Source organism: Phyllostomus discolor, chromosome 12 (assembly GCF_004126475.2).
Source record: "Phyllostomus discolor isolate MPI-MPIP mPhyDis1 chromosome 12, mPhyDis1.pri.v3, whole genome shotgun sequence".
In the NCBI taxonomy this organism is placed as follows: Eukaryota; Metazoa; Chordata; class Mammalia; order Chiroptera; family Phyllostomidae; genus Phyllostomus; species Phyllostomus discolor.
The window spans coordinates 18,432,236-18,496,370 of NC_040914.2; the positions used below are offsets into that span (position 1 = coordinate 18,432,236).

The following is a 64,135-nucleotide window of genomic DNA, read 5'->3' on the forward strand; positions in this document are numbered from 1 at the left end:
TTGCCTCTGAAATGCCCACCAACCAGGGATTGAACCTGCAGTTTAGGTGTGTGCCCCGACCTGGGATTGAACTCCCAGCCTTTCGGTTTAAGGGATGATGCTCCAACCAACTGAGCCGCCTGAGCAGGGCAGCTGTTATTTGATCTTTAGACAATGGTGAGTCAAGATATTAGATGGAGAGATGAAGAGACTCACGGTGGAGGAAGAGAGTGATGGAGAACTGGAGAGAGACAAAAATCATCCAAAAAAAATCCAAACAAAATGAGAAAGTCAAATGGAGTACTCGAGAGGAATAGTAACAGATCGTCAAATAGAAGCAGTTGGACTTAACAGGAAAAGAAAATCAGACTGAAAGATACAAACGGGAGAGAATCAGATGAATGAAGTGAGATGGGACCAGAGGTGGGGAAAGGGAAGAGGGACGAGGGTGGTGAGCAGGATGGGCTGGAAAAGATAAGACACTGAGACCGGAGCATGGAATACCAGAGAGGAGTGGAACGGGGATGCAGACAAAACCTCTGAAAGCCATGAGCTTAGGAGAGAAACCAGGAGGTGGTTAGAGGCAGGGTGACAGAAAGGAGTAGATCCAGAAATTGTTAAAAGCTTCAAAGAGGGACGCCCTGAGAGCCCTGGGGATGCTCTCAGTGGGGCCCACAGGCAGTGTGAAGCCTGAGGGAACGTCCTCTGTTTCTTTCTGAGAACCTGAGGTTACTATTCCAGCAGCCCTTCATAGCCCTTTTTTCCTATTCCTTCCTAGAATAGGAATTCCTTCGGAGCTGCTCTGGTGTCACCTAGTACAGGTGTTCAGTGAAAAGCGATGTGTGCTCCCCATGGGCTACTGCTGCTGTGGGAAGCCACTCTGCCATTCACAGATTCCTCAGCTGAAAGCCGTTCCTGGCTCTGAGAACTCCCAAGGGTTGGCCTGAGTCCCCCTGAGACCGTGGAGGTCACATCTCTGAGCTCTGCCCCTTGATGGCCACTGAGAGCCGGAAGGCACCATAAGGGGAAGCACCGCTGATACCATTATGGATGCGGATTGTGGCCTTTTGAGTGGGATTTTTCTCAGGTTTTATGCCCCTGGTTCTTGCTGTTTTCCCTGTTAGTCATTGGGAGAAACCACTGAACTTGGAATACTAGTGACTATTTAGCTTCTGTATACCAGGCTAGGTGATAAACATTGCCACATTTTGAGATGGGTCTTGTCCCCATTTATTAGAAGAAGCAAACACCCTCAAAGGAGTTAATTTGCTGATGCTCACACAGCTTGTAAATGATGAAGCTGAGGGTCAGACCCAGATCTGCCCGACTCCAAAGACCCTACCATGGAAGGCTCGGAACCCTTTTAAGATCATAAACCCCTTTAAGAATACGAGTGATGCATTTCCCTCCAGTAAGTGGCACATAGGAGGGTATGCTCTTTATAAGTTGGGACTTTGGCACCGAGAGTCAGAAACCCAGCTCCAGGCAAAAGGACATGTTCTTGTGTAGCTCAGCAGTGGAGGGTAGGAGGAGACAGCCCCAAGGACTAAGTGATATTGCTGAGCTTCTCACCTCTGTTCAAGTCTCTCTTTACAGTAGTTCAGTGTGTGCTTTGTGGGTGCCTCATTGTGCCCAAAGGCAGGCTTTTTCAGGATAAAAATCTAGGAAGGATTCATGTTGAGGAGCTATTACAAACGGCTTTGGGTTTAATCATCATTGTCTAGCCAGTAGATAAAGTGAGAGCTTTTCTTTCCTAGTCACCTAGAGGAAATTCCAGAGAAAGGTCCTGATTGGCACCCCCTGGGTCATGTGTCCACCTCTCAAACCAATCACTGGTTAAAGGTGGAGTAGGGAACCATGACTGGCCAGGCCTTTGTCACTTGCCCAGCCAATAGGAGTTCTCTCTGACTTAAAGGCCATCAGAACCATATGGAATCCAGGAAGGGCAGCTCTCCAAAGGAAGGTGTGAGCTGTTAACCAGAAAAAGGACAGGATGTATCAGGCAGGCAAAAACAGTACATATGTTAACGCATGCTTGCAAAATTGTGCACTTAATTTTAAAGGGCTCCCAGGTGTTCTGAAGCTCAGTAGATCCCAGATTAGGAACCCTTCCCTTATTAAAAAAATAATTATTATTTTAATCCACCCAGGAATATGAGTTTTTAAAACTGATTTTGAAGAGAGAGGAAAGGAGAGAGAGAAATATCCATGTGAGAGAGAAACATTTATCGATTGCCTTCCATACACACCCCAACCATGGATCAAACCTGGGTATGTGCCATGACCAGGAGTTGAACCCTCAACCTTTTGGTGTACAGGACGACGCTCCAACCGAGTCACACTGGCCTGAGCAGCCTTACTCTTCATTACACTATACCTCTCATGTGTCTATGGTCACAGAAGTCTCCCACAACCCCCAGGACCTGCTTTATAGCAGCCCCAGTCACTGGATTGTCAAAGTTGGTGACACGTCTGTCTCCTGCACGTAACCGCGACCACCTGCAGGGGCTCAGGGTGGTCTTACTCATTACTGTCCCTTCTAGTCCAGTGCTTGCGTCCAGCAGGCTTTCAGTAACTGTTTCTAAAAGCAAATGTCTTCTGTTCTCTTCCCCCAAACCGTCAGGGCCTGGAAACTAGGGTGAACTCGTGTCCACCCCAGAGGTCACTGCAGGAGCCCTGAGGAGTCTATGTCACCAGCTTGATCCACCCAGACCCCTGGCCACTCACTCTGCCATCGCCTGTGCCATCCATGAGGAGGAAACTTAGCTCTTTGAAGAGAAAGAGGCCCCTTATTGCAAGCACTGGCCCCTCCCTGCAGGAAGTGGGGAGTGAATGAGAACGTTTGGTCCCGGTATTCAGAACTGAGGTCACTTTTGTGACTGCGTTGTGAATAGGTCCAGCATGCCTCCTCCCAGAACAAGGGAGCACCGGGGTCACTGGGACCGACCCCGGGCTCCGAGTGGAGAGGAGGCCCCAGAGAAGTGGGACTGGAATTGTCCAGAGACCCGGAGTCTCTTTGAGGATGCCTTCTTCCAGGATGAGGATTACATCCGCCAGGGTTCTGAGGAATGCCAGAAGTTCTGGACCTTCTTCGAACGTTTACAGAGGTTCCAGCATCTCAAGACCACCAGGAAGGAGGAGAAAGACCCTGGGCAGCCCAAGCACAGCATCCCCGCACTGGCTGACCTCCCTCGGACTTACGACCCGCGGTACCGCATCAACCTGTCTGTCCTCGGCCCCGACACTCGGGGCTCTCGGAGGCCAGGCAGGCGCCTGCCCCCAGAGAGAGTGTCCGAGTTCCGCCGAGCCCTGCTGCACTACCTGGATTTTGGCCAGAAGCAGGCGTTTGGGCGGCTGGCCAAACTGCAGCGTGAGCGGGCGGCGCTGCCCATCGCCCAATACGGGCAGCGCATCTTGAAGACACTGAAGGAGCATCAGGTGGTGGTGGTGGCAGGTGACACAGGCTGTGGCAAGTCCACTCAGGTGCCCCAGTACCTGCTGGCCGCTGGCTTTAGTCACGTGGCATGCACCCAGCCCCGGCGGATCGCCTGCATCTCACTGGCCAAGCGCGTGGGCTTTGAGAGCCTCAGTCAGTACGGCTCACAGGTGAGTGGGAGCCAACAGGATTCCAGTCTCCCCTGCGTGACCTTGGGGAGTAAGTTGCTTGCCCTTGGCAGTATCCATAAAGGATACAAAAGCACTTACCCTTTGAGCCAGCACTGATTCTTCTAGAAATTTATCTACTGATTGGCCTGGATATGGTCCACATGGTAAAGGCACTAACATCACCCAGTTCAGGCAGACCTCGTTTTACTGCACTTTGCAGATGTTGCATTTTTTCCCCAAATTGAAGGCAAGTCCCTCCACCAGCAAAAAGATTACAGTTTACTTTATTGCAATACTCGCTTTATTGGGGTGGTCTGGAAGGGACCCCGCAACATCTCTGAGGTTGACATCTCTGAGTTGTGACTGTGGCACTTTAACAGTACAAAGAAGTGGAAATGTCACGAAGGTTCATCAGTCTTTTTCCTAGGCAGCCATAAAAAAGAATGAGGTCCCATCCTGCCTCTACCACTTAGAAATTGTTATTCAAGTGAGAATGCTCCCAGCCCAGTAGAAGGCCTGTATTGTCAGTAGACAGCCCTGTGAATTTTCATAAGTTGAATATATTTGTGTGATTCGCACCCAGATTGTTTTAAAAAAAAAAGAATCAAACTCACTTGCCAGGACCGTGAGGCTCAGTCGGACGTCATCCTGCAAAGCTAAAGGTCACCAGTTCGATTCCCTTCCCAGGCAGGGCACAGGACCAGGTTGTAGATTCGGTCCCGGGTTAGATTGCATATCAGGGGCCACCCATTGATGTTTCTCTCCCTCCCTTTCTCCCCTCTGTCCAAAATTAAATAAATAAAATCTCTAAAAACATCAGACTTACCAGCACCCCAGAAATCCTTTTCCCGTTACTACTTGGAGGCCCCCAGGGTCATCACTATTCTTAGTGACAGATGATCACCTTAGTGCTAGGTTATCACACAGGAGTTACTGATAGATTATCACAGACTGTTTTTGCCTCTGCTGTTCGTAAGTGGAATTAGAAAGTATGTTCTCCTTTGTACCTGCCCCGTGTTGCTCGGTGTTGGTTGTGTGAAGTTCATCCACTGTGACCGTGTGGTCCCAGTGCTGTACAGTAGCCCGTCGTGACGGCCACGGATATCTGTCCCCTCAGCTGCTGATGGGAATTTGGAGGGTTTCCAGTTTCAGGCTCTTGTGAATGGTGCCACAGTCAGCATTTTGTTTTTTTAATTTTTAAAAAAGATTTATTTATTTATTTTTAGAGGGGGAAGGGAGGGAGAAAGAGAGAGAGAGAGAAACATTAATTTATGGTTGCTGGGGGCCGTGGCCTGCAACCCAGGCATGTGCCCTGGCTGGGAATCAAACCCAAGGCACTTTGGTTCACAGCCCGCACTCAATCCACTGAGCTACGCCAGCCAGGGCTTATTTTTTTTTAATTTTTTAAGATTTTATTTATTTATTTTTAGAGAGGCAAAGGGAGGGAGAAAGAGAAGGAGAGAAACATCAATGTGTGGTTGCCTCTCGTGCGCCCCTTACTGGGGACCCGGCCTGCAACCCAGGCCTGTGCCTCGGCTGGGAATCGACCCTGTGACACTTTGGCTCACCGGCTCCATCAGCCGGGAGCATTTTATGACACACATGCCTGTTGGGCACTCTTGGGGACTGCTTTTGTTGGGTGTATATCTAGAGGAGGGACACGACCAAACCGTTTTGCAGTGCGGTCATGCCGACGTACCCTCCCACTGGCAGCGCATCCTGCGGCATCACCAGCACTTGCTGCGGTTCACCTTTCCCATGGTAGCTTTTCTGGTGGCTGTGGGGCGGCACCACATTCTGGTTTGAGGTGCGGGTTTTCATTCTCATCTCCTTGGTGACGAAGGGCACTAAGCACCTTCTCCTGTACTTATTGGCCATTTGCAAAGCCTGTTTTGTGAAGCGTCTGTTTGAGCCTTTTCCCCATTTGTCTTTTGCATTGTCTGTCTTTTTGGTCTTGATTTACGGGCCTGTATTGGTTCTGAGTAAGAGTCCTCAGTAGCATTGATGTATTGCAAATATTGGCTCTTACTTGGTGATTTCCTTTATCTTTTAAAAAAATTTTATTTTTGCAAATACATTTTAATAAATGTGTTTGACCAGCCTACCAATATAATTGTTAAGTTTTATAGTCAATAAATACATATTTTAAAAAATGACGCAATTTTTCCCCTGGCTGGCGTAGCTCAGTGTATTGAGCTCGGGCTGCGAACCAAAGCATTGCAGGTTCGATTCCCAGTCAGGGCACATGCCTGGGTTGCAGGCCATGGCCCCCAGCAACTGCACATTGATGTTTCTCTTTCTCTCTCTTTCTCCCTCCCTTCCCTCTCTAAAAATAAATAAATAAAATCTTTAAAAAAATGACATGATTTTAACTACTTAAAATTCCTTATTTCACTCTCCTTACTCTATGATTTGCCTTTTACTTTCTGAACGGCACCCTTTGATGACAGAGTTTTCATTCAAATATAGTCCAGTCTGTCATTGCCTTTCTGTGGGTGACAATCTTGGCACTGTTGAAGAACTCTTTGCCTACTTTAAGGTCATGAAGATGTTCCATGTTTTTTCCTAGTAACTCTTACGTTTAGCACTGTAATTCGCCTGAAACCAACATGTGTGCACGTGTGTGCTGTGAAGTCCCACACTTTAGCTGTTGCCTTCGATGAGCGCCCTCAGTCCTCCCGCCTGTGCAGTGAGAATGAGACTAACTCCCACTGCCCTATGGCGGTTGTGTGAACTCAGTGGGTTGATATACATGAAGCATTTATAACCACTGGTGTACACAGCGAGGCCTCTAGGAAAAGCTATTATTAGTATTATAATTACTTAGTGTCATACACCAGGCTCTGCCCCAAATGATTTATGCGCATTAGCACATAAAACCCTCACAGGAGAGAGCAGTACATGTCTGGGGGATGGAACTGCTTGCCCAGTCGATGGCCAGGAGCGGCACGGGTGGGATTTGCACCTAAGCGTGTCGGGCCCCAGAGTCTGAGGCGGGGACCTTTGTTCAGATTTTATTTTGGGCAGGGGCCAGGGGCTGGTGCCCTGGTCTAGGGCCCTCTGCTGACCGCCCTCCCCCCATCCCCCACCCAGGTCGGCTACCAGATCCGCTTTGAGAGCACGCGCTCAGCAGCCACCAAGGTTGTGTTCCTGACGGTGGGGCTGCTCCTGAGGCAGATCCAGCGGGAGCCCAGCCTGCCCCAGTACCAGGTCCTGATCGTGGACGAAGTCCACGAGCGCCACCTCCACAACGACTTCCTCCTGGGCGTCCTCCGGCGCCTGCTGCCCCAGCGGCCTGACCTCAAGGTCATCCTCATGTCAGCCACCATCAACATCTCGCTCTTCTCCAGCTACTTCGACAATGCCCCCGTGGTGCAGGTGCCCGGGAGGCTCTTCCCCATCACGGTCAGTGCTCCTGCTCCCCACCCCCAGGCCTCCCGCCTGGTCTCTGGCCAGACCTGGGCCTGTTCATTCTCTGCAGCTCTGCTTCCCATCCCTTCAATTAAGGATATTCTCACTCTGCCTTTTCTAAAGCTGCTATTTCTGAGCATTTATATGTACTGGGAAGAGTGGTATTTATCAGAAGAGACCTAAAAATGTAAAGGCTCAAAAATTTTTTAAAAGATTTTATCTATTTATTTTTAGACAGGGGAAGGGAGGGAGAAAGAGAGGGAGAGAAACATCAATGTGTGGTTACCCCTTGAGCACCCCCTACTGGGGACCTGACCTGCAACCCAGGCATGTGCTCTGATTGGGAATCAAACCCGTGACCTTTTGGTTCGCAGGCTGGCACTCAATCCACTAAGCCACACCAGCCAGGGCAAGGTTCACATTTTAACAGTCCGTCTGGTCCAGTTTAATGTGAACTCAGTTCCATGCGGTCATTCAGGGACCCAGGCTCACTCTTTCTCATTGCTCTCCCACCTCGTAGGGCAGGGTTTCTCAGACTCAGCATTGTTGACATTTTGTGCTGGGTGATTACTAGTTGTGGGGGCTGCCCTGTGTGTTGTGGCATCATTAGCAGCATTCCTGGCTTCTACTTACTAGATGCTAGTAGCAGCCTCCTTCTCCAGGTGTGATAACCAAATATGTCTCCAGATGTTGCCAGATGTTCCTGGAAGCACCACACTGGGTAAGAAGCACTGTCCTAGGTGTCCTGCTCTGTGTGGTCAGGGTTTGTGGGAAGAGGGAAGGAGCCAAAGTCCAGGGAAAGTCCAGTTTGTTTTGAAGCTGGACATGGTCGTGTAGATGCTTCCATTCTTATTTCTGAGCCCCACGTAGCTGCAAGGGAGGCTGGAAATATTGCCCCCACCCTCTCTCTCAGTGACTGTGCCGAGGAAGACAAGCAGACTTTATGGGGACCACCATGGGTCTCCCACATCACTTGTCATACCCCATCTCATCCTATCCTCACAGCAGCCCCGGGGGCAGGCCTGACTCCACAGCCCTTCATTACGTTTCATTCACCCCCACCTGAGTGCAACTCTTGCTGAAGAAGCTGAAATCCAGAGGCAGGCCTTTTAGGTGAAAGAAAGGGAGTTTGATATTCATGAAAAATCTTTTTTTTTTAGGTCCTCTCATAGTTTGCTGTACCCAAAGCTAGGCAGAAATTCTTTTAGCATCCCAACTCTTAGTCCTGAACTTTCAGTCAGCAACTTCTGTCCTGAACTCTCCCCGTTTCTCAACCTGTTTGCTAGAGCCTCCATATAGTTTTTGTCCATAATAGTAACAATGACTGTCACAGCTAACATGTATCAAGTGTATACTCTGTGCTCCCTAGTTAACAAACAAGGGCCCATGCGAGTCCCTTGCCACAGCCCCAGTAGCCTGTGCCACAGATTACTGCCATGGAGGTAGAAGTGAAGCTCAGAGATGTGAAGTCACTGGCTCCCAGGATGACTTACTGGTGGCAGAGCCGGGACTTGAATTCTGCTCATAGACACACAGGCCCTGTCCCAGAAGGCTTCTGTGTGCTCTTCCAGATCTCCTTCCCCCGCTCCCACCTTCCTGTCTTCCCTGGGCGGGGGGCCTGTGGGGACAGTGCTAATGGGCCCTCTGCCCTCTGGCTTCCTGCTGGCCAGCGGGGAAGGCAGGCAGTTCCCTGCTCTGGCCAGGTGGCTCAGCTGGTTGGAGCATTGTCTTATAACTGAAGGGTCACCGGTTCGATTCCCAGTCAGGGCACATGCCTGGGTTGCAGGCCAGGTCCCCAGTAGGGGGCACATGAGAGAGGCAGCCACACATTGATGTTTCTCAACCTCTTTTCCTCTTTCCCTTCCCCTCTCTCTAAAAGTACATAAAATCTTTAAAAAAAAAAAGGGGGCGGGGAGAATAAGGGTACTTTCTGAAAAAGGATTTCTAGGTTTTTAATCCTCACTGCACCCCTAAAATTCTCTTGTTGAAGTTACCCTGTAAACACGAATGCACACATCATGTGAACAGCTCAATTAATTTTCACCAATTAAATACCTGTATGCAGCCAGCACCCACATGAAGAAACATCAGACCTTGCCAGCACCCTGGAAGCCTCCCAGTTTCCTGGATCCCTTGTGCTTTGCGCGTGTCCTCCTCACCTGGCTGAGCATGCAGCCGGCCGCCCACCTGCCCAATTGGTCTTCTCTGCCAGCTGTGGCCCCGTCCCCGCTGCTCTGAGCTGAAGTGACCTGGGCGCTCACACCCTGGCTGTCCCCTCACAGGTCGTGTACCAGCCGGTTGAGGCGGAGCCGACCGTGTCCAAGTCGGAGAAGCTGGACCCGAGGCCCTTCCTGAGGGTGCTCCAGGCCATTGACAACAAGTACCCACCCGAGGAGCGGGGCGACCTCCTCGTCTTCCTCAGCGGCATGGCGGAGATCAGTGCCGTGCTCGAGGCCGCCCAGACCTACGCCAGCCACACCCAGCGCTGGGTGGTGTTGCCGCTGCACAGCGCCCTCTCGGTGGCCGACCAGGACAAGGTATGGCAAGCAGCTGGGCAGGGTGGGGGTCTGGCTGTGCGTGTGGAGGGGGGCAGGGTTGGAGGGGCGTGAGGCCATGAATGCAGGGCTACGGGCTGCACAGGGGCTGCTCACATCGTTTGGGCGGGGGGTCTGTGCTTGGGTGGGCTCCCTTGGTGAGGTGGGAGGCGTTGAGCTTAGCAGTGAAGGACCAGGAGGGTTTGGAGTAAGACAAGAAGGAGGAAGGCAGTCCAGGCGCGCGGACCAGCTTGAGCAAAGGGCTGGAGGGGGAAGCGGTGGGTGGGGCGTGGGGAAAGGTGAAGAGAGCATGTGGCTGGAATGGCGCGGGACCAGGAGAGAGGCCTTTGGGTCACTGTATTAGTATTGTTGTGCAACGGATCACCCCCAAACTTAGCAACTTAGGGCAATAAGCACTCATCACTCACGTAGTTTCTATAGATCAGGAGTTTGGGAGGGGCTTAGCTGGGGTCCTAGCTCAGGGTCTCTCAGGAGGATGTAGTCAGCTGGGGCTGGGGGCCTCCGTTCCTCTCCATGTGGGCATCTCTGGGGGGCTGCTTGAGTGTCCTTGCCGCATGGTGGCTGGTTGTCCCCAAGAGACCAATACAGCAACCACAACGTCTTCTATGGCCTGGCCTTGGACGTCACAGCCCATCATCTCTGCAGGGTCCTTTAGTTAGGCCAGCGCGCCCTATTTGCTGCGAAGGTGCCAGATGAGGATGAGCGTCCTGGGAGGAGACTTTCTGGGACTGTCCTAGAGGCTGACTACGTGGTCACCTCCGGAAAATCCCCGGCAGGCCACCGGCATTGCTTATCAATGAAGATATGGCCTGAGCACCTACTTGGTGTCTCCCCAGGGCTCAGGGGACACACTGGGGGCCGAGATGTGGCCCTTCCCCTGAAGTGGCTGCTGGTCTGTCGGGGGAGACGGATGAACAGCTGACAGCATTATAAATGGTCGAGGAAGGCTCCTGAACTCAGAGCATAATCTTGGTGGATTGAGGAAGGGCTTCCTGGAAGAAGGGGCTTTCAAAACTGAGAGCTGAGAAAGCCTAGCCTAAGCAGGGGGTGGGGAGCAGAGTGGAGCATGTGCCGGGAGTGGCCGGAGTTCTGGCTGCGGCTGACCTCATTTAGTCCTCCCTGCCAGGTCCCGTGGCCCCTGTCATTCCTGCTTACCAGTGCAGAAGCCGAGGTGCTGGCACAAGGTCAAAGTCACGCAAGTGGCAGAGCCAGGCTGTGGACCTCAGTGATTGGCACCAGAACCCACGCTCTTGACTAGAGGTTGGCGACTTTTTGTGAAGTCCGCCAGGGAGTCCGCATTTGTAGATTCTGCAGGTCAAGTGTCTCTATCACAGTGAGTCTGCTGTCACACAGTGGGACAGCAGCTGTGCACCGACCAGGTGAGGCTGTGTGCCATTACCTGCTTTTGGTCCCCAGGCCTTGTCACTGCCCCCTAAGCCACCAGGCTTGACTGTCTCTTTGGTCCAAAAGAAGGGCTTGTGCAAAGGGCCTGGTGTGAGAGAAAGACGGGGCAGCTGGGCAGCTCCGTACAGGGCAGCTGGGGTCCGAGTTATGAAGGGGAAGCCAGGAGAGATGGGCCTGGAGAGGAGCGCAGGGTTAGACCACAGTGCCTGGGCCTTGTCCTGAGCACACCGGGGAGCCCTGGGAGGGCTCTGAGCAAGGTGGGCAGTGCCGGTCTGTGCTTCAGTAGATGCCTCTGCTGCGAGGGAAGGGTGCCCTGGAGGGAGTAAGTGTGGAGGCCGGAGACCCAGGAGGAAGCTGGAAGCATCTGGAGGGAAAGGAGGGGCCTGGACTGGGGCAGGGGCAGTGGGTTTGGGGAGGAGGGTGTGAAATCAGGAAATGTTCACCATGTTCGGGTGTGTCTGGAGCAGGGACGGCGGGGAGGGGTGTGGAGGAGGACCCAGGGCAGCCCAGAGTCTGGTCCAGAATGATGAGCCACCTCTGAGGAGGAGACTTGAGGGGGCAAGAGTTTGGGGGGAGACACTGCTCTGGTTTAGCCCTATGGGTGTGAGACACCCAGGGGATGTCCAGGAGACCCCTGGACACACAGCTGACAAGGGCTGAGTTACATGCTCCCCTCCCATCTCACCTCCTTACTTTCCCCCAGGTGTTTGATGTGGCGCCCCCTGGAGTCCGGAAATGCATCCTCTCCACCAACATCGCTGAGACCTCCGTCACCATCGATGGGATCCGCTTTGTAGTAGATTCAGGTAAGGCTGCCCCCAGCCACCCTGACGACCCAGGGGAAGAGTGTGACTTGGAGGTGCGCAGGCGTGGCCAGACCAGAGCCAGGGAGTAGGTGGCATTTAGGGCTGTGCAGCAGTGGCAACGCCTTGGTCTCTCTCAGACATTCTGGCTTGCCCTGGCCTCAGGGCCTTGACACCTACGACTGCCCTGCCTCGAGCTGTCTTCCTCCGGGTGTCACAGGGCTCACTCGTTCATCCCCCGTTCATTCCAGGGCCTGCATGAGTGTCTGCCCTTTCGAGGCCCACCTTGTCCACCTGATCCAAACAGCCTCTCCCTTATCTTGCACGCTTGCTTTCCTAAAGGAGCTTTGCTTTTCTGCCTGGTGTGGGCATCAGATTTTAGATCTGGTGATCTCTTTATGGTCTGCCTTCTCGAATCGACTGTTCTCTGGAAAGTCAGCGGAGCAGAGTGGTTAGGGGATGCTGGAGACAGCCTGGCCAGTGTGACCACCGCGCGTGTCAGTCTGTTCATTTGTAAAGGATGGTGCTCCCTCGGTGGGGGGATGAGCTGCGTGGATGCACTGGGGCACTCAGGATGGGGCCTGGCACAGAGTGAACGCTCAGAGTTGCACCCGGGATGCCCAAGATAAAATGTTCCATAATTTTATGTACCATTAAGAAAATTTTAAAATGCTATGCATTAAACATGGACATGCCATGGATTTAAAAATACATCAGCCCTGGCTGGTGTGGCTCAGTGGATTGAGTATAGTCTGTGAACCAAAGGGTCACTGGTTCGATTCCCAGTCAGGGCACATGCCTGGGTTGCGGACCAGGTTCCCAGTAGGGGACACATGAGAGGCAACTGCACATTGATGTTTTTTTTCCTCTTTTTCTCTCTCCCTTCCCCTCTCCAAAAATAAATAAATAAAGTCTTTTAAAAAGTAAAATACATCAGGGACAATACTATATGAAAACAGGTTGGTCTTAGAACTGATGAAATAGGGTGTTGGTTCAGCCCCTGGAGACCAGGGACCTCGTTTTGTCCACAGCTGGACCCCGAGGGCTGAGTGCAATGCCTGACACACAGTAAGTTCTTCATAATGTGTGTCAACTGTCTGAACCCCTGTACATATAAACGGAGGCCTGAGAAAATAAATGAGAAGATGTGTGCGTGAGGAGATAAGATGCCATTAACGGAATGGCAGGGCTGGGTCCAGAGCAAGCAGTGGGCAGGGGCCAAGTTCATGGCACAGAGAGTCTGAGGTGTCTGAGGGTGAAGGGCTGGGGCCAGGGCCAGGCGTGGGCAGGGCCCATGTGGCTGTTGCACACGGACACCCCCTCCCCCGCCCCTCACCCCCATTCGCTCTCCCCCCACCCAGGGAAGGTGAAGGAGATGAGCTACGACCCCCAGGCCAAACTGCAGCGGCTGCAGGAGTTCTGGATAAGCCAGGCCAGCGCCGAGCAGCGCAAGGGCCGCGCGGGCCGCACGGGGCCTGGCGTCTGCTTCCGCCTCTACGCTGAGTCGGACTACGACGCCTTTGCCCCCTACGCTGTCCCAGAGATTCGAAGGGTAGCCCTGGACACGCTGGTGCTGCAGGTGAGGCGGGGGCAGGGAGGGCGCTGGTTCCTGAGGCTGGTGCCTGGGGTGATGGGGGGAGCGGGAGGGGGGGTGGTGGGCAGTGTTTAGAGGGGACGAGTCCCAGGGCTCAGGGCCAGGGAGGGTGGAGCTGGACAGGCCCCTGAGGGGCACTGGGCCCTTCCAAATGCCAGATCCCACATCAAGGGGGCAGTTGTTGCCCAGATGCACAGGGCCATGGGGAGAACCAAGGGTCACAGGAGGAAGAACAGGGTCACGGGCAGACTGAGTCAGAGTGCTTTCAGCCACCACAGAAAACCAGTCAGGAAGTGGCTGTCACAGTAAAACTGGGGCTTCTCTGGTCCTGCGGTGGCACAGCTCACGTCTCAGCCCTGAGTCTCACTCAGCTCAGGCAGGCTCGCCCGCCCAGAACTGTCGCTCCCAGGTTGGCGGGCAGCTTCCTTTACTCGGGGCCAGGCCCCTGCCCTCTCCTGGCCCCGTCATGTCCCCGGGGGTGTCCGAGGGGTGTCTGCATCGTCGTCAGCCATCCAGCAGGAGGGAAGGAGCGTGGGTTGGGGGCTTCACGGGTCAGGTCCGCGGGTGGCGTGCCTCCCTTCCTCTCCCCCGGCCAGAGCTCTGTCCCCGCCACATCTCCCTGCAGGGGGCCCGGGCGCGTGAGTGGCACAACCCAGCCCCTTGCTATGGGTGCCACATGCCAATAGTTCCTATTTGTTTGAGTGTATTTCTTATAAATCTGGTTGTGACCCACCTCATGGAGTTTCTGACCTGCATGACCTGCTGTTGGAAAAACACTGACTTAAACAAGAAGGAAAAAGGGCCAGTTTTATACATGCCCAGAAGGCCCCAGAGACAGGGCCTTCCTGGGCTTGGTTGTTTAAATGGCTCCATGGTGTCATCAAGGACCCGGGCCTTTCTGTCTTTGCAACCTCAGCTCATCAGTGGCTCTCCTGATGATAATGACCATAACGACGCTGATGACAAAAAGCACTGACCTAGTACTCGCTGGGGGCTGGGCTGTACCCCAAGGGTTTTACGTACGTAACTGTTTTAATCCTCACGAAAACTCTCTGGGGCAGGTAATCTTGTTTCGATGTATGGACAAAGAAGTGGATGCAGAGAAAGGTTAGGTACCTTGACCCAGGTCACACAGTTGGCAGAGCCCAATTCCCCCTGAGGCTGTCCGGCCCCAGGCCTGCCTCTGGAACGCCGTCTGGCTCCGACAGCCGTGGGTACCACCTCCTCCTCCTCCGCCCTCCAGAGACCGAGGCAGCCAGCTGCCCCTCTCTGTGGGTCTGTTTTAAGGCCACGGGAACCTTTCCCAGAAGCACTCTGGCCAATTTCCCAACCTGTCTTGTTGGCAGAATTGGGTCATCTGCGTCCACTCTGGGACCTGTGATTGCCCAGGGTGTGGCATTGCCAGACTGACTGTGACACTGATTCTCAGCCCCAGCTACACCAGGAGGGCTTATACCAGGAGAGCTTACAAAAAATCCACCTCCCACCCAGAGCTTTTGTTTGTTTATTTTTTTAAAGATTGCATTTTGTTTTTAGAGAGAGAGAAAGAGAGGGAGAGAGAAACATCAATGTGTGGTTGCCTCTTGCACGCCCCCTTCTGGGGACCTGGCCCACAACCCAGGCATGTACCCTGACTGGGAATTGAATCTTATGACCCTTTGGTTTGCAGGCTGGCACTCAATCCACTGAGCCACACCAGCCAGGGCCAGAGCTTTTAATTTAGAGGTATTTTAATGGGGAGTGGGTGATCTCCCAGATAACATCAGGGTTTGGTGGACGGCCAGATGTCTGGTGGCCTCCAGATCAGGGCCAGGTGAGCAGGTCCCCTCCCTGGGAGACTTGGGCTGAGGCCCTGGGCTCTCTGAGCTTTCTTCTGGCTCTCTCCTAGTCTCATGAGTTGCCATGCAGGCCTGGTGATGCGTGTCTGTTTCGCTTCACTCTCCCACCACCCGATGCCCCTCTGGCCTCTGAATTCATGGGGATTCTTTGGTTGAAAACAAGAGAAACCCAGCTCAAAGTCTTGTAAGCAGGAAGGAGGATTTTATGGATTTGCATATCCATTTTGCGGGGAGGTCTAGCTTAGGAACAATTAAGGATTTCTCCATCTGCGGTGGGTAGGCTAATTTCCAGGCAATGGAAGAATAACCACAGTGTCTCTGAGCTTCTGTCCTGGCCCCGCACAACCAGAGAGGATGCTGGAATTTCTCTCTCCCAGCTCCAGCTTGCAGAGTCCCAGGGAAGGATTCTCATTGGGCCAGCTCAGGTCATGTGCTCATTCCTTAGCCAATCACTATGACCAGGGGCTGAGGAACCTTGCTTGGTCCAGCTTAGAGCATACGCCCATGCCATGGCCAGGGTCTGGGAGAAAAAGTGCTGGCCAGACAGACAGTGGCCTTCCTCCCCTGCCTCTGTACAGTGGGCCTTGATATTGTTTATTTTTTCTAGATTTTATTTATTTAGTTTTAGAGAGAGGGGAAGAGAGGGAGAAAGAGAGGGAGGGAAACATCAATGTGTGGTTGCTTCTTGTGTGCCCCCTACTGGGGGTGGGGAGACCTGGCCTGCAACCCAGGCATGTGCCCTACTGGGAATCGAACTGGCGACCCTTTGGTTCACAAGCCCGCTTTTGTTCTCAGTCCACTGAGCTACACCAGTCAGTTGCTGACATTGGGGGTTTTCGAGTTTCATGAGTTTGTGATCTGTGAGCCCTCTCAGGGCTGCACAGCGGCTCATGTGTCCCCCATTCCCGGGGGCTTTGGCTTTCATTCCAGATGAAGAGCATGAGCGTGGGAGACCCCAGGACCTTCCCCTTCATCGAGCCCCCACCACCAGCCAGCCTGGAAACGGCCATCCGCTACCTCCGGGACCAGGGGGCCCTGGACAGCTCAGAGGCCCTCACCCCCATCGGGTCCCTGCTGGCCCAGCTGCCTGTGGATGTCGTGATTGGTGAGGACAACCCCCCCTTGGGGTGACCCTTGGGGCACCGGGTGGGTGCAGGGCACTGCTTGCCCCCTGGTGTCTGGTGGACAAGCCTGCTCCTTCTCCCGGCCTGTTCCTTCCTTCACAAGGTCCCCTGTGCGGGACTGTGCTCCAGGCGCCAGGGAGACGGGGGCAAACAAACAGGCATCTCTCTGCACAGCCCGTCCCAGCTCCGCCCTGGTGCTGCCCTTTGCGGTCAGTGGCAGGGATTTCAGAACTCTCTCTCTTCCCCATTCGGGGTCAGCTCTGCCCTCCTGAGGAGCGCACTGACTCGCTGACTCAGGCCCTTCATCCTGCCTGATTCTCCTGACTCAGGACATTCCAGCTGCACCAACAGCCCGCAGCCCACAGAGCAGTCCCAGTGGGGCCCGGCCCCGCAGTGCCATTTCCCCGGGACGATGCTCACAGAACTTCTGTGTGAACCTCGTTCACGCTGCGTCCTTGCGCCGCACTGGGGCTTCGGCGCGGGCAGGAGTCGGAGACCGCTGCCTCTGAGGCTGCGTTCCCCGTGTGCCGGTGAAAGGCTTTAGGGACCTGGTATCATTTCATTCGCACATAGTGAGGGCAGCGCCTCGGGCCCCCCTCTGTACTGATGAGGAAACTGAGGCTTGGTGGGGGTGCGGGGGAGGCACAGGTCTGTGCCCCAGGGAGCAGGATGAGCCTGCCTCAGAGCCCGGAGTTGTCAGGGCGCTACGTGTGCGTCAGGCACATCACCTGCCACCTCCCACGGGGGAGGCACGGGTGGCGCTCACCGTCCACGATGAAGTGAGGCTCAGAGAGAGGCTGGGGCCCACTCGCCCAGGGTGCTGCAGGGGGCAGAGCCGGGAGGCACTCCCCAGGCGGTCCCCTGATCACCGCTGGTCCCGCCCTGCCAGGCGGTGGACACAGGTGGCCCAGTGCTGGGCGGCTCTGGGCCCAGATGGCTCGGTCACCGGCCGGGCACTATTAGCGCCTCGCAGGGTGAAACACGGTCATCCTCACAGCAGGTGGACGCCGTTGTCACCCCCGTCACAGACAGGGACATTGAGGCAAAGAGGATGGGGACTCGCCCGAGGTGACAGAGCTAGGGGCCTGGGACAGACTTGTTTCACTACTTGCCTTTATGTAACAAGGCTACATGTTTGGCAGGAACTTTCTGGAAAGGCAGTCAGTGGGGCCCATGGGGATGAGTCAGACACGTGACGTACAAGCCACTAACCACAGGGCAGGGGGAACAGCCTGAGCATTGGAAATGTGTTTTCACCTCGCTGTGACACTGTTCCTCCTGCTTCCCTTCCTTCTCTGTCCTTCCTGTCCCCTGCCGCCTTCCTCTCCCCTGCCTCCCTCTTCATCTTCCCCTGCCTCTCCGTGTCCAATTACATAAAGTCGGCAGGACAGGATTCCTTCTGAGACAGGTGGGAAAGCCAGCACCTGCTGTGTGCCAGGTAGGCCGGGCTATAGCTGGCATGGCGTCCTGTCCTGGGGGTGGATGGAGGCCCGTGGCAGATCAGAGTTGGTGCCGGGAAGAACAGAGAGCCTGGCACATGGGGAGGGCATGGTGGGGAGCCAGTCGTGAAGAGAAAAGCAGTAGCCAGTGCCTAGGTGGTGCTCACCACGTGCCCGCCCAAGATGGGGAAATGGAGGCCTTGCCCAAGGTCACATGACCGGAAGGCATAGTCTGCCCATCTGGCTGCAGAGACCCTTCGTGGGTGGCCTGGAGGGAGGGAGGCTCAGGTCGCTGCCCGCCCCCCAGGGAAGATGCTCATCCTGGGCTCCATGTTCCACCTGGCGGAGCCCGTGCTCACCATTGCGGCCGCCCTCAGCGTCCAGTCGCCCTTCACCCGCAGCGCCCAGAGCAACCTGGAGTGTGCGGCTGCGCGGCGGCCCCTGGAGAGTGACCAGGGCGACCCCTTCACGCTCTTCAATGTCTTCAACACCTGGGTGCAGGTGAGGCTGGTGGCGGGGCCACACCTGTCTGTCCGTCCTTCTGCATAGGGTCAGGGCCTACCTGAGGCTCTGGCTCCTCATCATGCCCCCCACCCCAGCCCTCGGACCCCAGCATCCTTGGACCAGCCAGTCAGAGCTCAGGCTGGAGGGGCCCCTGGGTTTCTAAAGTACTGGTTAAAACCAGTGCCGTCAAGAGAAATTCCAGATTATCCCGAAACGTGTTCCCTGAGCCCCCACTCTGGGCCTGGCCCTGTGCCGGGCAGTGCCGGGGACCCCGCCCTCCTGGGGCTCATAGTCCAGTGCAGGAAGCCAGATGTGTCGCTACACAGTGACCACCCAGGATGGGCTGAGTGAGTGGGAGGGGGTGTCTGAGCCAGTGTGGTCTGGGAGGGCTTCCTGTAGGAAGGGGGCAGTGGCACTGAGACCTGGAAGAAGGAAGGAAGCTGGTGTCAGGGAGGGCCGACAGGGCTCCCACCTGCCTTGCATCCTCCCAGAGGCTGGTGTTCAGACCCACGCTGGGGTGGTCTCGGTGGGAGGCCCTGCCACCTTGTGTCTGCCTCCGCTCAGGTGAAATCTGAACGGGGCGGAAACTCACGGAAGTGGTGCCGCCGCCGGGGCATAGAGGAGCACCGGCTGTATGAGATGGCCAACCTGCGGCGCCAGTTCAAGGTGAGGCTCAGGGCGTGGGCAGGGGCAGCCCCACCCAGGTGGACGAGGAGGCCGGGGGTGGGGGAGGCAGAGCGAGTGCCCCCAGCACACCCCAGAGCGCAGAGTGAGCGGGACCCTGCCCTGCACGCACCTCCCCCACCATCGATGACCAGGCGAGTGGGTGGAAATCCAGGAGGGCTCCCAGGGGTGGAGTATAGGGCCAGCTGTCCTGTGCCACATCCTCAGGAGCAGCCGCGGCTTCTGGAGCAGGGGGCTGAGCTGGTTGCACCCGAGGGCCAAGTGCTGGGCGGCAGTGCAGGGCAGTGGTTGGAGCTGCTGCATCTGAACCCGATGTCCCAGCAGCAAATCCCAGCTCTGCCGTTTGCTGGCCTTGCAACCCTGGGCAAGTGGCTGTGGGCCCCTCAGGGCCTCGGCTCCGCCCCCGAAACCCGGAAGGTAACACACCCACCTCAGACGGCTGGTGGGGCTTCCAGGAGTTAGTGTATGGAGGAGGGCCCGCAGGTGATCTCTTGCCAGGGTCCGCCGTGTTATTCTCATCGCGTGGCCCTGCCCCTCGCTGGTGCCACTGATACTCCGTGCTCATCCTTCCCCTCGAGAATGAGAAGGTCCCGTCATACGTCTCAGTGGTCTCGTGTGTGCCGTGGGGTGGAAATGAAATGCAAGCGCCCCTGGGGTGACCCGTTCCCTTTGGTGGCAGGTGGGCAGATGGAGACCCAGAGTGGGCAGTCACCTGACCAAGGCGTCTCACACAATTTCAGGGGGTCCCCATGTCGGGGACCAGCAACATCCTGACCATTCTCACGTCTTTCAGCCTCTGTGGCTTCCTAGAGTTGCGGTTCAACCTTGGGTGGGACCCAGACACCGCTCCCTCTCTCTCACCCTGTCTCTCTCTTACACACACACACACACACACACACACGCATGTTCTACGTCCTTCGTTTGTTGGGGTTCAGGGAGAAACAGAGGGTCCAGCCCAGCGAGGTCAGCAAAGGCCCCTTTCACAAAGCTGCGTGCAGGGGGGAGGGCTGGGCGCCCCGATGCTCATCTGAATCCCCCAGGGTCTGTTAAACCCGGGATCCTGACCCCACTGAAGCTCTGAGTCTGTCTTCTGGGAAGGGGCCCAGCACTTGGCATTTTCACACCTTCCGTGTCCCAGACACTGCTGCTGGCTGGAGGACCACCCTCTGAAACACCCACAGCGCTGGGACAGGCCGAGGCCTGACCAGAGCCGTGACAGGCAGGAGCCCAGGGAAGACCCTGGGGGATGGCCACGGCCCCTCCCCTCCTCCCGTCTCTCGCCTGTCCCCAGCCCAGGCGTTCATTGGCCAAGAGGAGCGACACCGCACTCTCCTGGGGCGGCCGTCCGTGTCCCCACGGTGCAAAATTGCTCTCATCTGGCGCATTTCAGCCCCCGGCAGCCCTGGCAGGGAGTGTCCCCATTTTGCACTGGAGAAAAATTGTGGCTCAGAAGGGTGACATCGCCTGCCAGCAAGGGCAGGACCCACACTTGAACCCTCGTCTAGGTCCAGAGCCTGCCTGCTCGGTCTGCCCTGTGCCCCTCACTTGGGCCCCATCTGCCCCCAGGAGCTGCTGGAGGACCACGGGCTGCTGGCTGGGGCCCAGGCCCTGAAGCCGGGGGACAGCTACAGCCGGCTGCAGCAGCGCCGGGAGCGCCGGGCGCTGCACCAGCTGAAGCGGCAGCACGAGGAGGGCGGGGCGCGCAGGCGCAAGGTGCTGCGGCTGCAGGAGGAGCAGGAGGGTGGCTCCAGTGACGAGGACCGGGGCACAGCTGCCCGGGGGGCCGGCAACAACGTGGACATCCAGGTGGGGCACCACAGGGCTGTCTGGGGCCTGGGGCGGGCAGTGGCAGAGTTGACCGCAGCAAGGGCAGCACCCTGTCCTGGGGGTCGGAGGGGACACGGCCCTGCCCTCACTCGGGGGACAGGTGTCTGTGCAGAGGACCTGGCCCTGGCAGTTGGCAGGGCCCCTTGAGTCCAGGTGTCCTAGTACAAACCCCTTGGGACCCACTGCCCTGCGTTCCCGCCAGGATGTGAAGTTCAAGCTGCGGCACAACCTGGAGCAGCTGCAGGCCGCTGCCAGTTCGGCCCAGGCGCTGACGCGGGACCAGCTGGCTCTGCTGAAGCTGGTGCTGGGCCGGGGCCTCTACCCGCAGCTCGCCGTCCCCGACCCGTTCAACGGGGGCCGCAAAGACTCTGACCAGGTGTGCCCCCTTCCCGCTCCCATCCCCGTGTACCTATGTTGCCCGTTAGTCTGGCATCCGGTCCCCAAACCCGCTCTGTGCTGGGGACATGGCCTTGACTGAAGCAGCCCTGGCCCTGCCCTCGCAGGGGCACAGTGCAGACGCATGACCCAGGGGTCGGGGCTGTGGTGGGGCGTGCAGAGCTGGGGGAGCACAGAGGGGCCCAGACTGGCCTGGGAGGGCTCAGCAGGGCGCCCTGAAGGGGGGACTCCTGAGCTGAGCCTCGGAGGAGGGAACCTGGCCGGGGCGAGGAGGAAGAGCATTCCGGGCAGTGGGAAGAGCATGTCCGGGGCCTCCGTGGTCACCTGGCACTGCCTTTGGCCCCTGCAGATCTTCCACACCCAGGCCAAGCAGGGCACCGTGCTGCATCCCACCTGTGTCTTCGCCAGCAGCCCCGAGGTGCTGCACCCGAAGGAGCCGGAGGCCAGGGCCGGGGAAGGGAGCCGAGGTACCATGCGCCCGAGCAGGGAGGGGCCCCTCACTGTCCCTGTTACCTCTCATTCCCCGCCACACTTTGCTGCGGCTGCTGAGATGGGACCTGCAGGCACGGCGAGGTCACCTCCACCCTGAGCCTCCCCCTCCCCGTGGTGGCCTGGGCGGACCTCAGTGCAGTGGCCATCCCCAGGGACTGAGTGTTTAACCCGTCAGGAAATCCCTCTGTGAGCTCCGAAACTCCCTGACTTCGTCCTGCCCCGGGGCCCTCCCGGCCCCCGCAGACACGGAAGGCGGAGTTCAGGCCTGGGATCTGACTGCCTTCAGTCCCGGCTGTGAAAGCTGTCTCACCCAGCGGCTGCCAGGCCGGGCTGGGCCCCAGCCCGGGCGCCCCTCAGAAGGCTTGGGGACGCAGCTCCTTTTTCTCCTCATTTGCAAATGAAACACCCTATATGAACTCAAAAAGATAAGGTTTTAATTTTATTTTTTAAAGGTTTTATTTATTTTTATAGAGAGGGAAGAGAAAGAGAAAGACAGAGAAACATCAATGTGTGGTTGCCCCACACACATCCCCTACTGATGACCTGGCCTGCAACCCAGGCATGTGCCCTGACTGGGAATTGAACCGGTGACCCTTTGGTTCACAGCCAGTGCTCAGTCCACTGAGCCACACCGGCCACAACAGGTGTTAATTTTAAACATCAAAGATAAGCCCTGGCTGGCGTAGCTCAGTGGATTGAGCGCGGGCTGCGAACCAAAGTGTCGCAGGTTCGATTCCCAGCCAGGGTACATGCCTGGGTTGCAGGCCATAACCCCCAGCAACCGCACATTGATGTTTCTCTCTCTCTCTCTCTCTCTCTCCCTCCCTTCCCTCTCTAAAAATAAATAAATAAAATATTTAAAAAAAACAAAAACAAAAAAAACATCAAAGATAGAATTGGACACTTATCATTTCTAACTGCTATAAATTACTAGTCAGTTTACCCTCTTCTCATTACATTGTCTTTATTCTTCTTTTTAATTTTGAAAATGTGTATACATCATCCAGGTAGACAAGCCCCTCACCAGCTTCTGTGGCCGCCAGCATCTGCTGCCCTTCCTTTCTGCTGGAGCATGTTAAATTATATTTCGGACATCACATCACTTAGTAATAATGATGATGATGATGATGACTGGGTTTTGGCATTACCACAATGCTGTTGTCACTCACTCCTGACAAAATTAACTTTTTCATACCTCCAAGTAGTCAAAGTCACATCCCATATAACAAAGTCTTTGAAACTAAATCGCAGGCCTTTGATCATTATGAGCGTGCCCTTCCCAGGGACGGGCAGACGGCCTTGGGGGCAGGCAGCCCTGGGAGGGGGGGCGGAAGGGGCCGGAGTGGAGGTCCTGGGCAGGGTGGGCCTGAGCCGTCCATCACCCTTTCAGACGACAGGGACAGGATGAGCAGCAGGCACCAGCTCCTCACCTTCGTGTCGCTGCTGGAGACCAACAAGCCTTACCTGGTGAACTGTGTCCGCATCCCCGCCCTCCAGGTGGGTCCCTGCCCCGCCTTCCAACTCCCAGCTGCGGTGACTGGGTCCCTGGGGCCGGGGCACAGGCTGGGGCCTGCACAGTCACCTTCCCGGCTGGCTGCCGGTGGCAGCGGCAGGCCTGGCCGGCTGCTGTCCTTCCACCCCGGCCCCACTCTGACAATTCCCTGCCTAGCGCCTGCCTTGAACCAGCGCTACTGAAGGTGCTGAGGACACAGCAGTGAACTGAACAGGACTGGTCTGGCCCGCTGGGAGCTGCCATCTAGCGGGGGAGGGCGGACCATAGCAGGAAACTAGGGCCACACTCAGTGAGGGGTTCGAGGGTGATGCGGGGTCCAGGAAATGAAAAATGGAGTGAGGAGATTAGGAGGGTGGGGTGGGGGTGAGGGTAGGGGACAGGGTCTACTGTGGAGTAAGGCCACCTGGGTGGGCCTCATGGAGAAGGTGCAGCTGAGCAAAGACCTGGAGGCAGGGAGGGAGGGAGCCTCAGGGACCCCTGGGAGAAGGGAGTCCTGCCTGGCGGCAAGTGCACAGGCCTTGAGGCACACACCCCTGGTGTGCACAGGGAGCAGCTGGAGCAGTGGGTTGGCGAGGGGAGGAATTAGGGGAGACGAGGTCAGAGATCGGAGGTCAGCGAGGCAGGTGAGACTGGGGCCAGGCTGTCCCCCCGAGGGTTTGGGGCAGAGCTGGGACAGGGTCTGATGAGGGGGGAAGCCAGGAGGCGGGAGGGGATGGTGGCCGGGCTGGGTGCGTCCAGACTGCGGCTACACTGTGTGTGCGGGCAGCCAGGGAGCAGTCCCGAGGGCAGGAGCAGCCGCACTGTGCCTGCTGCCCTGCTTGCGGTTCTGGGACTGGCTGTGACTCTCACGTTAGCTGTGGAAATGAGCTCTGGGGGGGCTGGGTTGAGGGCGGGCCATGCCACTGGCCTGAGCCATACGGTGAGTGAGTGAGTGGCTGGGCCAAAGCGCCAGCGCCACACACTGTGGGTGTCCGCTTCCCAGGACACCCTCGCTTCGACCCTGGGGAGTGTCGAGGGAAGAGAGAAACCCTCCCGAACTCAGGAGATTTCTGCCGATGCTGTGATTCCCACGGACTCCGTGGAAACTAGCTCTCAGCTGCCCAGCCACACTCATTTGCCCGTTCTCGGAGCGCCTGCCTCCCTGCGGATGCTGAGTGCGCGTCTCGGGGCTGGGGGTGTGGTCATGATCAGAAGTGATCCTGGGCTCACACACGAGTGGGGGAGCCAGACAGGGCATAGAAACAGCTCTGCAGGAGGGATCCAGGTGCTCTGGGGTGGGGCCAGGCAGTGGCCGTCAGCGGGACCTCGGGGAGGAAACGGAGGTGCGGACTGCTAGTGCGGCCTCGCCTTCCCCGCAGTTTGTTCACGGTGGGGAGCTGGAGGCAGGCCCTGCCGCTGACAGAAAGCATGTTGGGCCCCTCATTCCATTGCCCAGCCCCCAAAACACTGACCCGGGGCCAGTCCTGCCCCACCCACTCCCCTCCCCCATCCCATGGAATTTCCCCAACATGCGTTGATGGTTTTCAAACAGAAGTTGAAAGGAGTGTGTGCTGACCACTCACACCCTTCATTCCCAAGACCCTTCAAGTGACATTGGTCTTTTGCTTGATGACATATCTGTCCTCTGTCCACTCACCACCCACTTCAGTAGGTGGGTTTCCAAGTAAGTTGCCCACCTCAGCGCCCTTTGCCCCCAAACACTTCCACTGCACCTGGTAGCTAGTACCCCAGACTCTTGAGTGTATTCGAGGGCGAAGTGTACACAGAGGGACGTGGGCAAATGCTGGGGACATCATTTGATGAGGGCTGACAAGGGCGTACACGCGTGCAGCCCCAGCCTGTGCAGATGGGGCCTCCTCCCCCGGCTGTCTGCCCCCGACCCGGGAACGGCCACCCTGCTTAGAGGGTTCTCCCGTTTCACTCTCGGGTCCTGATTCGTCTGTCTCCCCAAGTGCAATGTCGGCTCCGGGGAGCGGGGGCTCAGTCTGTCCCTTTCACAGTTGTGCCTCCAGCAGCCGGAAGAGTGCCTGGCACAGAGCAGGCATGTGGCAGATGTTTGCTGATGAGGTGGTTGGATGGGTGAGGGGCGGACGGGTGCATTGGCCAGACAAGTGGATGGAGAGATGGGGGGATGGGTGGGCAGGGGTGGGTGGGCAGGGGGTAGGTGGGGAACTGATGGGTACATTGGATAGACAGGCAGATTGATGACAAGGGGGTGGGGTGGACAGGGAGATGGGTGGGCAGGGGGATGGGTGGGCAGGGGGATGGGTGGGCAGGGGGATGGGTGAACTGATGGGTACATTGAATGGACAGGGGGGCGGGTGAATGAGTGGGTGGGCAGGGACCCTGCCAGGTGAGTGCCCCTCTACGATGCGCCCTGCCTCTCACCCACTGCCTGTTTTCTGCCCCCTCTCTTCCAGTCTCTCCTGCTGTTCAGTCGGGCCCTGGACACCAATGGTGACTGCTCCCGTCTGGTGGCCGACGGCTGGCTGGAGCTCCAGCTCGCCGACACTGAAGGCGCCGTCCGGCTCCTGGCGGCTTCCCTGCGTCTCCGGGCCCGCTGGGAAAGTGCCCTGGACCAGCAGCTGGCCCATCAGGCCCGAGGGCGGGGGCAGCGGGAGGAAGAGGAAGACGAGGAGGAGGCTCCTGTCAACCGCCAGGAGGTGGCAGCGCTGAGCAGGGAGCTGCTGCAGTTCATGGCATCCAAGGTACCCACTGCGTGGGGCCGGCACCACCCTTGGCCCTCGGGGCGTCTGCCACGGGGATAAGGCTTCTGGTTCACCGACTGTGGGCACATTTGGGGGGTTTCAAACCTGGGAGGTGACAACAAACCAAGGCCACACAGATGGTAAGGGTGGGAGCCAGGGGCTGACCGTGGTGCCTGGCTCCAGAGCCCACACAGCCAGCCGTGCAGCCCTCAGTGGGCAGCTGCTCACTGAGCAGCCTGGGCATGTAGCGGGCAGGGGCACCCCACTGCAGTTAGGGCTGGTAGGACGGGGCAGGGGGGCTGTAGGGTGCTTACTCATGGAGAACAGACAGGAAGATCCGTGGGGAGCAGATGTGAAACCAACCCCCCACCTCTTAAGTGGGAGTGGGGAATTAACACTGATTTTACTACGTTTGGCAGGGGTAGGGGAGAAGGGTGCAATCCAGGATGACTTCCTGGAGGAGTGGAGGGACCCAGTGAATTGGGGAAAGAGGAAGAGGCTGACATGCTGGGGGAAGGAGGGGCAAGGTGGCCAGACTCACAGCCTGGCTGTGGTCCTACAAGTGGCAGGGAGAGGGGAGGAGCCTGGGAAGGGCAGCTGAGATGGAGGATGAAGCATCGGGGCATGCTTTAGATAAGACTCTGGTCTTGAGTGTATCTGAAACCGTGCTGTGATTAGCTTAAGCGATTGGCCCCCGGACCTGACAAGTCCAGGGGTGGACTTCAGGCACAGCTGGATCCTGGTGCTCTGATAGTGTCTCCCCTAGTCTATCTGCTGTCTTTCTCTCCCCAGGTTCCCTACAGTCTCCGGCGGCTCACGGGGCTAGAAGCTCAGAACCTCTATGTGGGACCCCAGACCATCACAACTGCCCCCAGCCTCCCTGGCCTCTTTGGCAGCTCTGCCCTATCCCCCCACCCCACCAAGGGGGGCTACGCAGTCACGGACTTCCTCACCTATAACTGCCTCACGGTGAGCATGGGCCCCACTTTGTCCCCTCACCCCCTGTCCCTGAAGATGGGATTTTAGGAGCCCCCCCAACCACATCCAACCTAGTCCAGGGCACAGTGTCAGAATGGGGCCGGTCAGCCCCAAGGGGTTCTCAGAAGGGGCCAAGGCTGGCTACTGGGGGGCAGGCCCGGGAGCAAGGCCCTGACGCGGCCTGCCCACTGCAGAGCGACACCGATCTGTACAGTGACTGCCTCCGCACCTTCTGGACCTGCCCCCACTGCGGCCTGCACATGCCCCTCACGCCCTTGGAGCGCATCGCCCACGAGAACAGCTGCCCCGACGCCCCGCGGGATGACCCTGCTGGTAAGGACGGGGCTGTGGGTGCGTCTCTCCATCCCGTGTTGTTTCCTGCGCATCCGAGCGTTTGCCGGGCGCTCTGGGGGCGGACAGTGGCCAACCCCCGGTCCCGGCTGGCGCCGTGTGCAGGCTTCATCCCAGAGACCCGGAGCCCGGGCTGCGGTGGGCTTGGAGGGACACCGAGTTCTCATTTCTGTCTGCCTGTCCCTCTGTGGTTCCTCTGTGATCCGCCACTGTGTCTCTCTGTCCCTCTGTGGCCATGTCCCTTGCTCTTTTATGTCCCACAGCTGTCTCCACCTTGACCACATCCTCTGCGTTGCCAACCAGGGGGTGACACAGTGGGCAGACCTGACACGGTGCCTGCCACACTGTGTGGACCCCACCCCAGCATAGTCTGTCTCTCCCTTGGACACAGACTAAGGACTGGCCTCTGTGTGCATGTATTAATCAAGGGAGGCTTCCTGGTGGAGGAGGCAGAGCCAGATTCCCTGAAAGGCCAGGAGAGCCTGAATCCCCTAGGTGCCTGGGATTTGGATGGGGGTGCGAGCCTGCAGCAGCATGCCCCCCTCAGCCTCCCTTCCTCTCTCCCTCAGGGGCCGAGGAAGCCACCCCTGAGCCGCAGCAGAAGACGTCAGCCCTGCAGAGGCCTTACCGCTGCGAGGCCTGTCAGAAAGACTTCCTGTTCACGCCCACGGAGGTGCTGCGGCACCGGAGGCAGCACGTGTGAGCCCAGCTGTGCTGGGAGCCCCCGGCAGGGCTGTGGACTCCCCCCAAACCTGCACCCTGGGCTCAGAACCACAGTCTGGTCCCCCCCACGCTTCCCCGTGGGGAGGGGGTGTGGATAGTCTGACACGCTGAGTCAGACCCCCGGCCTGCTCCTGTCCACCCAGAGGGGAGCAGCGGCCTGTTGGCCCTCCCCGTGGTCCGGCTCTCAGGCTGGCCCAGGGGCCCTGGGGCAGGTATGGCCCAGCAGGGACTTCAGACTGGGGGCGGGGCCTTGGTGCCCCTGCCCTCCCCCCGAGTCCGCGCTCCCGAGTCTGTGCGCACGGCCCCTGCCTCCCTGTGAACGAGGAGGCCTGCACTGGCCCGTCCACCTGTGTCACCTCAAGAGTTGGCGAGGAGTGGGTGTCGGTGTCCACGTGAGACCACGGGTGGCGCCACGGGACCCACTCCTGTACGGGCACCCGGCCGTTCCTGCTGCGGGGCCCATGGGTGGTTCCCAGCCGTCCCCTTGGGACCTTCGGCGATACTGCCTTGTCCCCGAGAAGCCCCCTGCCCTAGATGCCTCCCCTTCCCCAGCGGCTGAGGCTGGTGGCCACACCCCTCCCCCCGTCCCTACCTGGATGCAGCGGGGCTAGCGGGGCCTACCCTGCCCTCGCCTGCCTCTGTCCCCACTCAGCTCCCAGGGAGCTCATACAGTCCCCAGCTTACCCCCCGCCTCCCACAGCCTCTCCCCTGGCCCTGACCACCGCCCTGAGCCCCAGCTCCCCGCTCCCCGTGGCCGGCTGCCTCTTTGGCACTGACACTTGTAGCCTCACAGGTGTCTGGGGCATCACCCTAAGTCCCCAGAGCCCCCAGAGCTGGGTGGGACCTCCCTGGGGCAGCCCCTTCTCACTCCCACAGTTTGTAAGTGATGCTCCTTTCACTCAGCCATTTTCCATTCACACGGTTATCTCGTGCTCTCTCCCCTCACCACCCACCAACCAAGATGTTTGAGCTTTCCTTTTGGGAGTTCATGTCTCCCAAATCGGAGGCCTCTGCCCCAGCTTGGAAAGGTGCGGCTCCATTCGGCCACTTGGGCCCAAGCCCTCCGTGTCACCCCAGCCCCTCTCTCCCGCCCGCACGCACTCCTAGCCAGTCCCCTTGGCTCCCCCGTTAACAGATCCAGAGTCGGACCCCAGGCCTCTGCCGCCACCCCCCGCCCCCACTCCCAGGGACCAGGCCAGCTGCCTCCTCACTGGTCTCCCAGGCGGCCGTAGGTCAGGTTGGCAGTGCGTCCTTCCATCACACCTGCTGGAACTCCGTTCCATCACCAGTGTGTGTGGAAATAGAGTGCTCGCACTTTTTAAAGCCCGGGATTACACACCCATGGTTCTGCAACACACTCCGAGGGTGACTCGGAGAGCTTTCTGAGTCAGCGCAGAGTCTGCGCGTTCTGCGAGGCCGCAGAGCGGGCCACTGTGCTGCATGTTTGTTTGTTTTTTTTTTTTAAATTTTTTTTAAAGATTTTATTTATTTATTTTTAGGGAGGGAAGGGAGGGAGATAGAGAGAGAGAGAGAGAGAGAGAGAAAGAAAGATCAATGTTCGGTTGCTGGGAGTTATGGCCTGCAACCCAGGAATGTACCCTGGCTGGGAATCGAACCTGGGACACTTTGGTTCCCAGCCCGCGCTCAATCCACTGAGCTACGCCAGCCAGGGCTGCACGTTTGTTTAACGGGGCTTGTGTGGGCAGACAGGTCCCAGAGAGAGGAAGAGAGAGAAACATCATTTGGTTGCCTCCCGTAAGCTCCCCGACCCAGGTTTGAACCTGCAACCCAGATATGTTCCCTGACTGGAAATCGAACCCCAAGCCTCTTGGTTATGGGACGATGCTCCAGCCAGCTGAGCTACACTGGCCAGGGCCAGACAGTGCATCTTTTGTTCCAACAAACAAAGCTGGGGGTGGCGTCGCTGGTCCAAGGGAGGGTGCATTTGTGCAGGTCATTTGATAGATTCCCCCCAATGTCCTTCCCACAGCCTGCACCCGTCTATTCCTGTTATCTCTGTTTCCCCAGTTGCCAGTGACCCGAGCATCTCTGCATATTGTTCTGGGCCCTTCGTATTTCATCTTCTTTGCTGGCTCCATCTTTGACTATGTGTTTTCCCAGGCACTTTGCCATTTTCTTATTGGTGTGTAATAGCTCTTTATATACTCTGGATCTTAAGCTTCCTCATAGACATGACAAACATCTCTTCCAGCCTGTGGCTTATCTTTTGGCTTTGTTTAAGGTGACTTGACTCAGCACTGTTCCATTTTTTGGTTGTCAAGTCTCTAACTGTCTTCTGCGTTCCCCAACCCAAACAATTAAAAATAGAGAAGCGGATGAAGGGAGAGACTACCTCAGAGCCTTCCCCTCCCCCGTCCAGCCAAATCTAATGACATAGGACTCTCAGGACTGTTCTTGCTTTCCCTCCTTCTTCCACGTTAAACATAAAAAGAGTGTGCCACGGGCAGAAGCAGGTTTTACATTTTCATTGGCTGGGCGGCACTGAAAATGAGCCAAGCCAGTGTCCACCAAAAACTCGTAATTAACCATCCCTGGCGTCTGACCCAGTAACTCCATCTGAGGGAGATGGGAGAAGGTGGCTACCAGGGCATGTGTCAGAACTCAGGGACTCAGGGGCCACAGACCCTCAAGGGTGACTCTGTGGCCCTTGACAGCACAGGAGTCTTTATCCGCTGATTACCTGAGAGAGACGTCTGTCATGATCGCGCACCAGAGCTCCAGGTGGGGCTGTGGCTTGGCCGCTGTCCCACCTGCGTGGAGTAACCCCCAGGGGCCACCCTTTCTCCCTGTGGACTGGCGTCGATGAAAAGGGTTGAAGCTCTTGCTCACTGCTGGCGCGTCTGCGGGGAAGCAGGCACCTTCACCCACCTCTCGGGGGATTGGTGCAACTTCCCTGGACCGCAGTTTAGCAGGATCTTGCAAAATGCAAAGTTCGCATGCCCGCACTCGACAGTCTTGCGGGGACGTTCTCTCCAAGCGAACAGCGGGAAGGTGCCCCATCCCACCTGAACAGCTCCGAGAATGTTTCCGGAAAATGAAGCATGCCTGAGTCGCCAGCATCCACAAGAAACAAACCGTGACCAGCCCCCGGCAGCCGTTCTAATGATATTTACTTTGGTTTTAATGGTATTTTTATGGCTAATGTCAAGCATTTTTTCGTGAACTTATTAACCATTTATATGTGGTTGCGGCTTAGCACTCATCATTAATTCGTTCTGGAACTAGCAACCAGTGCCGGAACCGACCAGTGCCCAACGAAGAAGCAAAAGGCGGGGCAGGGCCGTGACCCAGACAAGTTTTAGCCAGTGTGATGAGACCTGAGCAAGCGTCAAGCGCAGAGACTTCTTTTCTCCTCAAACGCAACTGCGTACCAAGATTCACGAGTTCTGAAGCCAACCAGTGCCAAGGTGTGACTGTACGTTTTGTAACATATTAAACGTCTTGCCTCTTATAAAGGGCTGTTTGTCGTATTGATTTGAGATATTTATATAATAAAGATATAGTTTACACATTTCTTTAAATATATTTGGCAAATATATGAATTGTGAATATTTTCTCCAAGTCTGTAATGTGCCTTTTCACTTCAGTGTCTTTTGCAGAGCAGAACTTTTAAATTTTTAAAAATATTTTATTTCTTTATTTTTCTGAGAGAGGGGAAGGGAAGGAGAAAGAGAGGAAGAGAAACATCAGTGTGTGGTTGCCTCTCACAAGGCTCCCACTGGGGACCTGGCCCACAACCCAGGTATGTGCCCTGACTGGGAATCGAACCAGCAACCCTTTGGTTCACAGCCCACCCTCAGTCCACTGAGCTACACCAGCCAGGGCAGGACTTTTTAATTTTAATAAAATTTAATTCATTACTTTTATTTGTACTTTTAAATTATTTTATTATCTTTATTATTCTATTGTTTATTTTAATAATTTTAATTTTAGATTGTACCTTTTTATTATTAATTTTATTTTAAATTTTTATTATTTGGACTTTTTGTATGCTAAGAAGTCTTTGCCTACCCCCAAGGTCATGACGTTTTCCGTGTTTTTTCCTAGAAGTTTTATAGTTAGATTTTTTACCTTTAAGCCCACGACATTGCCAGTTAGTTTCATGTATGATGTGAGTTCGGAGTCAAGGTTCATTCTTATGCATATAATTGTCTGGTGGTTCTGGCACCATTTGCTGAAAAGACTGTTTATTCCCCGTTGAATTAATTCACCACCTTTATTGAAAATCAATGGGCTAAGCCCCGAGGTGCATTTCCAGGCTTCAGCCCACCGACCTGTGTGTTGGAGCTGTCCCTGGACCACCCGGTCCGGCTGCTGCAGCGGCACAGCGAGTCCTGGAGTCGGGCGGGGCCGGGCCTCCAGCTCTGTGCTTTGCCACAAGCCGCAGCTGTCCTAGGCCTGTGTGTTCCCACTCGTGTGGCAGAATCAGCTTGTTCACTTCTACAGGAGCCTGCTGGGGCTCCAACTGGGAGTGTCTTGGCCTCACAGATATTTAGGGAGAATGGACAAGTTGACATAGCAACAGTAGCAAGTCTTCCAAGTCTTCGAGTCCATGAACATGGTACATCCCGCTTTTTAAAAAGTGCATTTAAGGTTTTCTTAATTTCCCTCAGCAACATTTCATGGACTCAGTGTGTGTATCTTTAAAAAAAAAGATTTTATTTATTTTTAGAGAGGGGAAGGGAGGAAGAGAGGGAGAGAAACATCAGTGGGTGGTTGCCTCTCACGCACCCCCTAATGAGGACCTGGCCCACAACCCAGGCAGGTGTCTTGACTGGGAATCGAACTGGCGACCCTTTGGTTCACAGGCTGGTGCTCAGTCCACTGAGCCACACCAGCCAGGGCTGTCTTTCTTTTCCTCCCTCCCTGCCTCCCTGCCTCCCTGCCTCCCTGCCTCCCTGCCTCCCTGCCTCCCTGCCTCCCTGCCTCCCTGCCTCCCTGCCTCCCTGCCTCCCTGCCTCCCTGCCTCCCTGCCTCCCTGCCTCCCTGCCTCCCTTCCAATAAACAAGACCTGTCTCAGGTTTTTGTGGGTCACCATTCATTCCGTCATCAGGATCACCTGGGAAGGGCCAGAATTCAGCCTGCTGATCATCATGCAGTACACCTGGGGTCGTCTCCAGGCTTCACCAAAAATGGACCCCTTCTACATGCACCCTTGGGCTCACATGGCGCAATCCCGTCCACACCTCCTAGCCTGCTCACCCCCTCCCTGTCGGGCCTCTGCCTCCCCCTCCTTTCCCCTCACTGAAATTGCTCCCTCAAGGTCAATGGTGACCAGTAACTGTTAATCTTGGTCCTTATTTTAGTTGTCCTCATCTCAGTTGTGTTTTGCCGTTTTCCCGCCTGCCATGAGCTCTTAGGGTCAGCACACCAATGACCTTTGGGCAACACGTTAATTTGATGGCGCCCTCGTCTCTGAAAAGTGCCTTATCTCCCGATATTCTTTCCCTGCTCACCTTCCTAAGTAGCTCTGAGAGCCCCCTCCCTCCATCCCACATCCCTGAGTGTCCTGCCTGGCTCCTCCCAGTCTTCCCAGCTCCACCTTCACTCCCTGTACCAGTTTCCCATGGCAGCTATAAAAGGGCACCGCTGAATGGGCGACTCAGACAACAGAAGCTTCTCTCCCAGTTCTTGAGGTTTGAAATCTGAAATCAAGACGTCACAGGGTCTTGCTCCCCCTGAAACCTGCAGGGGGGTCCTCCCTGGCCTCCCCCCAGCTTCTGGTGCTTTGCTGGCCAGCCTCGGTGTCCCTTGCTGGTGGCAGCATCACTTCGGTAGTGTTCCGTCTTCACGTGGCCTTCTCTCTGAGTGCCTGTCAGTGTCCAAATCTCTCTGTTTTGTAAGGACACAGTCACATTAGGGCCTGATTTAGGATGTCACCTTAACTTGATCAGCACAGACCCTATTTCCAAATGAGGTCACATTCACAGGTCCTGGAATCAGGGCTTCGGCATATCTCTTTGGGGACACAGTTCAACCAATAACACCCCCTCCAACCCACCCTCCACAGGACAGCCCAAGGGGCAAAGCACAAACTCAACTCTCCTTTATCTGCTCAACATCCCTCCAAGACAATGGAATATTACTAAGCCATAAAAGAGAATGAAGCACTGACTCATGCTACATTGATAAACCACAAAAGCATGTTAAATTGCCCTGGTTGGTGTGGTTCGGTGGATTGAGTCCTGGACTGTGAACCAAAAGGTCGCCAGTTTGATTCCCTGTCAGGGCACATGCCTGGGTTGTGGCCAGGTCTCCAGTAGGGGGCACTCAAGTGGCAACCACACATTGATGTTTCTCTTTCTTTCTCTCTTTCTTTCTCCCTCCCTTCTCTGCTCTAAAAATAAATAAAATCATGTTAAGTGAAAGAAGCCAGATATAAAAGATCATGTATTGTAAGATTCCATTTATATGAAATGCCTGAAACAGGCAAATCCATACAGGCAGAAAGTGGATTGGTGGTTGTCTACGTTTGGGGGTTGGGGGTATATGGGGAGTGACTGCCGAAGGTAGGAGCTTTCTTTCTGGCTGATCGTGGTGACAGATGCACAACTCTGTGACTATTCTAACGCCTTCGCGCGGCACACTTTCAATGGGTGGATTTTACTATCTGTGACTTCCATCTCAATAAAGCTGTTCCAAAACATCACCTCCCGTGGCTCCCCAGCGCCCTCTGGCGGGCGCCCAGGCTCATTCCCTGCCCCACATTCTTATGCATCTGAGCTGGATGACCCAGAGTTGCATTTTCAGGCTCATGACTGCCAAGAGGCTACAAAGCCGCACAGAGGGACGCTTCCGCGGACACATGCAGGAGGCACCCAGTTATAAAGACCCGCTCTTCCCCACATCCCACCCGGACGCACACAGCAACGCCCAGAGTCTCCAAGTCACAGACACATGCACACGCGCACACACACACACACACACACACACACACAGGGCACACCCTGACAGCCAGCCCGGGACCCCGCGATTCCTCAGGGACACGCATGCACCCCATACAGTCACAGGCGTGGCCGTGGACAAATCCTGGCGGCGCCCGCTGGCCCAACAGCCCTCCCCCAGCCTCCCAGGTCCGGAGCCACAGCAGCCACACAATGGTCACACATACACCGGTCCCAAGACCGCCTGGCCCTGCCCACCCATCCTACAGAGGCCTCCCTGCAGAGCCGGCTGGGGTCCCCGCTTCCCCCAGACCCCGCCTACTCCACGACGCCCACCACTTCACAGGCTGCCCCAGAGCTGGCTGATTCCGCACCCCAGGAAGTGGGGGAGGTATTTTTAGTTACAATTAACCTCCAGCCCAATTTCCCTCCACCCCGAGGCACATCCAATTGGTATAATTATAGAGAACTAAGTGAGAGGCATTTCCAGTCACCGGGAGAAGGTGGGGGAGGAGGGGCGAGGGGAGCCACCCCTCCCCCACTTGCCAATGTCTCAGGTTCCCCCACCAGGCAGGCAGGCATAGATTGCATGAATTCACCTGGCCTCCCCTTGAACTAGACCTCAGGCCTGGGTCCAGCCCTGCCCCCCTCCCAGAACCCATCTTCCCATGCCTTCAAAGGAAGCGGGTGTTGGAAGCCCTTCCTGCTGTCTGTCCCTCATCCGTCCCACTTCAGTCCTGGGAAGTGTGGGGAGAGATACATGCCAACCGCAGTCACCAAAACAATATCTGACCCAGAAACTATTCTGTGTTAGGCCCTTTAAAAATCAGAATCTTTCCCTGGCTGGTGTGGCAGTGGATTGAGTGCTGGCCTGTGAACCAAGGGGTCGCCAGTTCGATTCCCAGTCAGGGCACATGCCTGGTTTGCAGGCCAGGTCCCCAGTAGGGGGCGAGCAAGAGGCAACTGCACATTGATGTTTCTTTCCCTCTCTCCCTCCCTTCCCCTCTATCTAAAAATAATTAAAATCTTTTAAAAAAATAAAATAAAAATCAGAGTCTTAGATTCTACTTCTTAAGATGAGAAGCCATTGAGCAGCATGGTTACCACACAAGTTTTGGAGCTGCGAGACTGTCATGGTGCAAATGCATGCCCACTCTCTCCCGCTGTGAGGCCCCCTGCCAGAGCGCCTTCACTTCGCTGGGCCTTGTTTTGTTTTCTCCCCTCTGGGCACTGGGGACTGGGATGGGCCCACCTCCTGGGACTTGGTGGTGGGTTGACGGGGTTGGCAGAGTGAGGCTCCCAGGACAGATCCTGGACGCAGCACGCACTAGATAAGGGTAAATGAACGCCTCTACTGTGCGCCACCTGTCAGCTTCTAACAGACCCAATGATGCGCCCATTGCAGGCCTCCACCTCACCGCTGGTGGGACGGCAGGGGTCTTCGGCGTGTTCTCTGAAGGGCAGAGAGTGTGTGTGGGAAATACCTGTGTCCTGAATGAATGAATGAGTGATTGACAGGTGAAGGGCCTTGAGTCCAGGAGTGCTTCCTCCGCTTTCCACCCATTTCCCAGGATGCCCTAAGCTGCAGTTTCTCTAGTTACAATGATTCCCGACTGACTGACTGAGCACTTACTAGGTGCCAGGCACCATCCTCGGCATTCCCCTTGTCACACCTCCATTAAGCAGCACGGCAGACCTGTGAGGCAGGTGCTACGATCCCCACTCTCCAGATGTGAAGACTGAGACCCAGAAAAGTGAAATCACTCATCCCAGGCACCATAGCGATTATGTTCCAGAGGCAGGATTTGAACCCACGTCTGTTGGTACCACTCCCAGTGGATGGGGCTGTTCATGACAAGCCTGCCTGTCTCCTATGGGACAGGTGGAGAAAGGAACCTGGTAGTCAGTGTGGGAGACTGATGCAAAAGTGGTCCCAATTCTTCATCCCTCCCTGTGTCCGCCTCTTGCAATGTGAGCTTGTAGCTCCACCCAAGAGGGTAGAGTCTATTTCCCCTCCCTTGAACCTGGCCTTGGGACTTTAAGGGGCTGAGAGATAACCTTGTACCAGATCTGAGCTTGGGACTCAAGAGGCCCTGGACCTCTCTGCTGAGAGTCCAATCAGCCTGTGAACAAACCTGGCAGCCTGCTGGCCAATGTTACCATGTGACCCAGTCACTCCTGCGGTCCTGCCACCAGCAAGCCGACCCCCAGAAGCACAACCCCCGTGCTCACCTGTCCCAGGCTAGACACACAACAGAGCCCTGATGAAACCACAAGACCCGCCTAGTGGATCCTAGTTTAAAATACCAACCCACTGAATAATGAGCTAAAAAAATCAGTGGGTGTTTTGAGCCACAAAAATTTAGGGATTGTTTGTTACACAGCAACAGCTGACTGATACGTGAAGTGCCCAAAGACAGAATAGGATAGAATACTAATTACCATTGTAATGAATGATTTCTGAGCTTCAAACAGATAAGGTACATCTTAGAAGACACACAAGAATTCCAACTGGTGGCTTTTTGAAGATTTTATCATTAAAAAAAAAAAGTAGAAGACATCAGAGAAGGGAGGTAGGGGCAGAGAGGAGGGGAGTGGGTTAGGAGGATGAAGGGAACCTCCCCAAATATCGGATCCGGGTGACCCTCCTCCCGTGACGGCCCCAGCCCACCCCCAATTCCATCTCTGTCCTGGAGGTGGGGTCCCAGCCACCATCTTCCGATGACCCAGGATCGCAGCTGGGGTTCTGGGCAGAGGTGAGGGGAGAAGTGGGGCGCTGAGCCTAGAGGCTCTGTCTTTGTCCTTCAGAGACCCCGGAGTGGGCACTCAGACCCCCCATGTCCCGGTGGGGCCCCAGGGAGGTAGGTGTTGAGTGGGAGGGCCGTGGAGGGTAGGGTCCTGAAGCCAGCGGTGGGGACCGGAACACGGTGTGGGCCTGGTGGTCACAGTCTGGAGGCTGGAGGCTGTGGAAAGGGGAGGAGAGGTCAGGTCAGGAGGTGGGAGAGGGTCTGGCCCCACGTCAACCCTCCTGTGCAGCCCCCACCAACCCCACAGGGAGAGGGATGCAGACAGAGAGAGGGGGAGAAACAGAGAAAGAGGGAGATGAAGAATGAGAACAAAATGGAGGGAGAGAGACAGAGATGAAAGATGCACCCTGGCTGGTGGGGCTCAGCAGATTGAGCGCCGGCCTGCAAAGGGAAAGGTTACAGGTTCAATTCCCAGCCAAGGCACATGCCTGGGTTGTGGGCCAGTTTCCCAGTAGGGGGCATGTGAGGAGCAACCACACACTGATGTTTCTCTCTCTTTCTCCTTCCCTTCTCTCTAAAAATAAGTAAGTAAAATCTTTAAAAAATGAATAAAAGTAAATGAGTAAAATCTTTTTAAAAAAGGAGATAAAGACACAGTTGAGACAAAGAAAGAGAGAAAGACAAGGAGAGAGGGAGACAAAGAGAAAAAGATGAGGGCGGGGGGTGGAGACAGAAAAGGCAGACAGGAACGACAGCCCCCTGGGAAAGCAGAGTGGGAGGCCCCCCTCATTGCTCCTGACCCCAGAGGGGTTCTGACCCTCAGACCAGGCCACACCTGTCTGGACCACATGGGGCAGAGCAGAGACCCCCACTGACCAGCAAGGCTCTGAACAAACCCATCCGTCTCCCCTTCCCAGCCTCAGACCTCCACTGCCCCTGCACACCCAAGCCCTCCGGGGTCTCCACTCTCCTCTCCCAGCCTTTCTGTTGGCCCTGAATCTCTCACTCACCTCACTCACCAGCCCCAGCCCAGCTCAGTGTGTGGAGGTTGGGGAGGGGCTGTTTTCACAGCCATGAGGTTTCTAGGTGTGCTGGACCTTTGCATATGCTGTTCCCTTCTCCCCTACCTCACTCCTCCTGTTCTCTGCTCCAAAGTGCTCTCCTCCAGGAAGTCCTCCCTGAATTCTCTGGCCTGGGTCTGATGCCTTCTCTGGGCTCCTCCAGTTCTTGGGTTCCCTCATTCCAGCCCTGCCCACTCTGGGTCCTCACTGTCTGGGACAGGTCTGTCTCCACCTCTGGATTATGAGCCCCAGGAGGGCTGGGTTGGGCTGTCACAGGGCCTGTTGGGTCCCCAGCACCACCCAGCACAGGGCCAGGCACAGAGGTGCTCAGAGAATGTGTACTGAATGAATGAGTGAATGAACAGATGCTGAATTAAGGAGTTTCGATGTTATAGGGGGGCACTAGGGAGCCACAAAAGGGTTTTAATCCAGGGAGGGTTGAGATCTGACCCACGCTTTAGAATCTCCAGGTAGCCTCTCCACCCTTGGCCTTTGCACATGCTATTCCCTTTGCTTTTCTGAGCTGACTGAACCCTCTTCTCTCTGAGCCTCAGTTTTCTCATCTACAAAGTGAAAATTATAATAGTCTCTCCCTCTTGGGGTTGTTGTGAAGGCTAATTAAAAAGAAACTCTAAAAGCTTAAGACCTGGAAGAAGAAAAGAATGTGCCCTATTACTTTGCCCCTAACGTCTACCTGGTAGATGGACTCCTATTCATCCTTCAGTGCCCCACCCAGAAGCCATGTACTCCAGGAAGGCTTCCCTGATATCTCAGACATAGCCGACGGCTCTCTCCTCTGAGCAGCCTGTGTTTTATTGTTTCAGCTGTTGTACTGGTTCCTGGTGTCCGCTTTCACAGAAGCCCAGAGTCTTCTCAAGAGAAGACCCTACCTGAGGCGTGTCAGGGCGTGTGTGTGTGTATAGGCGGATGGAGGGATGGATGGGTGGATGAAGGAAATGAGCCAGCTTCCCTCCAGCCTTGGCGCACATTCAGCTCAGGGAGCAATGCTGGTCCTGCTCTGGGCGGTCCCCGGCCCAGGCCAGAGACGTCACAAAGGTGTGAGCGCTGCCAGGCCCCACCCCAGCACCCCGAGGCACTGGACACTCACCCCCCTCCCGACTCCAGCCTCTATAGATAATGCCACTCCCCTTCCAGGTTCAAACTCATCCCCATCGGTCCTGGAAGACAAAAGAGGACGGTCAGTGGGTCTTTACCGGACACCCACATATGCCCCCCAAGCCCCTCCCAACCCTTTCTGTCTCAGGGGACCCCTCTATTAGGCCAGACTGAGTCATCGTTTAAGACGGCGCTGGTCCTTTAAGAAAAAGCGGAGCCGTCCAAGGCGCAGGCAGAGCCTGTAAGAAGCAAAGTCTGTGGGGAAAATGTGGGCACCTCCAAAGCTGCTCCAGTTATGTAAATGAGGCACTATACTGATTATTCATGAACATAACCCCAGAAGATGGGGCATCTTCATTTAGAGGAGGGGCCTGGTGTGTTGGGGGCGTGTCTGGGTGAAGAGGCGGGGCCTTACCTGCTGGCCTGACAGTCACGTGTGGCTGTGTCTCCGTGTAGCCCGCCATGGGCTGGCCCTCTGGGCTGAAGGCTGCACCCTGCCCTGGGAGGGGGGTTGCGGGGCGCAGCCTGAGCCCCAGGATGCCTGGGTCCGGGCTTTGATCCTCCCCCAGGAGCACTAGGCCCTCTCTCCCCTTCTCCTCCCCATACCTGTGCGGTTGGATTGATCTATCATTGGTTGCACGATGCGTCTCCGGGCATTAATGAACCTGGGAGGGGTCGTGGAAATGGAGGAGGATGTAGGAGAGAGGGAGAGGTGGACACAGAGACAGACAGCGAGCTGGCAGGTGAGGCCCAGGATGGGGCGGAGAGTCTCTGAGGGCTCGGCGGCCTCCTTCAGCACCTCGGACAGCGCCCGGCCTCCCACCCCGCGCTCCCCACGCACCGCCCCAGCCTCCGCAGTCCCTCACCAGTTGTTCACTTGCAGGATGGTGAGCCCCGTGTCCTGCGCTAGCTGTTTCTTCTGCTCCTCCGAGGGATACGGGTGCTGTGGCCATCAGCAAGAGTCACTCTGCCTGCCGGGCCACCATCGGACCCCCAGGGCCCGGCCCGCCGGGTCCCGGGGATGGCGAGCCCAGGCTGGGGCAGGGGCCGGAAGAGCCCGCGCGGCGGAGCTTCTCTGTGCTCCCCGGGGCCCAACAGGGGGAAGCAGAGCGAAGCTTTGGGCAATTACGCCTGTGGGCGCCCCCGCCTCTTCCAGCAATTAGAGGCTAATTGGCCAGCTCTCATTCGGGAAAGACAGAGCTTGGGGACAGCGCTGCACGGCCAGGGAAGGCGGCAAAGCCCAGCCACCAGACGCTATGAGTCTGTCAGGGCCCCATGTCCGGCTCTCCCGGTCCCAATTTCTTTCTTTCTCTATGTCTCTCCCCTCCCCTCCCCTCCCTCCACCCTCTCCCTGTGACTCAGTGTCTCCTTGTCCCTATCCTGCTCTAATTCAATCCTCCGGAGACCTTGGGCCTCCCTGTCTTCATCTGCAGAAAATAGGGCTCCGCCCTCACACGGCACGGGCGCCTGGATGGTCGATGATTGACAGGTGGGTGGAGAGGGGCCAGTGGTCCAATGAGCAGGCGGGTGGGTTGGGGGAGGGCTGAATGGGTCAAGAGCTCTCGGCAGCACCGGGCACACACGTGATGCTCAGGACATTTTTTTTCTGGCCAGTACATGCTGCCCTCACCTTGAAATCCGCCCCCAACATCCCCCCTGCCTCAGTCTCCCTTTTCTGGGTCTCTCTGGGCCTCAGTCTCTGTATGTCTATCCTTCTCCATCTCTCTTTTTTTTTTTAAGATTTTATTTACTTATTTTTAGAGAGGAAGGGAGGGAGAAAGAGAGGAAGAGAAACATCAAAGTGTGGTTGCCTCTCATGCGCCCCCTACTGGGGACCTGGCCCACAACCCAGGCATGTGCCCTGACTGGGAATTGAACCAGCAACCCTTTGGTTCGCAGGCCAGTACTCAGTCCACTGAGCCACACCCGCCAGGGCTCCATCTCTCTCTAGGCCCGCCCACCCCGGGGCAACGGGCTCTCACCGAGAGGTGCTGGAACAACCAGGCTCTCATGATGTTGGTGGCCACCTTGGGGAAGATGCCCCTTTTCTTGTTCCGCCGCCGCTCCTGGTCCAGCTCCTCGTCCTCTCCCCCAGAACTGGGAGATGCCACGCTTGTGTCCAGCCCGTCTCCTGAGGGCGGAGAGGCGTGCCATGTTTCTGGACAGTGAGGGTGGGAGACCAGACGGGGCCAGAACCCTCACCCACCCAAGACAACGGCTCCGCACCCAGCCATCTGTGCTCTCTTGGAAGTCCTACTTGCTATCTAACTCCAGTCCTCAGTCTGACTCCCACATTTCCCTTCTGCCTCCCAAGCTTCCCACCTTGGTCACTGGAGTTGTCCCCACTCTGGGAGGCCAGGCCCCCGCTAGATGGGCCCGGGGTCCCCAAGTATACAGATCCGCTGTCTTCGTGGTCTCTCATCCACGCATTATTCTGGAAAACAAGAGTGGGAAGTCAGTGTGAAGGCTTGGGACACAATGTAGCCCAGTAGATGAGATCACGGGCTCTGGAGCTAGGACTCCCAGGTGGAAAGCCCGTCCCCGCCTCCTCTATGGCTGTGTGACCTTGGGCAAGTCACTTCACCTCTCTGTGCCTCAGTCTCCTCAACTGGATAATGGAGGACGATGATGGTCCCCACCTCACAGAGTGTGGAAGCAGTGAGTTAATTCACGCAAAGGCACATAGCAGTCACTCAATAAAGATGAGTTTGCACAGAGCTACGGCACCTCATCTGAAATCCGGGGGCTCTGCAGGGGTTTCAGAACTCAGAACTTGTCACGTTTTCTAGACAGTAAGTCATGCACACGCCATGTGGTTCCGAACGCCCCCAGCAGGGTCTGGGGCCTGACCTCGCCATCGAGCTCATTAGCAGTTCCACAGCAAAACGGATGCCCAGTTAACTCGGTGGAATGAATAAAGGCTATAAATAGCCATCTCATTCGTTCAGGTCAGATTCTGCCACCCAACGAGTTTACACTAAACTTATGGGGGAGAGAAAACAACGCTCAGCTTTCAGACACGCGAGGGACTCAGAACTGCAGACCAGGGGGTCCGGGACCGTGTGCGTGGCATCCACACACCTTGAGGGGCTTGGCGGCGTGGTGTGCTCGCCCTCTGCCCAGCTCCATGCCCAGGCCCCCACCCCCTACCCTGGTACAGACAGCACCAAGACTTCTGTGTCATGTGGCTTGAGGGTCAGCTCGGTGTTGGAGGCAGGTGGGTGTGAGGGGGGTGGAAACAGCCTCCTGAGCCCGGGGGCGCCCGCCTGCCTCCGTGAGTCCCCTGGACCCTGCCCACAGCACCCGCCATCTGTGTCCTGCTGGGGCACCGCCCGAGACACGGCAGCCCAGCGAAGCCTCCTCCAGGCTCCGTGCGTCTGTGTGTGGAATTGTGGGTCTGAGCGCACTGGGGGTCGCTGGTGTGCCAACTGCAGCACCCCTGGGTCTGAAGGCCTTTTTGTGCATGGATAGAACTGCCACCAGTAGCCGTCCCAGTGCTGGGTCCACGGCAGCGTGCCTGAAGCTGTCCTGAGACTGTTGTGGACATGCAGTATGAACCTTCGCCTGTGTCCAAGATGGCACGGTGGTCCCCGCAGAGGAGGTGGCTGTGGCTGGGTGGCTACATGGGTGGAGCTGAGCCACACACTGTGTTTGGAGCGTGGCTGTCACTCTCTGAGGTGGCCAGGCAGCTGTAGCTGACTGCAGCACTTTGTGGCTGTAGGTCAAGGGGCTGGCTGTCCTATTTGTGAGACAGTGAGACTCTGCTGGGTGGCTGCCGGCCACGGGAGTGAGTCAGAGGCTGTGTGGAGATAAGGAATATGTGCGGCTGTGTCTGATCTGCGTGGCAGGATCTGGGGCCAGCTGTCTCAGTCCGCATCGGTGTGATGGTTGTGGGTGCACCACACACACACTCTCTCTGGAGTGACGGTGTCTCAGTCGGGCTGTGTGGCCTCTGATGCCGTCACGCAGCTGGGACGTGTGTGTCTATGTGTGTGGCACATGCTGTCAGCTGACCACGAGTGAGAATGCCTGCCACTGGGTTTGTACAACTGTGTGTGAACCTGTGTGCATGCAGCCGAGTCTATGGTGGTGTCTTCAGCTGTCAGGGCACGCGCGTGTGTGTGTGTGCAAATGTGTGTCCCCCCACACTGTAACCCAGCTGTCCAGAGTGGCTTGGGCTGGAGGGTGATGCCTGGCACCCCCTCCCGGGCCCACCTGGTCTGGGATGCTGGGGCAGGAGCCTGGGTAGTCCTCGAGGTCCTCCCTGCAGCCGCCATCCCGATCCTCGATGACCAGGTCGATGGGCATCTTTCCCTTGAGGCAGGTGATGTAGCGGTGACAGAAGTTGTCGCACAGGTCGTGGACCTGAGGGGGCACCGGGGTACTGGGGGGGCCACCCGGGGGCCAGGGCTGGGGTGTACGGGAATGGGGGTGGCATTCTGCTCCAACTCCGGTGGGGAGAGAGCCTGAGGGGGGTGGAGGGGAGAAAGGGAAAGGGCTGGGGGGCAAGAGAGGGTGTGGGGGGAAGTGAGAAGCACTCACCTTCTCCAGCTCCAGCAGGTGGAACCGGAGCACCTGAATGGCCTGGATCATCTGAAAACAAGGGCAGGAAGAGGCAGAGGAGGGGAGAGGGGAGAGGGACAGAGGAAGAGAGAGAAGAAGGAGGAGGAGGAGAAAAAAGGAAAGAGAAGAGATAGAGGAACAGAAAGAGTGAGATACACAGAATGGCAAGGACAGAGAGACACAGACAGAGACAGGGGCAGAGAGAAACGGATCCAAGATTCCAGGGGGAGTCGGGGACAAAGACAGAGAAGCCAGAGGTACAAAGGACAGAAAAGCATCCATCACGAGAAGATGAACACAGGTAAGCTACCCCAATCTCTCTCCTTTGCCTGCTTGCCCTCTGCTGTTTTCCACCTTTCACCTGCAAACTACATTTCCCAGGGGTCTTTGCCAAAGGGCTCAGCCAATAGGAAGCCTTGGTGGGAGTTAGAAAAGGAAAGAAGCCAGGGCATTCCTCCCTCTCTCTCCCTCTCCTCCCCTTTCTTCTCGTCTCTTCTCTCTCCCTTCCTCTCCTCTCTCCTTTGCATCCAAGTCACTGCACTTGTGTGAGCTCTGCTCTCCTGGTAGCACGGCTAATGCTCACTGAGTCTGGACCAGGCACCATTCTAAGCGCCTGACCCTTGTTAACTCGTTAAACCTGCACAGCAGTCCTATGAGGTAGAGATTTCTACTAGCTGCTCTTTACAGGTGAGGAAACTGAGGCACAGGGAGATGTCCTGGTTCAGAGAGAGAGGATGTGGAGGACTGGGATTAGAACTCGGGTCACTGGCCTGCATTCTCAAACTTTAGGCCACACCACAATTGCAAATGGGTAACAGTTACCGTTGTTTGAGACCCCCCCCCCCCCCCCCCCCCCCCCCCGCCGAGCAGCCCTGGGTCTCACCAGATTGTCCAGCTCTGGGTTGGAGGAGAAGAGGGGCCTCTCGGAGCGGACCTGGGAGGAAGAGAAGGGCCAAGGAAGGCACAGCCTGTCTCCCGCCCCACCCCCCAGCCTTCCTGCTGCGTGGAGGATGGGGGTGCCCACCTGCTTGGCGAAGGCGGCAATGTCCTCGTTGAAGGAGTCGGAGGAGCAGACGTCACCGCCCAGGGGTGTGCCCAGTCCAGCCCCATCTCGGGGAGAGCAGGTGGCCAGCTCACATTTCTCAAAGACCAGGGCCAGCAGCGGGAAGAGCGGGTGCCTGCAGGAAGCAGGAGGGGAGAGAGTTCACGAGGGGAGGAGAGGTCAGGGGTCTCTGAAACACGGAGCAACTGGGAGGGGACAGAAGACCCAGAGGGAAGAGTTGGGAAGACAGCCCCAGAGTGGGGACAGTCAGAGAGAGAGACAGGGACTCAGAGAGGCCAAGAAACAGAGAGAGGCCCGAGTTGTGAAACCCTGTGGAGCCTCAGTCCGGCCCCCACTCACCCATAGATCTCATCCTTCTCCCTCTTCAGGCCCTCGCCATCCAAGCCCGGGGGTGGGGGCTGCGGAGGCCGGTGAGGGCCGTAGGGCCCAGGAGCTCTGGGTGCTGGAGGCGCTGCCTCTGAGAAGCCAGCCAGGGCTGCAGTGCCATCCGCGATGCCTGGGTAGTGGGGCAGCTCATTGTACTGGGGACAGGCAAGAGGGGGAGAGCCCCAGGGAGGCATCAGCACGGGCCGGGACCCAAGAGACTCCCTCTCCCTGCCACAGGAACCAGCCCTTCTGTCCCCCAAGTGTCCCAGACATGCCTCTCAGTCCCCCCACATCCCCCAATGTCCCATGGAGCTGTGTGGGACTGAGGACCCTGTCTTGCACCCCTGCACTGTGACATATAACTGAACAGAGATTCCTGAGGTGTGGGCAGGAAGGTCCAGAGGAGAGACAGACCCAGGTCTCTGATCTGAGGGTCAGGGTGGGAGGGTCAGGGATCAGCTGGCCGGTATGTGCCAGCTCCTCACAGAATGAGGAAGGGAACCCTGGCTGGTGTGGCTCTGAGTGCCAGCCTGTGAACCAAAGGTCAATGGTTCGATTCCCAGGCAGGACACATGTCTGGGTTGCAAGCCAGGTCACAGGCGAGGGGCGTACGAGAGGCAACCACCCACTGATGTTTCTCTCCCTCTCTCCTTCCCTTCCCCTCTCTTAAAAAATAAATAAATAAATAAATAAATAAGTAAAATCTTAAAGAAAAATGAGGAAGGGAGGAAAAAGGGGAGAGACCCCCAGGGGGGTGGGGAGAGAGGAGAAAGAAAAATGGTGAGAGCAATGGGAAAAAGGCAGCGAGGGAAAGAGCCAGGACTCAGAGAGAGATGCAAAGAGATAGAGGGAAAAGATACGGGAAACAGCCGGGGAGGCAGAAGAGAGCGATTTTCACCCATAGACACTTCCCATAAAAGCAATGCGTTGTTTGTACACAAACGTACATGCACAGTCTCGCCGCCTTCACTTTCACTCGGGTTCTCAAACATGCATAACCGGCCCATCCCCCTCATCTTGGGGGTCCGACACACGCACCAGAGCCAGCCATCGCGCAGGAATGAAGGAATGAGTGAGTGAATAAATGAACGAGACACTGGGCACGCACAGGAGTAAAATGGATGAATGAGGCATTTAGCACAGTGCCTGGCACACATTCAATAAACTCTTGTTGAACGAAAAAAAAAAAAAAAAAAGCCACAACCGCACAAGCCCACTTTTGCAAACAGTCCCAGACAGAAACCACGGGCATCCGGGCGAGGTTTCTGAGTCCGGCCACCACGGAGGTTCAGGCGCTGGGGGAGTCTGGAGACCTTCAGTCGCCTAGGTCAAACCCCTCCTTTGGAGATGAACAAACTGAGGCTTAAAGGGGCAAAAGGACTGGAAGGAGGAGCGCAGAGTTCCGGCCACCGTCCGCCTTAGCCCCGCCGCGGACGCGCGCCGGCGCCGCGTGCCTCTCTGCCTCGCTGCCCCGCTGCCCGCTCACTTCCTCTCCTAACTTCTCCCGAGCCCTGAAGTTGCACGCGACCGCTCCTGGCTGTTCGTCGCACGTCCTACCGTGTCGGCGCGGTCCTCGCATCTCGATACTTCTGCCCCCTCCACCCCCCAAGGTGCCTGCTTACCTCCCAGCCTGTCTCCTCCGGTCTGGCCCATCCCCAGGGCAGAGGGGCCCTGCCTGGTGAGACCCACCTCTCCCTGCGCTGTCCCCACCCTGAACCCTCGGAGGTCTTGGAACAAAAGTAGAGCAAGGAGAAGGATGCGGGGGCAGAAAAGGAAGTGGGGGGTAAGATAAAGGGCTTGCGGTGGAGGGAGAGGTGGAGGGGCAGAGTGGGGGGAACTGAGGGCCAGGGAGAGGAAGGCAGAGAGGGAAGGTGGGGAGGGCGGAATGGGCTAGCCGGGACCACAGCGCCGGGGGCGGGGATGGAGGAGGGGGAGGCGAAGGCGGGCTGGGGCACAGGGGTGCCGGCCCTCAGACCTACCCTCCGGGCCATGGGCTGATGCCGGCGGCAGCTTCGGGGCGCCTCCAGGGCCTGGCCGGCGGGCAGGGCGCAGTCGGGGGCAGCGGCCCCCGACGGCCCGCGGGGCCGACGCCAGGGGGTGGGGCAGGAGGCTGGGTGCCCGGCCCCCCCACCCCCGCCGCCGTCAGCGGCAGGCGCCGGGCCGTGCGGAGGCTGCGAGCATGGACCCCGGCCCCCTCCCCGCCGTGGGGGTCACAGCCGGGGGCTCATGCCGGCGAGGGAAGGGGCGAGACGGCGGGGAGGGCCTCCCAGGCCCCTTCCCCGGGGCCCCCAGTCCGTTCCCGGTCCCGGGAGGACGGAACCGGCCCGAGACAAACAGACCGGGAGACGAGGGATGGGGCGGGGGGTGAGGAGGTGGCCCGGCCCGGGGCGACGGGGGCGGGGAGCGCCCCGCGCGGGTGCGGGTCCGGCGCGGGCGGCCCGGGGGGATGCTGGCGGCCCGGCGGCCCCGCTCCCCCTTCCAGGTCTCTCCCTCTCTCTGTGGTCACATCCGGAAGTTCCACATCGGAGATGCTTAACCCGCTGTCCGCCGGGGCGCGGGGGGCTGGGCGGGGCGGCCGCCGGCGGAGCCCCCGCCCCTCCCCCCGCCCTGAGCCCCCTCCCCCGCCCCGCCCCCCACTCCGGGATGGAGGCTGCTTTTGTATCCGAGTCTCCGGGAGTCTAATCTCCCCACCCCTCCCGCCTCCTTCTCTCTGGTTTCCCCCACCACCCGGGTCTTCTCTGCCTCCCCCTCCGCTGCCACAGGTCTCTGTCCCTCTGTCCCACTCCCCTTCCTCCGCGCTCTACGCCCTTCTGCGTCCCTCTCTCCTCCTTGGTTCCTTCTTTTCTCTACATGGTCGGTCTCTCTCTCTCTTTCGTTCTCCGTTTCTTTCTCTCTTTGTCTCTCTCTCTCTGTGTCTCTCCCATCTCTGCCCCACACACCTCTGCCTCTCTCCGTCCCGCCCCCCCCACCTCCCACGGACCCCCTGTTCCGTCGGCCCGCCCCTCCCCCCTCTCTGTTCTCTCTCTCCGACTGGAAGGCAGGAGAGAGAACCAGAGGCTGCAAGTAACCCAAGCCCCATGTTTCAGTTCTTGCTCTGCTCCCCTAACTACCCTCCCCTGGGGTACAAGGACACCCTTGCACCTGTTTTGGAAGCCACCTGTGTGTGTCTCCAGCTGTGTCTGGGCATCTGGTCGTCTGACCATGCCTGGGTGTGTGTGCCTGTGCATCGTTTCTGTCTGAACATGGGGTGAGCGTAGGGGGCGGGGTGCCGGAGTTTGAGCAATGTCTGAGCCTGGGACTCGGTGTCCACACAGGTGTGTGTCCGGTACCCAGGCCCCGGGAGGCCTCATCCCGCCCCTCTGCCCATTTTTGACTCCTGCCCCTGAGAAGGTTCTTACCCTGCAGTGTCCTCGGTGAGTTTGGGTAGTCCCCAAAACTGAGGGTGCATGATGTGACTGGTTACAAAGATGCAGGAGAGAAGACCCACAGCTTTCATCCAGTTTCTGGAGGCGGCAGTGGCAGCCTTTGAAACTGGTGCTCTAACGAGGTAAAGATTTGTGCAACAGAAACTTACCGAGCACCTACTGTGTGCCAGGTGGTGTTCTGGGGGTACAGCAGGGAGCAAAAGGCAAACTTCCTGGCCTCTTGGCCCTCACCTCATACTGGGGAGGGGGTAGGGAGAGAGAACAATGAGGTTGATACATGTGTGAGCACAAACGATGCCCGCCTGCGGTGACAAGCGCTGTGAGACAGTGAGGACACGGGGGTGATGTGGAAAGTCCTCAGAGGAGGTGGCATCTGAGCAGAGGCCCGAAGAGCGTGAGGGAGCCAGGCCGATTCGCTGGGCAGGGGAACGGCAGTGCAAAGGCCCTGGGGCGGGAATGTGTTCCGTGTTATAGGAGGCCTGCAGGCCTGTGATGGCCTGTGATGGCAGGGGAGGGGGAGAAGAGAGCCGGGTCTTTGCCCTCTGGTGCCCTTGGATTCCTGGGGGCAGGGGAGGAATGATGCAGATGTGCTCCTGTGTCCCCCCAGGAAGATGGCCTGTAGCCTTCATCATATTTTCACAAAGGGATACTTGACCCCCTCCCCCAAATGTTACAAACCGTCGCTCCAGAGAGAGAATGACAAAGAGAGGGGAGACAGTGATCCAGAGAGAAGAGAACAGGAACTCGGGGGAGGGAACAGAGACCCAGAGGACATCGCAGAGACCATAAGGGGGGGAGCGGAGAGAGGTGGAGGCTGAGCAGGCAGCGGGAGGCAGTGCACCACCCCTGCTGGGCTCTAAGGGTATTTTTACGACCCTCGTAAACAGCTCTACCTCAGCAGCAACCTGCTTCTCCCTCATCCTCTCCTCTGGTGGAAATTAAACAAAACTGCCCAGGCTGGGGCAGGGGTGAGCGGGCTGGAGGCACAGCCCCACGGGCTGAGGTCAGCACAGAGGTCATGCCCAGTGGGAGAGGGCAGGTGGGGGGCTGTGGGTGGGGCCAGGCCCGGTCCTCCTTTTCTGAGCCTCAGTCTGCCCATCTGCTGGATGAGCGATGAGCCTGGGTGGTGGGAATGACGGGGAACCAGTTACACTAGGGGGTGCCAGGACTCTGGGGGGCTCCTGGCACTCCCCCACAAGCTCCTGTATGCAGCTGTCCCGCAGGTGACGCTGGCCCTTTAAAGAGGGCGGAGGAGAAGGGGGCCCTTTCATCGTTGCCACTGGCACCCCTCACTCCGCCTCCCAGATAGGGGTTTTGGAGCAGAAAATTAATTTAAATCACTTTTTAATTAAAGATGCAAAGCTCTCCTGTGTGTGTCCCCCTACCAAGGCCCTCAGCTGGGGTTCAGGGTGGGGAACCAGAGGGCCTGGGCCCCCAGCCTCACTTTGGGTTCTGGGGGGTCTGCTGAGGTCCCCTGGCTCAGGCTGATCTGGAAACAAGAAGTGTGGCCTGACTGACAGTGAGGGGTGAGTGGACACAGGGCTGGAGGTGGCCCTGCCTTAAGTGGGCAGGGGTGGGGAGGTGCACGTGGGGGTGCGTCTGGGAGGAGGAGGGAGGGAGGGTTGTTCCTTCCCGGCTCTGAGTGCGGAAGGCCCCTCCCGCCCCCAGAACAAGGAGGAGGGGCTTGGACTCTCGGGCATACATCTTTTTAATTAAAGAGAAGAGTGAGACATTGGAAAGGGAAAAAAATCAGAGTGTCTGGGAGAAAAATGGACGGGGAAGGCTGGAGGGAGGAGGAGGGAGGGGCAGCGGGCTCTCTCACTCCTGCCCCGCTCTGTCTGTCTGTCTGTTGGTCTGCCTGTGACACAGGCGGCCCCATCTCTCTCTGTCTCTCCCTGTCCCTCTCTGTCCTCAGGTCCCCTCTGCCCAGCTGAACCGTCTCCCTTAAATGGTCCTCGGACCCTCAGACCCTCCGACCCTGGGCTCCCAGGGGAGGGAGCAGACGGGGCCCAGGCTTGGGTCTCCTGCTTGCTGACCCCAGGGTGGCTGCATCTGCGAGGGTGACGCTGGGGCCCCTGTGTGCCAGCAAGGGACTCCCAAATGAGCACGGGCCCTGGGATTCCCAGCTGCCCCCACCATATAGCTAGGAAGGCCCCACCCATACCCACCCCAGTGAGCCCTCCACCAGTACACCTGGGGGACCTCCCAGGTCTCCCCAGCACAGGTGCCCTGCAGCAAAGCTGCAGACCTCTGGGAGGCCCTGGCAGGCCATCTTGCTCCCCTCAGGACCCCCCATCCCACCCCCAGGGACCCACAGGATCTGCTCTCGGGGGCTTTGGGAGCTGAGGGGTGAGTGAGGAGCTGGTCAGGCGCCTCCCCTCCCCCGTCTTCTCTCTGGGTCCTGCTGGCCCTTGCCTTGGTTTCCCCTCTTTATCATCAGGTCTCCCTCTGCCCCTCCTCCCTCCCTCTAGGACTCTCCAAGGATCTGTGTGTCTGCTGTGGAGGATCCTACTTGGGGGGCCTCCCGGGTCTCCGTTACTGTCTTGGGTGTGTGTGTGTCTGTCGCTGAATCTTTTTCTCTGTCCAGTCTGTCTCCGTCTTCATATCTCTCCGTCTCTCGTTCTCTCTCGCTCTGTCTGTCTCCCTCCCCCACCCCCACACCGTCTCTGGGGACCTCTGTCTCTAGGCCTGTGTGTCCCCCCTCGCCCCTGCCTCGGCCTGGGGTTTCTGCCTTCCTGTCTCTGCCCCACCCTCCCCTACCGCCGCCCAGACCTTTCATTGGACACGTAGCCTCAGTCCCCGGGCCCTCCCCCCGCCTGGCCGGGCTCCAGGAGGAGGAAATATTTATCTTGGTGGGATCCCCCACCCCACTCCCGCCCCTCCACACGCCTCCCAGGCCATCCATCACCGGAGCCGGCGACTCGGCCGGTTCATTTGTCACCCGCTGCCTGCTGCCCTGCCAAGCAATCATACCATTAGCCCTGGCTGGCGGAGGCCACCGGGAGGACCCGCCTGACCCGGCGGGGGAGGGGCGCCCAGACCCCTCCCTGCCTGTCCCCCTGTCCTTCCAGCTTCCGTCTTCCTCTGCCAGTTTCTCTTCGTGCCTCTGGGTCTTTTTTCTGGGTCTCCTCACTTCTCTTCCTCTTTCTCCCCCTCCTCCTCACCCTCTCCCCACCGCCCCGTGTCCCTGTTTGGGGTGTTTGTGTGTCTGTCCATCTGTCTGTTTCATGTGTCTCTCCCTCCATCTTTTCCTCTCTGTGTCTCTCTTCGGATGATCTTTCTGTCTCTCATTCTCCATCTCTCTCAGTCTCTGCCCCCCGACCCCGTCTCTCCCCGTCTCTCTGCCTCTCTGGGCCCAAGCCCTGGGCCCCTGTCTCTCCGTCTCTGTCTCCCTGCCCCCGCCGCACCCTGCTCTGGTCCCGACTGTCACTGTCGGCCCCAAGGCCCTTCAATCCCTGGTTTTCTCTCCACACATCCCAGGCGGCCCTTCTCCTGGCCTTGTGTGCCGCGTTGGGCCGGAGGACGACTTCAAACCTCCGGCACCATCCCTGGCCCCATTTCAGTGCCTCCCTCCCGTCTCCCTCCGCGTGGCGTGTTTAAGTCTCTCTCCGCTCATTCCGTCTCCATCTCTGTTTCTGTTTTCCTCTGTGGCCCCTCCCCCTTCTGCTCCTCTTCTCCTCCGGCCCTGCCGTCCCTCCTCTGCTGACCCCAGCTGCCCCTTCTCAATCCATCATCCCTGACATTTCCTTCCCTCCACCTCCGGGGAGAAAACTGCAGGGAGGGAGAGGGCAGAGGCGGGGGGGGGGGGCAGCGGAGAAGGAAAGAGCGCTAATACCTTGGGGGGCGCTGAGGACAGAGCCCCCATCCCTTCTCTCCCACAGTCTGAGTGCCTGGAAGTCCTCCCTGGAGTCTGACTTCAATCCTCAGGGGGCCGGCGGGGTGCAGAGGAGATCCAGGAGCCAGCCCTTTTCTGTTCCCCGGAGGGACCGGAGCTGTGTGCTCTGCTGGAGGCATGTGGCTGGGAAAGGGGGGGACCGGGCATGGTCGTGCCCCCACCCCGCCTCCGCACTGGTGCCCATGCATCGTCCCGCTGGGACAGGGAGGCCGGGAGGTCCGTGGGTGGCAGGTGCCCCACCCAGCCCCCTGTGACCCCACAGCAGCTCCCCATCTGGGCAGCTGCCGCCCCTCCCCCAGTGTGTGCTCCACGGGTGGGGAGGCTGGGAGTCAACGCCCGAAGAGCCTCCCCCATCAGCCTCCAGGGGCTGGTGGTGAAATGCCCCACCCCCTCCCCCTCCACTTGGGCCCCCAGAGAGGGTCCTACCCAGTCCCCAGCAGGGCCCATTGCACACAGGAGGTGACATGTTAGCACAGCCCACAATGGCTTTCCTTCCCTGTCTTTCCTCCAGTGTCTCCCGGAGTCCCGTCCCAAATAAAATGCTTGTCCCACATCCTTGCCTCAGGCTGGCTTCTGTGGAGCTCAACCTAAGACAGTGAGTGGCCAGGCAGGGATGTGGGGGGGTGGACAGAGAGAGGGCGCAAGGGGAGACAAGACTCCCCCCCACCCCGTGATGGCGAATTGTCTGTGTCCACTTGGTGCCTGGATGGGTGGTCACACTTTAATCCACATGTTGCTGCGAAGGTATTTTTCAGATGAGATTAACCTTTAAATGCATGAAGCAGATGACCCTCTGTAAGGTGGGTGGGTCTTGCCCAATCAGTTGAAGGCCTTAAGAGCAAAGATGGAGGTCCCTTGAGAAAGAGGGAATCCTGTTTCAGGGCAGTGCTGGGGCTTGAGCCACCACAGCAGTCTCAGCCTGCTGGCCTACCCTGTGGAACTGGGATGTGCCAGCCCCTGCCATCGCACGAGCCAATTTAAAAAAACAAGTCCCTGTCTGTCTGTCTGTCCACATATCCTATTGGTTCTGCATCTCTGGAAAACCCTTGTTAATAACCCGAGACACCCAAAATGCCGTGAGCACGTGAGACGTGGCAAAGAAAGAAAGGAAAGAACAGAGAAACAAATCAAACACAAGAGGTGAAGATTTAGCATCCATCAGCAGAAGAACAGATAAGCCACATGTGGTAGCTTAGTACAGTGGAATATTACTCAGTCACGAAAAGGAAGAATTGCTGATCCAGGCGTGGCCACCTAGGGGAGCCGCAAGGACGTGAAGCTCAGGGAAAGCAGCCAGACACAGAACGGCTGGGTATCGTGAGATTCTGCTTACATGAACTGCCCAGAATGGGCGAGTCCACAGAGACAGGGAGTGGATTGGTGGTGACCAGGGGCTGGAGGAGGGGAAATGCAGAGTGTGTGATGATGGGTACAGGGTCTCCTTTGGGGGTGATGGAAATTTCTGGAACTAGACAGAGGTGGTGACTGCACAACACTGAATGGACTAAATGCCACTGAAATGTGCGCTTGAAAATGTTTAAAATGGTACTTTTTTTAATAAAGATTTTATTTATTTTTAGAGAGAGGGGAAGAGAGGGAGGGAAGCATCACTCGGTTGCCTCTTGCATGTGCCCTGACCGGGAATTGAACCGGCGACCTTCTGCTTTGCAGAGCGATGGCCAGCCAACTGAACCACATGGGTCAGGGCTAAAAGGGTAAATTTTGTGTCATGTATTTTACCACAGTATTTTTTAAAAAAGCTTTCAAGATGCAGAGATACAGAGAACCAGGAGACGAGGGGTGGCGCTGAGTTAGCTCTGAAGAGCGTGTCGAGGTTTCCTGGGGCTGCTGTAACACATCGGCGCAAACCCGGGGGCTTAGAACAGGGCTGATCTGTTCCCTCCCGGTTCTGGAAGCCACAGCACACAAGCAGTCCCCATGGGCCGTAGTCCAGGCGTCAGCAGGGCCATACTCCCTTCCCTCCCTGCAGGGGTGTCCAACCTGCAGCTGCGTCCAAATGTGGCCCGGAATGCTATGAATGAAGCCCAACACAAAATTGTAAAGTTACTTCAAACCTTTTTTTTGCTCCTCAGTTTTCATCAGTGTTTGTGTATTTAATGTGTGGCCCAAGACAGCTCTTCTTCCTCCAGTGTGACCCAGAGATGCCCAGAGGTGGGCCACCCCTGCTTATGAGGCTTCATGTGACTCCATTTAGGGTCCCCCCAGATCATCCTGGACAATCTCCCCATCCCAAGATCCTTCACGACACCTGCCAAATCCTTGTAACAGCCACGGGTTCCTGGGGTTAGGACGTAGATACCTTTGGGAATGCCCATCACTGGGCGGTGAACCTCCACCAGCGTCTCCTCCCCTCCCTCCAGGCGTGCGCAACATCAAGAGGTGGCGTCTGTTTCCCCGCCCCCTGGAATTTTGTGACTTGCTTGGCCCACAGAACGTGGCAGAAGTGACCAGAAGCCTTGCAGCGTCTACTGTGGCTCTTAGAACTGGCCACTGTGCTCTTAAGAAGTTGGTCCAGCCCAGTAAGGGAAGCAGTGGGGGGGCCAGCCTCAGGGAGAGGGGTCCAGACCGCAGACAGCGCCCCCTGCCGGCCACAAGCGACAGCGTCTTGTACATTCTGGCCCCAGCCAAGCTCCAAAATGAACGCAGCACATTCTGGCCTCCACCAACCCTACTTGGATCAGGAGAGCTGTGGTCAGGGTGGCTTGTCACTCAGCAGCAGGTAACCGATGCAGAGACCTAGACATAAAGACGCGCATGCACACAGCACGGGGGAGACTGATATTTGGAAACAGAGAGAGAGAGACAGGGAGCAATGGATGGAACAGGGAGACCGGGTCCAAAAGGGACAGAGACCTTTGGAAACAGACACAGAGGGAGAGTCAGCTGTGCAGAGACCAATGCAAAGAGAGAGAGAGAGACAGAAACTGTCCAGAAAGACATGGGCTCAGGTCCACAGCCCCAGCAGACAGCCAGCACCAGCCATCGGTCCGCAGTCACTGAGTTCCCTGAGACATCACATAACTGTAGCCTCTGCTGACACCTGGCTGCAGTGCTGTGAGTCCCCAGTGAGAGAATAATAACTTGTCACTTTAAGCCACTAAGGCTTAGGGTGGTATTTGTTACATAGAAACAGATACCAAAACCGGATGTTTGGAGGGTCAGGGAAAGGTGGGTGAGGGATAGGAAGTTGGGGGAGGGGGAGGTCTGGGGGGGCTGCAGATTTATTTGGGGGAAACAGGTGAAGGACTGGGGAACCATTTAGAAAGAGGGGCTGAGGAAATATGGATTTCACAGACTAGGGAAGGTCGGAGGGTCAGGACTGGTTCCAGCTGGAACGTTGGTTTTGGAGCTGGTGATGCCAAGGTCCTGGGGCTCCTTGGTGTGAATTTTCATGGCAACTTCGGTGTCTATGATCTGATTGGTTAGATTTCTGAGCATCACCTCTGTGTGTTCCTTCACACCTCTTGCGGAAGAGGCTGTTCACTGACCTTCAACATCCAGTCTGCCACTTATCCTCGAAAATCCTCTACGACTTTAGCATGGTGACTGAGATAAAAGCTATTGTCCTTTCTTCTCCCAGCTCCTCTGGCGGCTAGGTGTGGCTGTTCAGGTCTGGCAACCGAGATGCAGGGGGACATGGTGTGCGGAGCTCCTGGTAAAAGCTCACCGAGCATGGTGGGTCCTGGCCCTCTCCTCCTGTGTCCACCCTTCTGGCTGCAGTAATGCCCCGAGGCTGAGCCACCTGGGACCAGACAGATGAGGGTCGTAGTCCTGCTGCGTCAGAGCAAGAAGATAGAAGAAACTGCGTTCCTTGCTGTCCTCGTGAAACAGAGCAGCCGTGCCAGATGCGGACGGTTACACAAGAGAGAAATACATTCATCTCATTGAAACCACAGTTATTTTGGGTCCCTTGTTATTCACGTCTGTTAATCAAGTATTTATAGGAGGCCCTCACAAGGGCTTACAGACAGACACCTTCTAGGGGTTCTGGGAGTCACTGCCTCTGCTTGTCCCTCAGGCTAGGAGTGTTAATGCTCCCACCCGCCAGCCCCCTGCTGCTGGGCCCTCCCTGGTCCCTGCATCTGTCTGTTCACACTCCTTCCTTCCACTCGCCTCATTTACCCAACTGGGGCCTCCTGCTTCCTCCGGGGGTCTTGCTACAGAGTCCTCGCCCTTGCAAGTCACAACCCAGCCACCACGTCTCGCATCCTGTCTGGCCTGTGTCCCCACAGTGCACTGTGCTCCTTGGGAAAGCAGGGACATGTGGGTCATGGCCATGTCCCCAGCAGAGTGCCAGGCACAGAGTGGATGCACAGTGGGTAAAGTGAATTGGAGGCTCCCAGGGGCTGGAGGGAGAGAGAGACTAGTCCCCCATGTCCAGTTGTCCCCGGGTTTGGTGGTCTTGCAGCTGGGACTCAGGTGGTAAAGCAGGTTCATGGGGCTTCTGCATTTCTCTGTCCCACTGAGGCTGTTCGTTCTGGGATGGTGAGCGGAGGGCTGTGTGTGCGCATGCATGTGTGTAGGAGACAGAGAATCTGGAATACAAAAGTGAACAAGCAAGCGGGAATACCATTGAGCTCTTACTGTGTGCCAGGCATTGGCCTAATGTATAGATAGTATAATTATAATAAAATGTATGGAATTTAATATATTACACATACTTCTGATAAATTATGTAGATTAAGCTCTCATTCAGTACGACAGCCCGTGAAATGGGCACCCCTTGTCCCATCAGCACTACTGTCTCCCTGGTCCAGACACGGGCCCTGGGGCACAGGGGAAACAAACCTCCCTGCCATGCTGCCTCCCACAACAGATCCTGTCAGTCACTCCCAAGCTGACGCCCCGGGAACTCCTTCACCCAGGTGGGAATCACCACTTTTGGGGTGGGATGAAGGGGCATCTGGGAAGTCTCCCCTCAGCCACATCCCAAGCTCTGGGGACACCCAGCACTACAGCTGAGACCTTACTCATCTCCCTGCCGCCAGGCTCATACATTTCCCGCCTCTACTCCGCTGAAGGAAGTCTCTGTCCCATTGTGCACCCTGGACCTCTCTCCCCCCTCCTCTGCCCTGCACCTCTCTGAGCCTCAGTTTCCTCACCTGTGCACTGGGAGTGATTGCTAGCATCAGTGGCGGACTGAGGGAGGCTGTGCCCACCTAGGAGAGCCCCGCATAGTACCCGGTGCTTTCCGTAACTGCCAGCTGCTGTCAGCGCGGTTCCCACAAACTTCGGGCCCCCAAGCGTTCTTCCACCCTTGTGTTCAAAGCCCTCCTGCTCCACACCTGTCCCCACGTTGGCAGGAGAGCCTGCTCATGCACCCTCTTTCTCTAGCAACTCCCCTCTCTCCTTCAAGGTTCTCCAGACCTTGATGGGTGTGGCTTGGTTGGTTGGGCATCATTCTGTGAAACGAAAGGTTGCTGGTTCAATTCCCAGTCAGGGCATATGCCTGGATTGCGGGCAGGGTCCCCAGTAGGGGGACGCTCAAGAGGCAACCACACATTGATGTTTCTCTCCTCTTTCTCCCTCCCTTCCTCTCTAAAAAGAAATATTTTGAAAATATAAATAAAATCTTTAAAGAAAGATTCTCCAAAGACTATACTTTCAGGGATAATTTCTATAGCCCATTAAAAAAAAAATGGCTCCAAAGGTGGTCTACACGCTCTGACTCAGCTTCCCCAACTGCCACTCCCTCCTCACTGTAGATCAGCCTGACTTCTGCCCCTCACAGCTTCTCAGCATCGCTCCTCAGTCCTCATCCCACTCCGCCTCTCGGCAGATTGTGGCCCCGTCTCTCGGTTTTCTGTGCCCCGGGTCCCCCATCTAACCTCTCTGGCGAGTCCCTTTCTGTTGAAAGGTCTCCCATGTTCCATGTGCCCCTTAGGTGCTGGAGCCCCTCAGGGCACTGTTCGTACCCTTCTCACACTACACCCTCTCCCTGGGCAGCCCTGCCCGCTCCCGTGGCTTGGTGACACCCCCTGGCCTACAAATCTCAGATCTCCCTCCAGCGCAGCCCCTCCCTGACCTCTCCTCTGGATGTCCCACAGGCATCTCGCCCTCAGCATGTGCTCCCCGGAATCCTGCGTATTCTCCAAGCCCATTCTTCTTACTCACCCTACCTTCGTTCCCCAAGCCCAGAAAAAACCTCACTCTCTGAAAACTCTCCCTCCCCACGGCCCATCTCCCAGATCGACTCTCCACCTTTCCCCCTCCAGCTCTGCCTCCCCAGAAGCTGAGGCCTATGACCTCTCTTGACCTCTGGCTTCTGCTTGAGAGTGGGTGGCTGTGTCTGCACTCCGCTCCTACGCCGCAGCCTGGACAGTTCAGGCGACTCCGCTCACACTTTCAAGCTCAGGGTGGTAACTGCTCCCTCTACTGCTAGCCACGGGTATTGCACCTTCCCTCTTGTTTTCCTTGGTTGAACCCTGCGCACCTTTTAATATCCCTGTTGTCAAACTGTCCCTGGCTAGCCTACTCGAATGCACCCGTCTCTCTCCTGCCAGGCTCCCTATCCTTTCTCTCTTGAAACCACCCCGTCACCGCCTTCCTTCCTACCACCCGACTCCAGGACCCCCTCCTCAGCCGCACTGCAGCCTCTGCCCTGATCTCTCAGCCTCCAGTCTCTCCGGTAGCCAGAAGGAACATTTGAAAACGTAAATCAGATATCAATTGGCTGCCCTGCACCCACCCGCCACTGAAATCCCTTCCAAAGCTCGCCTTTGCTCTTAGGCTAAATTCCAAGCTTCCTAGCGCAGCTGACAAGGTCTGTTATAATTGGTCCTCTTGAGGTCTCTTCACTCCCCAAGCCTCCACACTCCGTTCATGCTAACCACTTGCACGAAAGAGCCTGTAATTCACGTCTGCTCATCTTTCTGTAGGCTGTGCCCTCCCTTTATCTGGAGTCTCACACACACACACACACACATCCCTCTCCCCCCGCTATTCCAGCATTCTGAGAAAGTCAATTCTTTATTCAAGGAACCCCCATCAACCCCAGCTCCTGCTCAGGCAAATTTGAGTTCCCAGGATGCCCTGTAAAGAGGAATATCTTGTGGCTGAGGGAATGAAGGCCTGGCTAGGGAAGCTCCGCGGTGATTGGTGGGGGCGTGGCTGGGGGAAGCCTGTGGACCTTTAGTGAGGCTGGTGGTGCACGTGGGTGTGTCCTGCCGAGGACTGGGGGCCTGGAAAAACTCACATTACCTGGTCTACTTCACAGCTGCGGAAATCTCAAAGACCTCATTAGCTCCCTCCTCCAGAATCTCCCAACTTCTCACGGGAAGGCTTGTTTCCCAGGCAGAATTTCAAAGTTTTATGGCAACTTTTACAGAAATCACAGAGAAAAGAGACAGCGACTGGTGCTGATGAGCTGCGAGTAGAGAAGGGGGGCGGGGACAGGCCTGGGATGCTGGGCGGATGCACGACAGGACAACAGAACGCTAAAAACCTGTGGGAAGCAGGGCGTTTAGGGGGCTGCAGGGTCATCCTCAGGCTCCCCAGAAGTGGGCAGCGTTCCCCACGCCCCAGGGGTGTCCTTTGGACGGGAGACATCCACAGTAAGAAAATGCAGGTGGCCTACCAACAGACGGGTGGCCTCCAAAGTTAAAAATGCCCACCCAGACACCCTGGGCCCAGTCCCACCCTCCCACCCGCCCCTGCTCCCCATCAGGCAGAGATGTGGCAGCATTTGCTGGCTTGTAGCATTGGTCCTCTGGAACCCTCGGTCTCCTCTTCGAGGGTCCTGCCCGGATTGGCTGGCACTGAGGGCAAAATGAGCCTTCTAGATTGTCGAGGAAGATGGCTGGACTTCCTTTGATTTGCGGCCTCCTCCCCAAAGTCGATTTTCATGGCTGGGGGAGTCTGCTGCCCTCTCAAAAGGAAAAGTCTGTCACCCCCTTTCCCCAAGACATGCACCCTCCCACGACCCCCCTCCCCCACACACTATATACACACAGGCCCCCCCCCCTCGAAGGCGTGGCGGGGCCCTCAGAGGTAGTGGAGGAGAGCGGGGCACTGGAATGTGAGAAATTGCAGGTCCCAAATATGCCCCCTCCAGCTCAGAAACCCCAAACTGCTCCCCTCCCTTCTCCAAGCCTCGAGAATTAGCGTCCTCCCAAGGGCCTGAGTGGAGAAATCAGGGAAGAAATGGCCCCCTTTGGGCCCGCACGCACACGGCCCTTTCCCCTCCCCCTCCCCTGGCGGCAGAACCCGGCGCCCCGGAGGTTGGGGAAAGGGCTGAAATCCGCGCTATCCTAGGAGGATCAGCCTCCTTCAAAGTGCCCCGGGGAAGGCTAAATTCTGAGGGCCTGGGGCACACAGGTCCATCCGCGGCAGCGGCGGCGGTGGGTCCTCCAGAGGAAAGTCAAGGTTGAGTGTCTAGGGAGAGAGATGCTAGATTCTCTAGAGGGTCACCGAGAGGATGGACGTCCAGGCGGAGATTTCCCCCAGGGTGCAGACGGAAACTAACAGGGATGGGTGGGAGTTGTGAGTGACTGGTACGAGGCCCTGGGCAGGCTCCCGAGCGGAAGGGAGGAGGCGGTTGGTGGGGACACGATCAATTCCCAGGAGGCAGGGAGGCCGAGCCCCGGACCAGGAGGCGAGAGGAGCCGCCCGTGCCGCCGTCTCCCGGGGGTGGGGGTGGGGAGGCCGAGTCTCTGCAAGGGGCGCTAGAAGCCCCGGATGTGGCAGTAAGCCTCCAAGCTGGCGAAGAGGATGTACAGGAACCAGAGGCCCAGGAAGAGCGCCGTGGTGGCGAGCTTGGGGCCGCGCGGGCCGCCGAGCTCGCCGCCGATGTGCGGCCGGCGCCGGTACAGCAGCACGGCGATGCCCACGAAGGCGAAGACGGTGAAGAGCGTGACGGAGAAGGCCAGCGTGCCCGTGCGCACCTCGAAGGGGCGGCCCTGCACCGCCCAGTACACTGCAGCCACCGACCAAGCCACGCCCAGGCCCAGGAACACGTTCACCGCGTTGGAGCCTGTCACGTTGCCGATGGACGCGTCCGCGCACTGGTCCTGCAGCGCAGCCACCTTGCTGGCGAATGTGTCTGCGGGGGCAGAGACGCGCACGGGTCAGAAGGGCTCCGCGGGCCACCCCCAGGGCTTGGCGTCTGTCTGTCCCTGTTGCCTGCTTTCCACAAGACCCACACCATCCCTGTGTCCAGGGGATCCAGACCCGGGGTGGGAGGCCGTGCAGTCACCGCCTCCCACCCCTGTAGCCCTGGGCAGACAATGGTAAGTAGGGACTTGAGGCCTTGACCCCACCCAAAAGGCAGAGTCCCTCACTGTCCCTATGCCTGCTCTGTACAGAACCCATGGCCTGCTTTCTGTGGAGCTCAGTCTACTTTTTGTGGGACTCACTGCCTGATTTTGAAGGGATCCACTCTCCGCATTCTATGGAGCCTGCTGCCTACTTTCTATGGGACTCACTGCCTGCTTTCAAAGGGAATCCCCCTCTGCTTCCCATGACCCTGCTGGCTGTTTGTCTACCAGCCCAATCACCCCACTGCCACCAGGCTGGACAAAATAGGTGTTAGGATCCACCCCTATGCAACCCCTTTCCTGTTGATTCCCCACATGGTCTCCTTCCAGCAGTGGCCTGGTTTCCATGGCCTGCACCAATTCCTGAGCATCTTTAATAAGTCATATCTCTGGTATGGAGGGCAGGCGTCAGAAAACCAACCAATCCCCAGTGGCTGCTTTCCACAGGGCCCGCCTCCTGCTTTCTGGACAGGACAGCGCCGCCCCACTGGTGAGTACACTGATGTGGAAAGCAAGGGCGGCAGCCTGCCCACCCACCTGGTCTCCCTACTGCCCTAGGAATTTCGGGCTCGGTCACCCAGTTTCTGAGGACTCTCACTCGGGTTTATTTGGGGAGAGGGGATCTTGGTCATGGTGTTTTGGGGGACATAAGCTGTAGTCTCTGAAACCCCACTCTTTTATTTGCATGGCACCCCTCCCTCAACCTCTGGTTTCTACTGTGCTCCCGCATCTTCCTTACAGCCTTGGAATTCACTGGCCTGGTTCGCATCATGCACATCGACATAGTTCTATGGAACCTGCCACCTGGTTTCTTGGTGGGGGTGGGGGGAGAGGAGGGGAAATTAACATCTTGTTTGTGTGGAATGCATCCTCTGGCTTCTACTGGTTCCCACCATCTTAGTTCTATGGGACATGCCACCTGGTGGCTTTGGGGGGGTTCCATTCACAGAGTGAACCTAGGGGACACCCCCCAAAGAAGTTCTGCAGGGCTCTGCCACCGTATTACTGTAGCACTGGTCTCACTGCCTGGCCTGAGACCTTGCCCCACTGAGGGGTCCCCTGGGGGGTTACAGGGATGGAGGTGCCCAGGGCCACGAAGACCACGGCGTTGACAGAGTCCTTGAGGCCAACGGTGCAGCCAAAGTGGGAGGCCAGGTCCCCGATGAGGGCGGTGAGCAGGCCGATGACCAGGATGCAGACGCCGAAGCAGGCCCAGCCGTGGCAGTACTCGGTGGGGGGCACGCAGGCGAACAGCACCTTCCAGAACACCGTCAGGAAGTGCATGACGTAGTCAAAGCAGGACGGCAGCCGCTCCTCCCGGGACCCGTCCTCCTCCTCCTCCTCGTCCCCTGTGGGCACACGACCCAGCTGGGGCACACGCCCATGCCTCCTGCCTTGACTACAGCCCCCGTGTTCAGCTTCCAGACATCGGGTCCCACACAATGAATCGCTTGCCCGAATCCCCTGAAGCTAGTGTGGCCACTTCCACCGCTAGACACACTGTCCCAGAATCCCTTGCAGCAAGGAGAATGTATAGACCTGGGTAAAAAGATTACTTTCCCAGAGTCCCTTAAAGCTGCGGCAGGCCATATGCCCAACTAAAATATTCAGTTTTCCAGAATTCCTTGCTGCTAGGGGTGGCCATATCCCTACCCAAAAATATTCCTTTTCCCAGAAGCCTTTACAGCTACTGATAGCCATGTAGAAATATTCACAGGTAGAAGTATTCTGAAGGTAGCAATATTCACTTCCTCTGATTCATTGCAGCTGACACTAGCCACATGCTTCAC

The 64,135-nt window shown here is 57.1% G+C and overlaps 2 protein-coding genes and 1 long non-coding RNA gene across 4 annotated transcripts; 1 reads left to right on the forward strand and 2 right to left on the reverse strand.

Annotated features, from left to right (window-relative positions):
• Nucleotides 1-2,577: 2,577 nt before the first annotated feature.
• Nucleotides 2,578-28,040, forward strand: DHX34 (DExH-box helicase 34). Its single transcript, XM_028530219.2, has 16 exons — nucleotides 2,578-3,585; nucleotides 6,679-6,990; nucleotides 9,279-9,533; nucleotides 11,659-11,761; nucleotides 13,120-13,337; nucleotides 16,121-16,295; nucleotides 18,061-18,254; nucleotides 18,822-18,923; nucleotides 20,508-20,747; nucleotides 20,971-21,144; nucleotides 21,514-21,631; nucleotides 23,047-23,153; nucleotides 25,590-25,877; nucleotides 26,670-26,846; nucleotides 27,050-27,188; nucleotides 27,776-28,040. Exons 1-16 carry the CDS (start codon nucleotides 2,881-2,883, stop codon nucleotides 27,907-27,909), a joined length of 3,441 nt encoding a protein of 1,146 aa, XP_028386020.1. The 5' UTR covers nucleotides 2,578-2,880; the 3' UTR covers nucleotides 27,910-28,040.
• A 9,322-nt stretch (nucleotides 28,041-37,362) lies between these two features.
• On the reverse strand, nucleotides 37,363-48,231 carry MEIS3 (Meis homeobox 3). Of its 2 annotated transcripts, none has more exons than XM_028529524.2 (13): nucleotides 47,730-48,231; nucleotides 45,724-45,905; nucleotides 45,346-45,499; nucleotides 45,205-45,255; nucleotides 44,301-44,351; nucleotides 43,974-44,072; nucleotides 42,081-42,192; nucleotides 41,741-41,889; nucleotides 40,625-40,701; nucleotides 40,365-40,423; nucleotides 40,174-40,257; nucleotides 39,751-39,820; nucleotides 37,363-37,797 (listed from the first exon to the last, which is right to left on the reverse strand). In XM_028529524.2, the coding sequence occupies exons 1-12, from the start codon at nucleotides 47,739-47,741 to the stop codon at nucleotides 39,771-39,773; spliced, it is 1,080 nt and encodes a 359-aa protein (XP_028385325.1). In that variant the 5' UTR covers nucleotides 47,742-48,231; the 3' UTR covers nucleotides 37,363-37,797; nucleotides 39,751-39,770. The 2 variants fall into 2 exon arrangements, with proteins under 2 accessions (XP_028385325.1, XP_028385324.1); XM_028529523.2 differs by having other exon boundaries at nucleotides 37,364-37,797; nucleotides 43,974-44,123; nucleotides 47,730-48,230.
• Nucleotides 39,012-58,184, reverse strand: LOC118497592. The gene is made up of 3 exons (XR_004900126.1): nucleotides 58,170-58,184; nucleotides 52,883-52,896; nucleotides 39,012-39,178 (listed from the first exon to the last, which is right to left on the reverse strand). It is a non-coding gene; the product is annotated as an uncharacterized LOC118497592 (long non-coding RNA).
• Nucleotides 58,185-64,135: the final 5,951 nt, after the last annotated feature.

Excerpts from the sequence above, each read along its gene's own strand:
- DHX34 (XM_028530219.2), top strand. The coding sequence starts at position 2,881 with ATGCCTCCTCCCAGAACAAGGGAGCACCGGGGTCACTGGGACCGACCC. Across the intron at positions 6,991-9,278 it reads GGAGGCTCTTCCCCATCACG|GTCGTGTACCAGCCGGTTGA; the intron begins GTCAGTGCTCCT and ends GTCCCCTCACAG. Across the intron at positions 9,534-11,658 it reads CGGTGGCCGACCAGGACAAG|GTGTTTGATGTGGCGCCCCC; the intron begins GTATGGCAAGCA and ends ACTTTCCCCCAG.
- MEIS3 (XM_028529523.2), bottom strand. Across the intron at positions 42,193-43,973 it reads GCCCCAGCATCCCAGACCAG|AATAATGCGTGGATGAGAGA; the intron begins GTGGGCCCGGGA and ends CTTGTTTTCCAG. Across the intron at positions 40,258-40,364 it reads AGATCAATCCAACCGCACAG|GGCAGGGTGCAGCCTTCAGC; the intron begins GTATGGGGAGGA and ends CCCCCCTCCCAG.